The sequence below is a fragment of the Hevea brasiliensis genome, chromosome 6 (assembly GCF_030052815.1).
Source record: "Hevea brasiliensis isolate MT/VB/25A 57/8 chromosome 6, ASM3005281v1, whole genome shotgun sequence".
Lineage (NCBI taxonomy): Eukaryota > Viridiplantae > Streptophyta > Magnoliopsida > Malpighiales > Euphorbiaceae > Hevea > Hevea brasiliensis.
This window is the reverse complement of record NC_079498.1, coordinates 89,723,001-89,795,089: the sequence shown is the minus strand read 5'-3', so window position 1 is coordinate 89,795,089 and position 72,089 is coordinate 89,723,001. Positions and strand designations below refer to the sequence as shown.

At 32.8% G+C, this 72,089-nt stretch overlaps 3 protein-coding genes across 6 annotated transcripts; 2 read left to right on the top strand and 1 right to left on the bottom strand.

The window, feature by feature from the left end:
- Nucleotides 1-19,346: 19,346 nt before the first annotated feature.
- LOC110641447 (probable protein phosphatase 2C 46) lies at nt 19,347-25,645 on the top strand. 4 transcript variants are annotated; one of them, XM_058148613.1, is made up of 6 exons: nt 19,348-19,806; nt 20,236-20,336; nt 20,475-20,913; nt 21,358-21,725; nt 23,453-23,689; nt 25,169-25,645. In XM_058148613.1, exons 3-6 carry the CDS (start codon nt 20,595-20,597, stop codon nt 25,436-25,438), a joined length of 1,194 nt encoding a protein of 397 aa, XP_058004596.1. In that variant the 5' UTR covers nt 19,348-19,806; nt 20,236-20,336; nt 20,475-20,594; the 3' UTR covers nt 25,439-25,645. The 4 variants fall into 4 exon arrangements, with proteins under 4 accessions (XP_021648849.2, XP_058004596.1, XP_058004593.1 ...); XM_021793157.2 differs by lacking the exon at nt 20,236-20,336 and having other exon boundaries at nt 19,347-19,806; nt 20,496-20,913; XM_058148610.1 differs by lacking the exon at nt 20,236-20,336.
- A 29,046-nt stretch (nt 25,646-54,691) lies between these two features.
- LOC110641443 (protein ALTERED PHOSPHATE STARVATION RESPONSE 1) lies at nt 54,692-59,749 on the top strand. Its single transcript, XM_021793152.2, has 4 exons — nt 54,692-55,995; nt 57,079-57,305; nt 58,300-58,523; nt 58,617-59,749. Exons 1-4 carry the CDS (start codon nt 55,125-55,127, stop codon nt 59,455-59,457), a joined length of 2,163 nt encoding a protein of 720 aa, XP_021648844.2. The 5' UTR covers nt 54,692-55,124; the 3' UTR covers nt 59,458-59,749.
- A 331-nt stretch (nt 59,750-60,080) lies between these two features.
- Nucleotides 60,081-63,947, bottom strand: LOC110641456 (protein CHAPERONE-LIKE PROTEIN OF POR1, chloroplastic). Its single transcript, XM_021793169.2, has 3 exons — nt 63,351-63,947; nt 61,930-62,290; nt 60,081-60,431 (listed from the first exon to the last, which is right to left on the bottom strand). The coding sequence occupies exons 1-3, from the start codon at nt 63,693-63,695 to the stop codon at nt 60,256-60,258; spliced, it is 882 nt and encodes a 293-aa protein (XP_021648861.2). The 5' UTR covers nt 63,696-63,947; the 3' UTR covers nt 60,081-60,255.
- Nucleotides 63,948-72,089: the final 8,142 nt, after the last annotated feature.

Genomic DNA, 72,089 nt, shown 5'->3' with positions numbered 1-72,089 from the left:
ATTTTCGACTTACCCACCATTTTCGGCAAGCTTAAGTTATGTCGGTTACTCTCGGCTCATGCAATTTCACTTCCTAGCTTGCGCAAACCAATAGTCGAAAGTTTTTAGGCCTACAGCCTTCCCACTTAAATCTAAGCCAAACTAGACATCCTATTGGAAATTCTATATTATCAGCATACTTCATTTGTCGAGAGCTTTACAAAGAGACCAATTAGAGGAAATTCCATCGTTGAAAATTTTTTGAGACCCACAAGCTTCAGGGAGAGTTTCTAGGCCTTTTTGGTCACTTTTCAAGTTAATTTTGATATATACTAACTCATGTTATTGTCAGCTTCACGTTGGTACCCTCATTGCATTAAAATTTCGTTATTGGCCGGGATTGCTTTTTCTTTTTGAACACATAAGAACTGGGACCCATCTTGATTAGGTCAATATTGCAATCGTTTCTAGCATTTTTGAATGCTCTTAAGACTTTTGGAGTGTCTGTTTTTTGCAAAGGTAACCTCAAATTCAAAGTCCATGTTTTTGCCTATATGTTATGTTAGACTGGTACCTAATTTAACATTCCTAGTTTGACATAGTTAAGTGAAATAATAATAATAATAATGACCCTAGGAATTTTTTTTTTTGAATTTTCTAAGTACAATAAATAATTTTCAGGCTGTAATGAATTTTAGGCACTAGGGCTGACGTTTGATAACAGAGGTAGTTAGGTACACATGGTAGGCCCCAGATGGGCATTGAGTAGAGAGTTATGGATTTGAGGCCAATGTGAGGTTGTTGCATATATCAAATTATATTTTTCTTGCAAGGGATTAGGTTTTAAGTATATGAGTAACTTTGTTGAAATTTCGACATGATCCTAGGACTGTTATTTTACTTCTTCAGTTATTTATCTATTTTCAGTCAGTTGTTTGATAGATGTTGGTGTGTCTATACAGTTGATTTGAATTGACCATCTTCTTCTTCTCAATCACACCAGTAGCTGTTGAGTCGATTAGTTCATAAGTTGAATATTGTTTATTTTTATAACTTTAATATTATTTTATATTCTTGCATGCCCATGCATTCACTTATATATATTCGGATAGGTCGTGTTTAAACTACTCTCACTGACCAAGATTGTAACAACCCTCGATCCAACAACATAATAACTGAACCAGGAGTGTTACCTGTAATTTTCACAACCTATAATAAGAACTATATCTTAATTTCATATGAATGTTCCATACTTATCACATAAAAATTGTAAAAAAAGTGATTTAAGCAAAATACAAACTTTACATAACATGTCATTCACTTAGATACAACTTTTCATCATTAATTACTTATACAACTTATACAAAAAGAATCATTTACAAGTAAAGAAAGCCAACCCTAATTAAACTCTTGACAAAATATTGTTTCTTTGATGTAGACTTTAATGATCTACTTTCTGTGAACCCTCAGCTTCAGTACTTGCACGAGGTAAAAACTCATCGTGCTAAACATATGGCTTAGTGGTGCATGTCTAGCTTAAGATGACTAATTAATAGTCGTGTTGTAGGCATTTAACAACTAATTAAAGTAATTTTAAGTAAGTAGCAATTCATAGCAACTTTGCAAAAATGTATAAAGCATTCCACTATAACTATTTAATTGAAATCAACTGATTTTGCTCATGAAATATACATATAGAAGCAAGTTATCCATTAACTGAGATAAGATCCAAATTTACAAATAAATGAGTAACTTATTTAACATAAATATTGATCATTTTATTATTTCCATTTAATAGCCCAATTCCTTCCTAGTATAACTTTCCTTATACCAGATACTGAAATTTTAATGTGACACCTTCTTTTAGATGTCGTCTTATATTTTCTCTTTACTACTGCAACATCTTCTTTCGAATGTTGTCTTATGTGTCCTTTTCACCACTATAACACCTTCTCTCAGGTGTCGTCTTATGTACCCTTTTTAGAATTAGTGCATATATTGTGACACCATCTTTCAGATGCCATCTTTAAATCATCAAAGATATAGGTTCAATTTGTTTTGCAGATCTACTAACTTACTTTCCTATTTGGCATGCCAAACTATCTGGTTTCTATTTTCAAGCTAGATGGAATTTTGGGCCTTAACAATCTCATAACATGATCATGCATATTTCCAACATTCTTATATCAAGAAAATAATTGACACCCATTATCATAACATCAATTCTTATCATTACATAATCATTTGTATATTCTAACTAAGATCGTAATTATATAACTTATCATTTCATTTAGTAAAGTAGTAGAACCCAATTACATAGCATTTAGAATCAATCAAATCACTTTTTAATAAGGCAGATTTCCCAACTCATATTGCAACCACATTTAGACCTAGAGAAAGACATTTTCAAGACTAATTCCTTCCATAAAACATATCAATTTATGTCTTAATTTTCATTAGAAATTAGTTTGATCCAATTTAGATATGTAGGAGTTCATTTATAACCCTTCATTTACAAACTATTAAAAAAGACAAGTTATCATTTAGGGAGGAACACCTATTTGGTACCTTATTTTCTATTAATTTTTTGGGTATTCTAAAGATAGAATTAGCTCCTATGGTCTTCATATAATTTATACCCTAGTGTCTTACCTTTCATTTAAATCAAGAATCACCCTATTCCAAGATCTATATCTCAAGTTATGCTCTGATTTCAACATACTATCCAGTTTTTACCTGACAAGTTCTGGCTATAGGCAAGATTCATGGTTCCTGTTTATAGGCTAATTTGACCATTTTAAAGATAGATTCAATCAAAGTAGTCTCATAAGATATCTTTCTACATGTTTTAAGTTTTCAACAGTTCAAGAATCACCTAATTTAGAGGCCTATATTATGAGTTATGGCTAAATTACTAACTATTGTTCACGGATGCATTGTCCTGAAAATCCCAGATTTCCAAATTTCCAATTCAGGTTTATACTCAACATTCAAGTACTTTACACCCAGAATTTGTATTGAGTTTTTAAAGCAAAATTTTAGGCTTATGTCTTAAGTTTTCAATGCATCTTGAAGCATATTAATTGGAGGTGTGTGCAGGAAGTTATGCCCTATTCACTACACAAAGGTCACGACTGGATTTGTTGGAATTCCTGAAATTCTAATTTTGCAATACCAATTTACTCTAAAATTTCAACCACTTTACCCTAAAAATTAGGTCCGGTCAAAAAATAAAAATTGTAGGTCTATGTCTTAATAAAATTTTGATTTAAATTGCATCTCAATTGGAGCTCTATAACTCAACTTATAGCCAAATTAGTATAGACTGCTCATTGGATATACTAATCCTGGCAGTTTACAACTTATGATTCATAAAATAACAATTTTGCTACAAGCTTAGACAAACACTTACCTCAACCTAGTTCTAGCAATTTGCTCCCAATTGCAATAACTTTTCATTAAAAATTCCAAGCTAATTCAGTGTATGGTCTTGGTTATCCACACTAACAATTCTGCCCACTTGAATTCAGCTCACCAATTCTTAATTCTTCATTCTCTTTCACTTTGATTTCATGTTTCAATCATCAATTCTTTCAATTCCATCACAAAATATCATCTTAGATTCATGAATTAGGGTTTGTATATGAACTTGGATGAAAGAAAATGGAGAAGAAGGGAAAGAAAGATGGGTCGGCTGAAGAAAGAAGAAGAAGGATTTTTTTTTTTGTCAATTTAAGTGTTTTAAGATATTTATCCATCTTGTCATGTGTCACCTTGCCATTTCTCTTATTTCCACTCATTTAAGTAGTGATTAATTAATTTAATTAATCTCATTTAATAACCTTAATTAAACTCAATTAGATGCTAAGTTAGAAAATTTCAAAATTTTCCCAAAACTTCATTAACTTTGCAACAAAGTCCATAGGTGTCTTTTACAAACTTTGAATGTAACCCCTCATTTAATATAATTTACATACCATATTCAATATTTGAATTTCTTATTAAAATATACTAAATACGGTTTACAAATTCGGGGCGTTACAAGGATTATGGATTAGATGGGATAAGTCAATGCTTGAGAATACTCATTGGCCCTCGCATTTGGACGATTAAGAGAAAGTCCAAGCTTGAGCTTAACTCAATGGCATAGTTGGAAAAAGAGGGCTAGTATAGGGGATCAACTCCCATATATGTATGTGATGGATAAGGCAGGGTGCCTTTGTAGCTTCAAATTATCTCCTTGTGTGAATATAAGGTGTATTGTTTGCTTGGTTTTATGTGCACATTCTCATCTTAAGACTGCATCATATCTAGATAATTATATAAATTATGACTATAATTAATATCTATACTCACTAAGTTGAACGCTCGCTCTTATTCAAATATTTCCTAGGTAACAAGAGGAGCATTTTTGTTTGAGATCTAACCTACATTCTTCTTCACAATTATTATTTTTATTAGTTCGTATTTTTTTATTTTTTATTTTATATATTTATTTATGTTCTTAAAACTCTACTGTGACACTAACCTCATATAGGTTTTGATTTAGGATGTCCATGTAAATTGAAGGTTAAATTGAGCTTCCTGTATTTATATATGTATGTATGGTTAGAGTTGAGTTGGGCTCCCTTAGATATTGTATATTACTATTGGGTTAAGTTGGACTCCCCAATTTATATTAATCATAGGATGCTTGTGTGGGCCTTATGTTAAGCCTTGTTATGGGCTTGGTAACAATGTGCTTACTAGGGGCTTTTAACCCTTATGTTGACTCAAGTCTTAGTATTAATCATGGTCCATTGGGTTAGGTTATGACATCAAAAATGTCCAAACATGCTTTCTTGTGAAGTCAATTCGGTTTTGAATTCAATCAAACTCAAACTATAATAATTGAAGAATCGAAATATTTATATATAAAATTAGAATTGAATCGAACTTATGTATAGAACCAAATCAAATCAAGTAAAAAATTTTTAGTTTGGTTTGATTTATTAGTTTTGGACATTTTCTCCAAAATACAGTTAGAAACTGTTGCAGAAATTTACCTATGGTAATGTTACTCAAGTTTCTACCCAATATGATGCTATATGCATTTTTGGTTTAATGTGGGGATAACGATTTCTCAATATAAATATTCTCAAATTATAAGATCTTTAATGTACCTCTCAAATTTTATTAGACTTGAAATAGCTTTTACAGTGAGTAAATTGAGTAAATATAGAATTAGTACTAGTTTTAAATATTATAACGCAGGAGAAAGAATTTTAAATATTTAAAAGGCACCATAAATTATAGTATCCATTATTATGGGTTTCCAAAAGTGTTAGAGGGACATAGTGGTGCAAATTGAATATCTAATTCTAATGAAACTAAAGCCATAAGTGGTTTTGTTTTTTACTTTGGGTGGTGGTGCACTAGCTTGGAAACCTTCCAAACATACTATTATATCTTGTTCTATAATGGAAGCAAAACTAACTATATTAGACTTGTTATATTTGTGAAGCTAAATGGCTTAAAAGCCTTTTAGTTGATGTTCCATTTATAAATAAATCTTTCTTCTATTGCTATCAATTGTAATAATCAAGTTACTATTGCTAAAGCTGAAAATGCCAATATAAATGAAAAGAGAAGGCATATTAGACTCAGACATGACTCAATTAAATCTTAATTTACACAAAGAATGATATTAGTTGATTTTGTGAGATCAGAAAAGAAATTAATTAACATATTCTCTCACTAAAATCCTTATGTTCAAGCAACACACTGAATCATCGAGGAGAATAGGATTGAAACTAATAAAAAATTAAGTCACTATAGTATATACTAACCTCTATGATTGATGATTCCAAGAAAGAGGTTCAATGATTTAATGAAGCTAAGATGAATTGTGCAAAGCATTAATACTTGAGGGGAATCGTTGATCCTATTTCTATGGTGATTATGCTAATTAATTTTAACAGTTTAAGGAAGAGTTCTCACTATTTGATGGTTAAAGGAGGAGTTCTTACTCTGAATGGGTTCTTAGGAACGTTTCTACAAGGCAATGATCACAAATTACTTTTGAATTACTCACTTATATTATAAGTGTGGTTGTAGAGTCACTACTATGAAAGATTGGGTACCTTCCCTAAGAAACTCATGATAGATACGATTACATGATTGCTAACGCGCAACCCGTTCATAGCTGTAATAGCCCTATATCTCTTTTAAAACTCTCCTTTTATTTTTTTTGTTTAATCATGTAGGACACTTTAATTAAAAAAAAAAAAAGAGAGAAGTTGAGAATCTGACTTTGAAGGTTGGTTTAATGGCTGTAAATAGACAATTTTTATAAAGAGGAAATCTACTTCATACTTGTGTAAAATAATTCTTAATACATCATGATAAATCATAAACATAATGTGAATCATAAATATAATATTCAACTATTACCCTGATAGTGGATCTTGAACAAATTAAATTCTTACAGATTTGGAAAGCATACTTGATGTGGAGTTTGTTTGAGCCATGCTAGTAGTTGAGAAAGACCCTTTGATTTGATAAATTGATTTCTCTCTCTTGACCCTTCTTGATTCACGCACAAAACTTTAGTGATAGAATACTTTCTTGAGATGACCCTAATATCTATGATTTTATAAAAAAGAATATGTGTATGACTTTATGGGTAGAGAGAAGACCAGCTTATATATGTGTGTGTGTGTGTGTGTGTGTGTGTACAAGACTTTATCTGATATGTTCATTAAGTAATCCTTGTATAATTAGAATTATGATTTATTTTAATTAAAATAAATATCAATTTATATCAAACCACATTAAAATTAATTGATTTTGGCCCATTTAATTATTAAAATCACAAGCAGAATCTTACATTCTCCCACTTGGCACGATAATCAAGTGATATAAACTTCAATAGTATAAACATTAGGCGCACATGAAATAAACAAATCATTTTCCTAATGTATATCACGATTACCTTTCTATAATAAATTACTAAGTATGGGTTATGGTGGTTGTACATTGTTTAATCATATATTCCCTTTCATATGCTCTAACACCAGCAACTTACCATAGTAGGTTCATAATAGATAAATGTATATTACATCATGGTCCACAATAATGTCTTAAAAGACTTTTCCTATCATCATTCACTTAAAATATTATGTGTACACAATCATGAGAAATAGAAAATACTTTAATGTATGTTAAAAACACGTCAAGGAGCTTAGAATGTTAAAGTCAATACATTATACGTAACGCAACCAAGACCCATTATAAGAAAATGTTCATTAAATATCTTAGGTTGTGAATACTTAATTAACAGATTTGCTATCATGAGATCAATACTATTATGCTCTGTAACGTCCCGAGAATATTGAGTTCTGAATAGTACTATTTCTTGTCTGTGAATAGTATTATTCAAAGCAAGCTCGAGGACTAAAAATGAGATGGAAATTAATTAAGATAAGCAGAATAAAAACCAAAGTGACTATCGAGTTGTGGACTTAATTGGTATTATTGAAAAAGATAAACTATAACCCGATGAAGGGTATTTTAGTCAATTCACTTGAAGAGTTGACTTTTGACCAAAATGTCAATTAAATTAAGTGAAATTGATGTATCGGAATGAGATTTAATTAACCGAAAGGAGTACGAAAATTTAATGAGGACGTAAATGAAATTTTTGTATTGTAATAATTAGAATTAGGATTATAATTATATTTATTTAGATATTTATGTAACAAATAAGACAAGGATATTAATTAAGAGGACACCTCATTAATACACCTCACCACCACTATCATTTCATCTTCATCATCTTTTTCTTCCCATCTCTTTGCCATCCATTTCTATCTCTTTTTCTCCATTAAAGCTTCATTTTTCAAGCTTTAAATACATGAGTTTCTCCATAAGTTTTATAGAAAATTAAGAGAAAACCTCAAATTAAGCTTTGATTTGAAGATATCAAGCAAGGATTCTAAGAAATTTGGAAGATTAGTGAAAAAGAATTATTGACTAATTGAGGTAAGTTATGATTTAAGCTTAGTTAGTTGTGAATTAATGGAATTCAAGTTTGATTGTAGAGATTACTATGAATATTGATTGAAATTATGGATGTTATTGAAGGAAGGGATTTCGGTTTGGGAGAACAAGAAGGAGAGTTAAGGTTTTGGTAAATTGAAGGTTGATTAGGACTTATAATCAATGTTAGTGCTAAGAAATTTCATGAATTTTGAAAGCCATTGCTAATTAAGTTAGGGTTTTATACAATTAGAGTTTTCATTGTATGAAGCCTATTTAATGCTATTATGCTTGTATTATGATTATTTGATGTGTATTTATTAAGATACATTAATGATATGATGAAGAAATTAAATGAATTGGTATTATGCGTTAAGTGTGAATCTGGACAGCTTGAGTCCAGTGGGATTAAATGGTTATAACTTGAGCTACATAATTCCAATTGATGTGAAACCAAAGGTAAATTAAAGATAAGACAATATTCTAAAATTTTCTTAAAGAACACTGGACCTGAAACTAACTGGAAGATACCTGAATTATGGCTAGAATCCGGCAATACAAAATTAAAATCCTGAAAAATGACCAAATGAACAGTACGCACTAAATTGAGCATAACTCACTTTAAAAAACTTCAAATTGAGTAATTCTTGAACTTGTGTAATCCTAAGACACAGGAAAACAATTCATATGAGACCATAATGCTAAATTATGACTGTAACATATCCAAATTTTCTTGACAAAGTGAGCCCAGAAATCTGCCTGGATTCTAGAAGTGATCTCAAAAACTGAGACTCGGTCACTGGAACAGTTTTGGAAAAATGGTTATAACTCAAGCTACACAAATGCAAATTAAATGATTCCAAAGCCTAAATAAATATAAGACATAGATCTATAATTCTCATGAGGAAGGTATGGCCTAATTCCTGCTATACATTAGCCAAATCTATTAAAGAAATTGAGGTACTAAATTTAGAATTTATGAAATGTAAGCATAATTGCTTAAAATGTGAATTGTGATTAGGATGTATGTTTCTGTGATGATTGAGATGATGACGAAATGACAAAAGAATGACAACAAAATGATGAAATAATGAGAATATTGAATTGCTAATGATAATAAATTAACCCAAGTATGTAACACCCTAGGCAAATCCCACATCGGCAAAACACAGGAGAGATGCTGGGTTTATAAGTTGGTGGTTCGTAACCCCTAGTGACGCGTTTTAAAACCGTGAGGGTTTCGGCCCAGAGCGGACAATATCACTAGTGGGCCGGGCCGTTACATTTGTGGTATCAGAGCCGCTCCGCGTGCAACCTTGAGCGATGGTGGGGCAAACCTCAGCGAGGATGCTGAGTCCCATAAGGGGGGTGGATTGTAACACCCTAGGCAAATCCCACATTGGCAAAACACGGGAGAGATGCTGGGTTTATAAGTTGGTGGTTCGTAACCCCTAGTGACGCATTTTAAAACCGTGAGGGTTTCGGCCCAGAGCGGACAATATCACTAGTGGGCCGGGCCGTTACAAAGTATGCCTACCTAGTAGTGCAAGGGTTGGATAGATTGGCATGCCAATAAGGGATGAGATTAGCAGTACTGCCCATGGCTTTTATGCCCGGATACCATTGGCAGGGATCGAGTGTCCGATATGATTATTCCCATGGCTTTTACGGCTAATTATATTGCACACTCAGCAGGCACTGATGTGTTCAACGGTATGATGGCCCGAGGTACCAAGTATCTAGCACCAGTAAAACCTGCATATCTAATCCAAACAGTCCTGTTAAAGGTTACTTTGAGCACCGAAATAAATTAAGAAAGTTGAATATTGAAATAAAGAAAATGAAAGATCCTATGAAAATAAATATTTCCAAAGATCGTGAAAATATGGAAATATGAGAAAATGAGAGAAAAATATTGTGAAAGGTATCCAAAATCATTACGTAGTTAAACAAATGAAATGACTATAAAAGTTTGATGTTATAAATTCTATATTCTTTTAAATGATTTATGAATATTTAAATGTGCATTTTCTTTATTTTATACAAGCGTGAAAATTATTTTTGTTTGTATACTATACTTTTATTATGTTAGCGCACCACTAAGCATAAATGCTTAGCACGATAGTTTTTCCTCGCGTAGGTACAGACAATAGGACCCAGTAAAATTTGGATAGGGATTTTGGACTAATCTACAGTAGTGGTCATTGTCACCTCCGCACATTATTCTAATAGAGATCATTGGCCCACAGTAGTTCATGATCATATGTATTATAATTAAACACAAAGTTTGCAATTAAATTTTGAGATATATGATAAATGTGCATATTTTATAAATGAAGGTAATGAAGAAAATTTATGTATAGAAATGGATGTGAATATATAAGGAAATATGAATTGTGATTTTGAAATTGTTATAAATTTGAGATTTTCCAATATGGATAATTTTAACAGGACAATACTTTACCAGGTAAAATATTAATAATACGGGAAAACTGTTGTAGTTTTCATTTAAAATTTCCTTGATTAAGTTATGACGGAATTAAATTGATCACCAATTGGATAAGATAAGATTAGGTGCTTTGGCACAGAGTATGGCATTCCTTTGCTCGACAACACTGTAGATCGAGTAAGGGGGTGTTACATGCTCAATAGACACTTTTCGTTTCTGAACTTCCTCCTTAATGACAAAATAATTTAATTACATATGTTTAGTACTTTTGGAATATTTGTCGTTTATGGAGAAAATACTGCTGTAGCATTATCACAATGAATTCTCAACGGCTTGCTAATGGTGTCGACTGCCCTAAGTTCTAAGATAAAATTCTACATCTATAATGCATGAAATGTAGCTTCAAAACATGTCATAAATTCTACTTTCATAATGGATGAAGTAATGATAGAATATTTGACACCTTTCCATGATGTTGTTCCTTCAATTAACAGGAATAGTTAACCAAAATAGACTTTTTACTGTCAATACATCAAGCAAAATCTAAATATGAGTATCCAATCACTTTTAAATGATTAGATCTCCTTTACATGAGCATTTAATCTTTATTTCTTTGCAGGTACCATAAAAGCTTTCTTTGCAACTTTTCATCAATTCCATGATAAGGAATTGTGCAGGTATAAGCATACATCAAATTGCCCACAACTGAAGCATAATGAATTGATTCTTTTGGTTTCACATCATTCTTTAGACATTGATTGAGACTAAATTTGTCCCATTTCTGTATGGAAACAATTCTTGCTGAACATTTATGCATATTAAATCTGTCTAAAATTCTATCAATATAGGCTTTGTGAGACTCCTAACAGTTCTTGTGATCTATCATGAAAAACTTATATTCCAATCACAAAGGATGCCTCTCTTATAACTTTCATTTCAAAATTATTTGAAAGAAAATCTTTAGTCTCACGTAATATGCCCCAATTATTTGCAACAAGTAAGATATCATCTACATAGAGAATTAAGAAAATAAACATACTTCCACTAATATTAAGATATATGCATCGATTAATGACTTTTTCTTTAAATCAAAAGATTTTATAATATCATTGAACTTAATATACCACTGATGGAAAGCTTACTTAAGTCTATATATTGATTTCTTAAGTTTACATACCATATGGCCTTTTCCTTTAACTGAGAAACTTTAGGTTGGTCCATATAAACTTCCTTTTCAAGTTTTTCATTTGGATAAGCTATTTTCACATCCATTTGGTATAAGTCTAAATCATAATGAGTCACTAATGCCATAATAATTCTTAATGAGTCTTTTTTTAAAACTGGTAAGAAAGTCTCTTTATAGTCAATAACATATTTCTGAGTATAACCCTTGATAACAAATCTTACTTTATATCATTCAATATTGCCATTTGAGTTACCCTTATCCTTGAAAACCCATTTATGCTTAACACGTTTAGATACTTTAGGCAATTCAATGAGATCTCATATTTTATTTTGTTCCATGGATTATAACTCATCTTTCATGGCTTCTAACCAACAGACTTTATCTTTCTATAGCTTGTGAAAATGAAACTGGATCTTTATTGATTCCAATGTCAAAATCTTACTTTTATAAGTAAACCACATAATTATCATTAATTGCCAATCTCTTTTCTTTTTAAAATCTTATTAATGGCATTTCTTATGGATCACCTTCATCAGATCTTTATAGGTTAGCTTCTTTAGGTGTGTTTCATCATTATATTGTGTAGCATTATTAGGACCTTCAACAACTGCTAGAACAACATATAGAGTAGGGGTGGTATAGGAACATTGATAGGCACATGAAAATCAACTTTAATTTCTTGTATATCCACATCCTATCTCTCAACATTATCACTAACTTCACCATTCTCAAGGAATCTAGTATTACCAGTTTCTATAATTCTCGGAATATGGTTTAGAACATAAAACTTATACCCTTTAGATTTTTATGGATAACCAATAAAGTATCCACTTATTGTTCGAGAATCTAATTTCTTTTCATGTGAATTATAAAGTTTTACCTTCGCTTGGCAACCCCAAACATGTAGGTGCCTTAAACCAGGTATCCTTCTAGTCCACAATTCATAAGGTGTTTTTGAGACTGCCTTACTAGAAACCGTATTGAATAAGTGTACAATGGTTTAAGTTCATACATCCATAAAGATATAAGCAAAAAATATTTAATCGTCATACTCCTAACCATATCCATTAAATTTTGATTTTGCCTTTCATCCATCCCATTTTATTGAGGAGTACTTGGCATAGTATACTGTACATATGCCATGACTTTTTACGAACTTTATAAATAGACTAGGACATATTGTCCCAATTTATTATTTTTTCATAGTGTTAACCAATCTAAACTTACTATTTTTGCCTTTCTATCTAATTACCTTTCAACCTCATTTAGATACACTTCAAGTACATTTAATGATTAAGATTTTTCATTAAATATATGCATAACCTGAAAAATCATCAATAAAGGTGATAAAACACTTTTCTCCACCAAAAGATGGAGCATCAAAATGCCCACATATATTAGTGTGTGTTATTTTAAGAAGCTGATTGCATCTTGTGTCTCCTTTCTTATTATGTTTGGTTTGTTTTTCCTTAATGCAATCCACACACACATTAAGATTAGTAAAATCTAGACTCGGTAGAATTCCATTCTTTACTAATATTTCTAATCTTTCTTTGGATGTGTGGCCTAAACGCTTATGCCACAAAAAAGCATAATTCTCATTCAACCTACTATGCTTTATTCTAACATTACTATAAGTGATAAGTAAGGATTCTATAAAATTATCATCAAGTTTCAATCTATATAGACTGCCAATAACAATTCTAGAACCAACAATAGAATTATTGTTTATTATTAAATAAACTGAAATATTCATGTCCAAACTTAACATTAAATCCAGATTCATCAAGTTTTGAATTAAAAATGACACTCCTAGGGACATAGAGGGTTTGTAATAAGTCCAGGTGATAGCCATTATCCAAGACTAAACATTAAGTCCTTATGTCTTCAATTGAAGCCTTCATACAGTTCCCCATAAAAGGAAGTCTTAATTGGGTTGCGGTTTGGATCATAAGGAATCCTTTCATCACATTGAATATATGAGTAGCAGCACCAGAATCAAGCCACCAAGTATTATTAGAAACTTCATTCAAGTTTGATTCAAAATATACATAAGTATAAAGATTACCTTTCTTTTTGAATTAAGCTTTACATTTTAGGTAATCTTTCTGATAATGTCCTACTTTCATATAGAGTTAACATTATATGTCATTTGTTCCTTTTCCTCAACTTGAGTAATATTTGAAGATCCTTTCTTTTTCTTCTTAAACTTATAGGCTTTAACTTTAAATCCTTTACCAGTTTCTTGACCCATAATGTTGATCAAATGAGTCCCTTGATTCTTTAGTATTGTTTCATCCTAAGCTAGCTTACTAGCCAATTTATTAACATTCAACTTATCCTTAATAATGTTGTAATTAATTTGAAATGGCCTATATTCAGGAAGTAATGAGCTTAGAATGAACAACACTAAAAAGGAATCATCAACCGTCTTCTTTAAAGTTTCTAGTTTTGCTACAATATTGCTCATTCCAATAACGTGCTCTTGTATGCTCTTTGACCCATTATACTTCATGGTCATGAGTTATGCCATTAGAGTACTAGTGAGTAATTTAACTTCAGAATAGAACCTATCTTTCACAAGGTTAAGTTATTCTTTTGCATTTTCAATTTGTGAAATTATAGCCTTAATATTATTGGCAATAGTCATTCATAAAAATATAAGGTTAATCTGTTTAACCATTCCTATTGCTTATGATATAACTTCTCTTGCTCTTTACTTGTATCCATAATAGCAGCGAGTTTATCTTCCAATAATGTCAAGTCAAGGTCCAAAACATCAAAGTGAAACTTGACTTGCTCACACCATTCAAAGAAGTTCAACCCATTAAAACAATAACAGATTAGGCTCGTGAATAAAGAGAAACTACTGCAATATGATATTTATATGCTCAAAATATATTCAGGTAACTTTAAACAACTAGAGTATACTATAAGATACTATTCTAAATTAAATGCATTTAAACTTAATTGGACAATAATTAACTTACATCAAATACAAATGTTATCTTTGAACATATAATATATATTTGATAAAATATTATTGTTCTCATTATTCTCACTATTCATAAAATTATTGATTTATCTCTGGATAAAATCATTAAGTTCTGATGACTAGTGAGTATCAATTAATCCATTTTTCATCACAAGCATCTATTAGTATGAACAATTGATAATTTTTATATGCATGTAAATATCATTCATAGTTCAGCCACTTTGGTGACTAACAAACTATTAATTTTATTTTATTTTAGTTTGACCACTTTGATGATTAACAAAGTAAAATAAATATATTAAGGCATGCATATAAATTATTTATCTTAATAAAGCCTATTATTTATTCAATAATTAGATTTAATTACAATTCTTAATTAGATTAGATAGATAATGTAATTTAATTTCTATAATGGTAAAGATTAAATTCCCTTTTTAACACAATTTTAAGTCTTAATTCATATAGAGTTTGGGTCAAACTTTAATTATTATTATTATTATTATTATTATTATTATTATTATTATTATTATTATTAATTTCATTTTATTTAGTTTCTTCCTTATGAGAACACTTTGTTCCCAAAGCAAAGCCTTTTCAACAAGTTGAAAACATGTTCTTCATCTCCATGGCCGAATTCAATGAATTTCAGCTAATTTAATTTTTTTTTTGAATTAACTACTTTTTGGAAAAATTAGTTCTTCATCAATTCACCGTATTCGTGATAATGGCCTGATCTCATTCGACTGAACTTAATTAATTAAAATTTTTTCTTAATTAATTCTTAATCTTCAACTTTTAAGATCTATACTTTAATTTAACCCATATCTAATATCAAAAATATCAACATCATAATCATCATAAATTTAATGGATAAATTTAATTGTTTAAATTTTAGGGCTCTGATATTATATATAAAATAATTATTGATACATCATAATAAATTATAAACATAATGTGAATTATAAATATAAGATTCAACTATCATCCTAATAATAGATTTTGAACAAATTAAATTCTCACAGATTTGAAAAGTATACTTGATACGGAGTTTGCTTGAATCATGTTAGTAGTTGAGAGAGACCATTTGATTTGATAAACTGATTTCTCTTTCTCTCAACTCTTCTTGATTCACACACAAAATTTTAGTGATCAAATACTTTTTGGATATGACACTAATATCTCTAATTTTATAAAATAGAATATGTGTATTACTTTGTAGGTAGAGAGTACCAGCTTATATATATATGTGTGTTTGTGTACATCTAAAACTTAAATTTATTACGTTCATCAAGTAATCTTTCTACAATTAAAATTAAAATTTATTTTAATTAAAATAAATATCAATTAATATCATATTACATTAAGGAAATTGATTTTGATCTATTTAATTATTAAAATCAAAGGCAAAATCTTACTATGTATTCTTCTATTTGACCTTTAGCATATATCAAATACATTCTTATTTCCAATAAGTTATTCAAATAAATCTTCCATATCGTTTTTTTCAACTTGTCAAGTAATACAAGGACAAAGGCCAATCTCGTTTGAAATATTTGCTTCGCTACACATAATACACACAAAGAATCATTATATTTAAAAAGTTATAACTAGAAAACCTTGTATAAGAGGTGGCGAATCTTCTTTAAAGACAATGTAAAATTTGCATTCCTCCATTGACTTTTCTTATGCCACTCTATTATTATTATTATTATTATTATTATTATTATTATTATTATTATTATTATTATTATTATTGTTGTTATTTTACTAATATTTAAAGTTATTATTATTTTATTTAATTTATTTAAATTATAGTTTCAACAATTTATTTGAGAAGGGATTTAATTAAAATACACATATAATTAATTAAACATCACGTAATTATAAATTTTAAAAAATAAATATATAAAAACTGTATATAAAATAAATATATAAAATCTGTATATAAAATAAATATATTTTATCTTAAATTTACTTGGAATGAATTTACACAAGAATTTCGAATCATCATAGGTGCACGTGTGTCTCTCTTAGCTCGCAGCCACTGATCAAGACAAAAGGTTCAAGCCTTTCAAAACAAGTTTAATGACAAAAGTACCCCTACGATCTCTCACCCAATTTGACCCCTTTTATGGTTGACTAAAATGTTTTGATATTGAATTTCAAAATTTAAAATTATTTTTTTAATAAAAATTATTAAAAAAATAATTTTAAAAAAATATTTTATTATTTTAATATTTTTATACTTAAAATTAATTAAATTTAATTTTTAATTATTTTTTAACACTTTCTAATTAATATATTTAAAAAAATAATTTTTAATTTCAATAACAATATCAAATAGCTCTTAAGTAGTTCACAGAGAAACTCATTTTGAATTTTGAGTCTCTCTCAACCTTTTAAAGGACATGACCAACCTGGAAAGAAATTATAAGGGTATTTACTATTTAGTTTAAAGGCATAATAAAAAGATTATAATTTAATTTTTTTTTATTTTTATGACAACTAAATTAATTTTTTGAAATATATTTTTATTAATAAAATAATCATCTCTTAAAATAAACCATTAATCAATTATAACTTAATCATTCCACTAAATTCAAGAAATTAAATTGTTATAAATATTAAAATTATATGAATTAAAGTGTTGTAATTTTAATAGAATAATTATTTTATTAATAAAAATATATTTTAAAAATTAATGTATTTCTTATAAAAATAAAAAAGAAACTGTAATTTTCAACTTTTTATCATATCCAAAAGTTAAATTATAAATTGCCTAAATTAATATAATATATATATTTTTTCAATTAGCTTTGACAGAAATTTGAATTTAAGATTTCATAGCTCTAGAGATAATTATAATATCAATGAGTTAAAACTAAATAATAATATAGTATATTTTCATTGCACTAAAAAATAATGTATTTTATATTTAAACATTTGAGATATTGATAAAAAAATATGAAAATCATGAACTTTAATTTTTTTTTTAATTTTACTCTAAATTTTTTTTAACTAAAATACCATGAATTTTGAACCTTTTTTTTTATAATTTGACCGCGTTGTCTATTCCACCTTTAATTATAACTGATTTTGTCATGTTAGTATGGAAAATCTCTAAAATAATCCCAAACTTTGCATTTTCTCACAATTGTACTCCATTTTTTTTAAACAAATATACTATGAACTTTAAACTCTACTACAATTGAAACTCATTGTTAATTGTCCCATTTAATACTAACAAAGGTGCCAAGTCTGCACTTTTTATCTTCAAATTAATACTAATTAAACCTAATTTATAATAAAAGGAAAAAAAATTCATTTCCAACAAAACTGACACTATTTTCACCAAGAACATAAAGGTAAATCTTCTATCTCGCCACTTATTGACCACTGGCTCTCTCAACCTCCATACATCACAAAGTTATTTGATACTAATCTCCTACATTCACTCACTCCGCCATCATCGACCAATGCACTTATTCCTCTCCTATTGCATCAGAGCATATAACCTCTCTCAATCATCTTTTATCATCTTGACAAGTAATCACTTGTGTGATGCTCACCTCTGCCTTACTCAATTCTGCTCGTACGAAGACTCAACCTCATTCCCTATTAACATTTCCTCTCAATAATTTAACTAGACCCATTTTGATATTCCCAAAATAGAACCCATTAATTTATTAATTAGGATTTATTTTATTATAAATTAGGTTTAATTAATTTTAATTTGTGATAAGAAGTGCTAACCTGACATTTTGTATTAGCATTTAACGGGTAACTAGTAGTGGTATTTAATTGTAATAAATTTAAAATTTTAAGGTATATCCGTTAAAAAAAAGTTTGAGGTATAATTATAAATAAAGGTAAAATTTATAAATATTTTTTTGAGGATATTTTCACCGCTAGATTAACGGCAATATAAATAATAGGGTGTAATTATAAAAAAGTTTAAAATTTAGAATATTTTTATTAAAAATAGTTTGGAGCAAAATTATAAAAAAAATTCAAAGTTCATAAATTTGGACATTATCCCTTAACACCTTTGTTTGGATAGGTGAAAAAAGGGAGAAGAAAATAACAAGAAAAAAATAAATTTGAAAAGATATTTTTTCTATTTGAATAAAAAAAATATGAAGAAAAATAAAAATTAATCTTATTTTATTCTAGTTATTTTTTTTAAATTGAAAAAAAAATAAAAAATAAAGAGAAAAGTAATTTACTCTTTGCCAATTTTAATTTTTCTCATCATTTATTTTCTATTTTATTATTTATTTTCTACGAGAAAAAATAAAGTATAAAATATAAGAAAATTTTTCCTTATTTTCAAATAATAATTTATCTAAATAAAGTGTAAAAGTTTTAAATATTTTTTAAAATAAAAGAATAAATCTCACATCTATTCAAAATTCCGCTCTCCGTCTCCACAGTAACCTGTAATAAAGGTTTCCTCAAGACACCCTTCTTTTCTATACTACCATTCTCACAGCCTGACACGTGTACGAAAAATTAAGACCTGGTTAAACCAATGATGAAAGCAATTATGAATAAACCACATGAAGACAACACAGTGGCTCACATGGGGTTTGGGTTTGGTGTTGTGTCATATTCCACGTGGACTCACGTGAACCCCATTTCATGTAACAACCATGATATCGCCCGTACACTATATCATTTATCCAAAAAAAAGTTCTTACATTGACTATCTTTCCCTCTTCTGTTTCTCTCTCATATGTACTTGCTTTGTTTTCTCTCTCTATCGCCATAAGGTGGCGTGGAGCCCAGGCCTGGACCTCTGCTTTGTTGGCTTCAAGCCCTCCATTGTTGGTCTTTTATGGGACTTGTCTGCTAAGACGAGAGATAAAGATAGAGAAGGAGAATCATAGTTCATAGAGAGAGAGAGAGAGAGAAGTGTTACAAGTTGGATTGGGCCATTCTTTTAACAAAGACTCTCTTTTTCTGAAAGCAGACCTCCATTTTCACTTCCCTTTTGTGTTTTTCTTCAACAATCTCATCATCTACAAAACCACTGGCGGAAATCAGCCAAAACCCATTTGTATATTCTCTCGTTCTTTGATTTTGATGGATCCACAGATCTAATGCTTAAATACCCACATGAAGTTCTCCTTCTGACTTTAAAAGTTAGTGCCTTTCATGAACAGGTCAAATTGCAAGGTAAGTTTGGAAATTTTTCAAATTAGTTGAATTGTGGTGATTCATGGGTATTTGGTGATTTCTGTGATAGCGCTTTGTGGGTTTAATGATTCAATGTAAAATGTTAGACCTTCTGGATTTTCCTAATGGCTGACCGAACTCTTTGTTTGGCGAGAAAACGTGGGCTTTGACCACTCTTTTTTCAAAGGTCCCCTTTTTGGTTATTGTCTTGATATTTTTTTCATTATTAGTGGCTGTTGTGGTCTTGAGTTTTCTGGGGAAACAATGGTGGTTTTGTTACTACTGGCCTTGATTCCTTCTGTTTTTTATGCAATTCATCACTGAAACTAACAGAAAAAATTCGGCTTCCTTACACTTTTCAATTGATCTATTGAGTTGGAAAGGTACAAATATTGATTTCTCTGTAAATTTTTGTTGATTTTGTTCTAGTGCAAAACTGCTTTTGCTGAGAAGTAGAGATGGATGGATTCAGAATTGGGGTTTTGGGTAAAGAGTTTTTTTGGAGTCCTTGCTGTATAGCCATAGTGTTTGTACGTTGGTGCTTTACCTTTCTGTTTATGTTCTCGAGGATTGTATTTCTGGTTGTGGGATTTTGTTATGAGGTGTTGTTGAGCCTTTATTTTATGATTGCTAATTTTGTTTTTGATTTGTTGATGATGATGTTGTAGTGCATACTCACTGTGTTGTAGAGAAGAATACAATTTACTGCTGGAGTTTGTGGGTCAGAGGTTTGTTTGGGTGCTAATTAAATGTGGATAATTTGGAGGTTTCTTTGGATGAGATGAGGGATGTTATCTGGGTTGATGAACTTCCTGAGGGCCTGCTTTCGGCCAAAGTCTGATCGATATGTGCATACCAATTCGGATAGCAGTGGTCGCCAAGATGGGCTGTTGTGGTACAAGGACCATGGGCAGCATTTTTATGGTGAATTTTCAATGGCAGTAGTGCAGGCCAATAATTTACTTGAAGATCAGAGCCAGATTGAGTCAGGCAATTTGAGCTTACATGAGTCTGGCCCATATGGTACCTTTGTTGGGGTTTATGATGGACATGGGGGACCTGAGACATCGCGCTATATCAATGATAATCTCTTTCAGCATCTCAAGAGTAAGTGACTTAGACTCAATGGATTTTTCATTCCTCATCTGTAGTTCCTAGTTTTTGTTACCCTTCTCATACTTGCTGAAGAATCCAAGATTTAATTTTAAATAAAAAAAGTGTAATATGAGAATACAGGCTTCAGATACATTGAAATTAAAGGATGATGTGATGACTTTTGTTAGCTGCAATTAGGGTGTGTCTGCATATATATTGTTTAAGTTTGAAATGTGTGGATGATTGCAGGAGAGGAAGTGGAGGTTTTCCTGTAATGTATTCGTGTCTTTTTTTTTTTAAATAATTTTAACCTTTCTCAAAAACTAATTGGAGGGTCTAATTTTGATCTTTAAAATTCAAGGATTCATGCAATCAATTTGACAAGTAAAATTTTTTGCAGCAGCATTTTGGATGTTGAGATGTACTAAAAGTTTATTGTTTAATGCTTATCTGTAGGGTTTAGTGCAGAGCAACAGTCAATGTCAGTGGATGTGATTAAGAAGGCATATCAAGCAACAGAAGAGGGTTTTCTCTCTCTTGTTACAAAACAATGGCCTATGAAACCACAAATTGCAGCTGTTGGATCATGTTGCCTGGTTGGTGTTATCAGTGGTGGAATCCTTTACATTGCCAACCTTGGTGATTCCCGTGCTGTATTGGGTAGAGCTGTGAAGGCAACAGGGGAAGTTTTATCTGTTCAGCTCTCATCTGAGCACAATGCTAGTATAGAGTCGGTGAGACAGGAGTTGCAATCCTTGCACCCTGATGATTCACAGATTGTAGTTTTAAAACATAACGTATGGCGTGTAAAAGGCCTCATACAGGTAAGTTGTTCACCATACAAAAACTGGTTGTTCCTAGTGCTCTTAATCATCATCAGCACCATCATCTTTCTTTTCCTTTAGAAAGGGGAAGTTGTAAATTGTCATGGCTGCTTATAGTTATATTATTGCCATCTTCTAGAGATGGCAGGTTGAAATGGGATTAAGGCTTAATTGAACTGAGTTTAGTAGAGATTGTGATAGTAGGAATTACGATTATTATGCTGAAAAAATGTACAGGACATTGAATTGGGATACACTTGAGTATAATTATGCAATATTGGCATCTCAAATTAGAGCACTATGTGTGGAATCTCTTTACATTATATAAGAAAATCAAGATAAACTTTCATTTGCTCAATAGCTTTATGGTACATGGTAGGTGCACTAGATACTTATATAATGCTGTAATTTTTTCTTTTTTATTTTTGGTCAATGTGAGATCTTTATAGTAGCATTTGTAAAAGGTTATAATCAAGGTCAATCAAAGCAACTGTGAAATGTAAAACAGAATGGATGGAATATCTCTGACCTAGCAGTTAAAATCTTGGGAACTAAAGTTCAAAAATATTAAGTTCTTTATCAATAGATTCCAAGATAACATTCTGATAACATGACTACTATATGTGTCTAGTTAGTAATGATAAGCTTTCTATTGGTGGCCTTTCCATGGTTAGTGTTTTAGAAGTCAACCCTCCTTTTTTTTTTTTTTTTAATTTGGCTTTGATTGCGACACAACCTTAGAGATGACTCTAATACCAATTATATTTAATAACGATTCATTTCTATAGTCTTTTCAGTATTGGGTTTACTCTCCATGATATGGTCACTGAACTATTTTTGTTAGTATAATATAGTATCTTTAATAAAAGCATAATAGAGCATAATGAAGTGAAAAATTAATATACAACAATGAATAAGAATCTCTTTTGATTTTGCTCCATTACTTTCTATCAAATGTATCAGCAAGTTGATAAGTAGTGTGTGACTGTGTACATTGCCTAGGCCCCTTTTGAACATCCTAAAGATATTTTCATAGGTTATGCAAGAGTAAGCACAATGGGCTTTGAATTTTTGTTGGACTTCAGGGATCTTGGTATGGTTGTTGTTGAACTTGATCCTTGAGATAGGCCAGAGGTTCATTGATCAAGAGGAAAAGGTGATTAGAGAGGTTTTTTTTGCTTACTTTAACTGAATTGAAACTCCCTTGCTTGAAATAAATGGAGCAATTGCTATGAAACTGTACTTTGGGGAAATGTTGGACAATCCTTGGACTACAGTCAATGCCAGAGGCTTCTTGTTAATAGTCTATAAAGCTTTAGATATAGGCCATGGGTTCTGATACAATACTTCATGCTTATGAATTCCATTAGCTATTTGCTTGGAAAATAGGTCAATGTGGGACCTTTGGGTTTATTATGACATCAAATTGCTTGATAAAATGTAAATCTAGAACAACTTTCAGGAATTATTTTTAGTGTATCATGGATATTGATTTGGCACATTGTTTAGACACACACACGCTCTCTAGGGCGATAGAAAACAAGCATTATTTGACTTAAATTGTATTCAAACAAGAAATTTATTGACAATTATGATATCTGAAACAGGATTGAGATGCCATGTTACACAAATTCCACATCTTTTACTTCCTCTGAGATGTTTGGTTTGACCTGTTGCATCTTCTCTTTGAATTTTTCACTAATGATCAAGATCCATATACCTTTCAGGTCTCTAGATCTATTGGTGATGTGTATTTGAAAAAGGCTGAGTTCAACAGGCAGCCTTTATATGCCAAGTTCAGACTTCGTGAACCTTTCAAAAAGCCGATTTTAAGTTCAGAACCATCAATCTCGGTGCACCAACTGCAGCCACACGATCAGTTTATTATATTTGCATCTGATGGCCTTTGGGAGCATCTTAGCAATCAAGAAGCAGTTGATATAGTACAAAATCATCCACGCAGTGTAAGATATTTTTGTCTCAGCACTAACATAGTTTATTATATGAAGATTTCTCCCTTTATAAAACTTTATTAGTTTATTAAGTACAGAAGCTAGTTCTAAATTTGTTGCTACTTGATGTTGGAATTAGGAATGCTATAATGTGGTTAATTAGTTAATCAATGAATTTGTCTGTTTTGTTTTGTATCATATTGTTTGGGATAAAGGCTTAGTTGAGTAGTTGAGTTTTGTATCATATTGTTCTATCATCAGCATTGTCCTTATCACCCAAAGCTTTTTATTTGGGCCCAGCAGTCATTTAGACAATACTTACAGTTGCAATGTTTCAGGCAGAGAAGTTGGTCTTGTGTATTTTTGTGCAATTTTTTTTTTATCTACGTTTTTTCATTTTTTAATTGACTACCATTTTTCCTCAGAGAGAGAAAGAGAGAGAACAGGCAGGTATTTAGTCTAGTCGGAAAATTACCCAAAAGAAAATAAAAAGAATAAAAAAAAAAGAAATAAAACCTGGGTTTGTCCAATTATCCATTTGCTTGGTTTCATCTATAGTACTTGTTTGTCACTGAATGTCAACATGGTCGCCAAACTTCAGTTTGTATTTGTAACAATATGGTCACTTAGCTTTGATTGTGTTTCACTATAAATAATATCCTTGTTGCTAGATTTTGTTAAAATTTCACCCAAATTGTTGATGTGTAGTAAATATTTCTATTTTAGTGCTACAATAAAATAGGCTGTAGCCTGTAAAGACCTTTCCACTTCTCACACAGAAAAAGGGTAAATCCCTACATAAAGCTAGCGGAGGTGACCTTATTGAAACAAAATAAACTGATGTTAATGATTCAAGTTGAAATGTAATGACCATACTGAAGTTCCGTAAATAAATTTAGTGACTAGAAGAGAAATTAAGCCTATCCATTTCGGTTTGTCCTTTTTAAAATTTAATGCTTTGGTTATTGAATTTTATAAATCTAACACTCTGTTCTAGTGTTCAAAACATGTTCTGGACCAAAACTACATGGTTGTGTTGTGGACCCACTTTGTATTCACCATGAGCTAACAATCAACCAAAGTATATAGAATATCTATAAAACTCAAGGGCTAGAATATAGAATTTTGAAATGTGTGTAATAGCCAAACCCCTAATGTTTTTTGTGGTGGACCTTTGGCTGCTGATTTAGATAATCCCTCCCGTTGAGAACACAATGTTTTCATCTATGACCTCGTTATATGTTGTCAGCTAGAGTAAATGGTAGATTTTTGACTATAATTCCTAAACAAGGTTTGAGTGCTGAGAGAGTTTGCTTTATTGCCTTAAATTCAGTTTAAATTTTCACCGACAGTATTGCTTTCTGCTTGTTCCATACTTTCCCTGTAATATAGGCAGTTAATGTTTCAAACCCCTGCTTTACTGCCCCACTTCTTTGAATGGAAAAAGAAGGGCAATGTTTTGTTTACTTGTTTATTCTAACCTCCATGCAGGGAAGTGCTAGGAGACTGGTGAAAGCTGCTCTGCAAGAAGCAGCAAAGAAGAGAGAAATGAGGTATTCAGACTTGAAGAAGATTGATCGTGGTGTTAGAAGGCATTTCCATGATGATATTACCGTGATTGTTGTGTTTCTTGATTCGATTCTCGTAAGCAGGGCTAGTTCAGTCAAGGACTCAAATATATCCGTGAGAGGGGGTGGAATCAGTCTGCCCCCAAACACACTGGCATCTTGTACTACGCCAACTGAAGCTGGCAGTACCTGATGAAGCTGTATCTCCTATTTTTATCTCCTGTATTATTCTCATGTGAATACCAGGTAGCTTCCAGAAGTGAGAGCGGAGCCACCCTACAATTCTTTAATGTACACTGTAACTTTTAACTGGAAACTGATACTTGCATTTAGCTTCTGTGCCAAAAAACTAGAACCAGAGAAGTACAAGGTGACAATTATTAAAGTTATTTCTAGAGAAGTTTTCTACCCTTTCTTTTTTTTTTTTTTTTTTTTATCCCTTCATTGGTGTCTTTGATGGTTGCAAATTGTACAATCTGGAAAATTAAGGTTCTCTTCCTGGTTTATTGATCTTAATTTTGATTACCTGAGCTAACGAGTAGAAAAGTTTCATCCCTAGTTGTGTGGGACGGATTCATGCATAGGGTTGTGATGGAGACATGATATGATGTTGGAAGCAGTTCTATTTGGGAAACAATGTCCAAGGAACGACGGTGGGCAGGTAATGTTATTCTTATGGAAACTATTCTGATCTGATGGACTCTCTAATGAAATTCTAGCTAAACAGAATAGAAACAGCATATCGTAAAAGTATAATTTACAAGGAGGTTGTTGGGTCTCTTCTTTTTGTTTTTTCCATTTTTCTGACTTGCTGGTCCAATTCACTTTGGATGCTACTTTTTTGCCCATTTGGTTGGATTTGTTAGTTCAATTGATGGTGTTGCAGTTGCTTTGGATGAACTTTCCTGGAAATTTGAGTGTTTGTTTTTCAGTTCAAGAAGATGATTATTTCATGCAGCGTTGGTAAAACTAGATCAATTTTTTGATGAACAATTGCCTTTGATGATTTTGATATTTATTAATGCTTCCAAATGATCATACCAATATATAGGCCACAGTTTCTCATCCTGCCATGTTTCTTCATGAAGAATAATGATACATAAATAACATTATATATATATATATATATATATATATATATATATATATATATATATATATATATATATATATTAACTGTTACCATTTTATACTATTCCATAACAAATTCAGGGTACATTTCACTTGCTTGAAGCCAGAGCCACTAAAAGCCATTAACCATCCTATTGTTTGATTGGACTTAATCAAATGCCCCATGTTTGGAATCCCAATCAACATCCATGGTTATCGAACCAGCCTGAAGCTCGACCTGGATTGATGGGTTACTGATTTAATCAGTAAGCTATTAAAAATTTAATTAAATATTATGTTTATGATATAAATAAGTGAATTTAGTGAACTAATTATTTTTAAATCAATCTTTTAATGTTTTTATAAGTTATATTTATTTATATCTTAATAATATTTTTAAATTTTTATATAAAAATAATTCAAATTTTAAATAATAATATTATTAAATATTTTTTATTTTCAACATTTACAAGTGATATATGAAATTAAAATATTTTTATAAATGAATAACTATTTTTTTAATATTTAATAAATATTAATTATATATTAAAAAATAAACATATCATTTTATAAATTTATTTTATTACTATAAATAAAAAGATAATTTTTTTTAAATATTAAAGTATCAATATCATTCATATTTTTAAAAATGTTTAAATTAAAAATTATAAGCTAATCGTACCCTGTGATCACACAATTTACAAGTTCAACTACTGGTTTTTTTTTTTTTTTTTTTTTTTTTTTTTTATATTTTCTCATCCGGTTAATTAAAGAACATCTCCTTATTCGGTTCAATTAAATAATCAGTTGACTTTCCAGTTAGGGTCAGCTCGCCGGACTGATCTAATTTTATAGGTGAATGTTGGAGATTTTTATGAGAAAAAAAAAAGAAAAAAGTGTAATTTTAATTAAATAATCATTGAATATGTTCTTTCTAGGCAAAAAGATTTAAATTATACCTCTAAAATTTGCCATAAAAATTTGGTTTTCTTTAAATGAAAGCTTGTGGGACGCCTTAAACAGATGAACTTTAATCGGTATAATGTTTAGAGCATGTGTGATGCTTGAAACGAATGAATGATAGTATGGTATAGCATTTGCAAGTGTTAAAAAATTTCAAAATTTAAATATAAATTCCAATTTGAGGATTTATTTATTTATTTTGCATTTTAATAGGAGTTTTAGACAACAGATGTTCCATTGTAATTTAATTATTTAATCTCAAATTTTATAAAAGCCTAATTAAGTTAAATTAAAGTTTCACATTTATAAAAAGAGATGGGGTATAATCCTAATATCTGTAGGGAACGCCGCCCTATAGTGTGTCCTTGACCCAAAATCAAGAGAGGGTGGGTGCTTTGCTTAGGGATGGCAATAGATTAAGTTTTTGTGAGTATCTTATCTAATTGAATCTTAATAGAATGAGTTTGGGTATTATATAATCGGGTTTGAGATGGATTTAAATTTAAAAAATAGTAGCCGTGACAAGTTCGTGGTGGATTTAGATTTTAAATATTGGGCATCCGTTATTCAAATCTGTTTATATAAATAATTAATTAAATATAAAATATATACTTTTTATAATAATATTTATAAATTTTTATATATTTTATATAAAATGAAATTTAAATATTTTATGAAATTATTAAATTTTTAAAATATAAATTATTAATCAAAATAATTTTTTATATAAAATATTAATTAAAAAATATAAAATTAAATGGATTCAGGTTTTTTGGATAATAATAATCGGATTTGGAATAGATTAGCGTAATTGAAAATAAATTTTAATCAAGTTTAGGATAAATTTAAATTTTAGTAATGTTAATTAAATTCGAATTCAAATAGAGTAATTTTCGTGATTACCTAACATTTTATAACAGGATGGAGGATGACAAGCATCTCACAAGCCTATTACCAACACAATCTATAATATTTAAATACTAAATACATAAAAATAAATTAATTTTTAATAAAAATAATAATACATATTATTAAAGGGAATTTTAGAGATCTTAGGTAGGAAGACCTTATTTCGATTTGCACAACATCGAAAATAGAGTGAGGTGAGTGAAAATTATTCGTATGCGAATTGAATAAAATCGAAATCACAAACAATTGTCATCTTTATTTGGGCCTTATTTAGATTAAAATATTTTACTTTTTAAAAAATACAACTCTCAGGAAGTATATTTATAGAAAATTTATTTTTTAAAAATATAATATAAATATATTTAATATATAAATTAATTTTTCAAAAAATAATTTAAATCATAAAAAATAATAATATCTTTAAAATAATTTAAAATATAATAAATTAAAAAATAAATTAATAAATTTATTATATTTAATTAAAAAAAATACAACTTAGTGCACAAGAGAAATAGAATGATCTATTTTCTAAAGGATTAGTTTGACGATATAATTTAAACAATTCATTTTTCTACACTTTTACTTTTTTAAAAGGGATTTAATCCGATGAGTAATTATTATTATTATAATTTTTATTTATTATTAAATTATTTAAATATCTAAAAGATATATTAATTTTTTATTTTATTAATATTTATATATTTTTAAAAAATTAAATATTATTCTTAAAAAATTTAAATTAATAATTATTTTTAAAAAAAATTAAAATTTATAAAAATAATACTCAACTCTTATTTCTTAACCTCTTATTAAACACGCATTTAAGTCTTCTTATTCCAATTAAATAACGCTGAAACTGAAGTCAAGCAGATTAGCAGAGCATGTTGAAGAAAAGAAAAAGGAAATTTATTATTTGACGTTGGAAAGGCGAAAAATATGATATTGAAAGGAGAGGAAGAAGGGATTTACGAGGAAAGGTATTTGAATATTTGGCAGAGTGTAGTCAGGGGGGAATATTCCTGCCATTGCATAAAGAGGATTCACCTAATCCTCTCTCTCTCTCACTCTTTTTTTATTCATTAATTCAACTTAAAACCCTAATCAGGGCCCCATTCTCAATGCCATTTATAAAGAGGGGAGAGCGCCACCAAGTAAATAATTAATTTAATTTAATTTTAAAGAAAATTTAACTTAATTTTTATTTTTATAATTATTTCTTTTATTTAATAATTATATTATTTTATATTTGTCTTTTATTCTATAGGATTATAGATGATTTCTCAAAGATACTAATGATAACAATTAATAAAAACTAATTTTATAAACACATAATTTAAATATAAATTAAAATAAAAATAAAAATTTAATTAAAATTAAATTAGAATTGATTAAGCCTCTTTTTGAGAATATATTAATTAAACAAAAATTAAAATAAAAAAGAAATAAATAGTTTGATTCAAACTGAAAAATAAATATAATTTACATAATTTTAATAATAAAATATAATATAATAAGAATAGTCGTGAATATATATATACATAATCAAAATTTCCCAAAACCGTGTCATGAAAAAGATGGTCAACAAAATTAATCTTAATAAAAAAAACTTTCCTTTTAATTTTTAATTAAAATAAAGTCGAATATTACAAATTTAGAAATAATATATCTATTTATCAGTTACTTAAATTTGAATTCAGATTATTTAAGATATAATGTATTTTAAATAATTATTTTTTAATTTAAGTGATATGAATACTAAAAAATTTAACACTGCTAGTTTATTGGTTACAATGACTACTCCAGTTTATATATATATATATATATATATATATATATAAAAAGAGGGCTAGTAAAAAAAAATAATAAGAAAAACTTAAGTGAGTTAAAAAAAATTTTTTTTTTTTTTTGAAAGATGGGAATTTCATTAATAAAAATGATGTACACAAAAAGCCTTTACAATAATCGGAGAGTAGTTCAACCCATAAAATATAAATTGGGTCCATGGCCAATACTAACCTCCAATTTCCCTCAACCTTAGTCTTTAACAAGAAGGCCCAAAACCTAACTAAAAGAAAACCTAGACTAAAAACTAGGTCAATCAACCCATAACCACCAACCTTGAAAAACCATATTCTTTTACAAGTAGTGTCGCACAACAGAAGCTTCTTGGAATGAACAACACAAGAAGAAAACTAGGGGCATCTTTAACTTGCAAAGCCTAAAGTCATAGGTGCCTTGAACTCCAGAAATCGAGAACCAATGAAGCCACAGATCCACACCCATTGGAGTCTCAAGAGCAATGATACCCAGATAGTCTGGTGTCCCATTTGTGCCCTACCCTTGCAATGTTCAATGATCAGGAGAAAAGATATCATCCACCTCTAGCCAAAGGCTAAACCAACAAGGAGCAAAAGATCATACATGGTTCTAAAAAAACTCCACTTGGCCAAGGAGACAATTGCTCGGCTAAGGACACTATGCAGCCCCAAATATGAACATGCATAATCAACAACACCTAACCCAAACAGAATAGGTCTTCCAAAGATAGAACCCTCTCCTTTTTCCTCAAGACTTGCATCAAACAAACAAAACTAGAAAATAAAACAATATTTCACCCCATCCAACAATGGTGAGGATTAAGACTCGTTGCTTGCAGGGAAAGGAGACTCTCCCATGCCCAAAGGGGGCAAGGGAGAGCCACTGAGAGAAAAAAAAAAAACTCTTGGAGACCATAAACGAATACTCAAAACGAGAGCATTTTTGAGATATTGCTTAAAATATTTATACTTTAAGTGAGTGAAAAGTTAGCTAATAGTTTAGTGAGTGGGATAATAGTAAAATTGACTCAATTAATAGATGTCATTCTATATATAACAAACAAAGCCTAGACCATTGGATGTCATATTCTCAGTTTCTTTTATTATTCTATGGTAATTGGTTTTGGTATTTGAAAAAAGAATGAATAATAATTTAGTTCCTTAGAATTAGTAAAACCTATACATTAGCTTCCGTATTTTTTAGCCCGCCTATTAAGTCCTTGGCATTTTAATAAACCCACAGATTAGTCCTAATTGTGAAAATCACTGTTAATTCAACATTAGTTGTACATGGTCAATGTAAGTAATAATTTTTAATACCCAAAATGCCCTTTATAGTTGACAAGAGAAAGAACTCTTCCCTTCATTAATTTATAAATCTTTAACTCTTATTTAAAGGTGAAAGGACAAAAAAGTAAACAACTTCTTAAAATTGCATGAAATCTCTCAAAATGTTTGTTAGCAGTTGTTCAGTTATTCCAGTGGATAGGAAGGAAGATATTTGAATAAGAATTATAAGTGTGGTATTTAGGCAGCCGTGAAGATCTCTAAATCAATGAGAAATAAAAATTACTTGTCCTATGCTTGTCAAGAGAGCATCTGTGGTACGTTCCTTGGATCTACTACAAGGTTTCCCACAAGTATCAAAACAATTGAACGAGAGATGAGGCAAAGAAATTTCGATCAGGAGCTAGTTGATGTAAAAGATGACATGCTCATTATACAAGAAGAAAATCAAAGGCTTATATTGAATATGGAAGGTGTCAAGGTTGGATGGGATACACAAAGATGATGTTGGTTGTAGTTGTGGTTTTAATAGTCTTCAATTTTTTTTTTCTCATTTTGCTTGTGATTGGAGAAAAAAAGAGTTTTGGGTAGGATTTGTAATGTTGATGGGGCTTTTATTAGTCTTTTTGTGTTTGTTTGTAAATGAGATGAAGGTAGTAAAATAAAGGGGTATGTGTAACGACCCAAGCTAGGGACCATTATCTGCACTAGGGATCAAGTCAGCTTAAGACTGCTAGAACCTGTAACAAGCCTAAACCTATGAACATACCTTTAACATATGTACTATCAACACTCAAACACATAATAAACCATTACACTTTAGTCTATTCATCCACACATAAACATCTTTAACATAAAAGTGGTTCATAAATTAAACTTTAACAGACATAATCACTAAAGCGTTGGTTTAACGTGTACACTTCCAAAAGAGTAAACATCAACATCATACTTAAAACATTACATAACTCCAATTGTTTCCATAATTACCAGCACAATACCATCCATTCACATTTAACATGTCTGTATACCCGTACACCATGTATAAAGAAAAGTGCTAAAACTATCTCTGATGACCTCTCTTCAAATAACTCTTCTAATTCTGCAAACCTATATCTAAGGGTTAAGGGAAAGGGGTAAGCTTAAACAAGCTTAGTGAGTAATCTAATCAACATTAATTATATCATTCATTTCATACATATGCATGCAACATCTAAATTGGTCTTTACATCATAAACATTTCACGTAGGATAGACTTATCGCCAGTGGCTCCCCAAATCCAATATACCTGGCTCATACAGAGGCTCCTCAAGATTTTCGCTTAAAACATGATGTGTATCATGCACCCTGGGCATCGTAGGGATGTCTCCTAATGAGGCATCATAAAGATCTCCCCATGGGATTTTTATAGATCCATAACATAAATAACATAATATAGACATAAATATGAGAGGAGTCAGTGAGTCATCAATCATCCATCAATGCACCAATAACAATTATGCAATTATGAAATATCTTTGTATTCCAGATACATGCATCCTCAATAAATATGACATAATGCATGAGGATGATCATAAATTAAATTTCAAAGTTTATATTTATTAAGGTTAAAATTACTCACCTCTTGTAGCCTATTAATTACCTAACTCGAACAAGAGCTATCCTAGGATCCTTAACTTCTTGAGTCTCTTAAGCCTGATCTTATAAAATCGGACCCTAAAGAGTTATACAAGACTCAAAAGCTCTATACACATAACAAACATCTTATTCTAGGCCTTTAAGAATCATGAAATTAGGTTTTGGAACCTTAGAATCGAAGGAGATATAAAAAGGGTAGAACCAAGTTTAACTACCAGAGTCTTACGCTTCGGCTGACGAACCTGAAAAATTTCCAGATTTTTCTGAGAAACTGCATGCTTCGGCTACAGAACCTATGGTTTTCGACTATCAAACCTATGGTTTTTAACAGTCGAACCTAGAAATTTCCAAAATTCCAAAGTCAAAAACTTGTAGAGTCTCTCCCATTCATACCCAAACTCATTCTAAAGTTTCAAAACTCAACCCAACTATATAAACAAGTTTCTAGGGCCTAAAACAACTTGAAATTATAAATTAATTAAAAACTCAAATCCTAGATTTTCCTCAAACCAAACATAGCATGTTTATGAATTTCTTCAAATCCATCAAGGGAAACTAGCCATTTAAGGCCCATAATACTTAAACATAACTAACCTAATAACAAAACATGCAATTCAACATAAATCACAGAACCCTAAGCCTAACATGCATAAACTTCCCAAAACTCATCTTAAAAACAACTTTACATGTAATTGAAGTTATAGAAACCTAATCCCTCATCAACTTTTTTAGATCTACCTATTAGATCAAGAAGAAAAGAATATTATCTCTTTTCTTGGAGCTTAGAGGTCAAAGCTTGAATCTACTCTCCTAAACTTCTAAATAGAAGAATCCACTTACAGATCTTGAAAAACCCAAGAAAATCTCTTCAAAGAGCTCCTTATATGCTCTAGCAGTTGAAAAGAGAGAGAAGAAGAGAAAACCCAAGTGTCTTGGGTAGAAACATGGGCCTTGATCCCTTTTATACCCTTGATAGTCGAGGGACATTCAGTTGTTGGAGTTCGTTCTGTCCAAATGGGCATTCGAACCATCGACTACTAAACGTATATCATTCGGCTGCTGAAGTTCCTTCAGCCCAAAACACTGTCCAAAACTTTTCTTTGATTAAAACCATTAAAACATTTTCATTCTTAAATACATTTTGAATACCTCAAACACACAAATATAAACATATTTTCACATCTTATTATCATTCCTTTATTAGTGAAGTTTTAAATTTTCACCAAAATATTCCATCGAGGATAGATATTGCTTTTAATTATAATCATTCATCTAATTAAGGTTCATATACTCCTTCCAATCCATCAAACCATACAACAATACCCTCATACCTGGCCGAAAATCATGCATAGTCCCTCTACAATTTTTTCTTTTCATTTTATGTTTATTTACAAGTTAATCAAACTATAAACACAACTACTAAATCTCAAACTTTCAAATTGATGTGCTTACCTCACTTGAATTTGAATTCTCTAATTTCCCTCTTCTTTTATTCTTTCTTTGATGACCAAGCTTCTTCTCAAGTGACTAAAACAAGTTCTAATGAGGTTTCTATGGGAGCTATTGAGGTTTAATGAAGGATTGTAAGCTTGAGAGCAAGCTTTAATGGAGGACCTTTCATGGGGATGGGAAGGAGAGTGGGGCGGCAACTTCATAAGGAAGAAGACTTTTGATCTTTTTTTTTTTCTTTCTTTTCTTTTTGTTTTTATGTCTTAGGAAGACCAAAAATCTAATTAATTAAATATATTAATTATTATTTTTATGGCATCATGCATGATGTCATGCATGATGTCATCACCTTTTTAACTTTTTTATTTTCTTTTTTTTTATTTATTTTTCTATTAGGTCTTTAATTTAATTCTCGATTTCGAAATTTTTTTTTCTCTTATTTTATTTGACAGTTAGTTCAGGAGTGAGCTCTCGGGGTCAATTGACCAAATTGCCCCTTGCCAGTTCATCCTGATTTGCAAATAATTCAATATTTCTTCCGGCTCCCTGACCTAATTATTTGACTTACTTAACAGTTCTTTTTCATGATTTTCTCTTTTCCACTGTGTTCATAAGGGTCCTAAGGACCGCAGCGTCACATTTTACAGTTCGAAATTTGAGTTTAAAATGACTTCGCAGTCCTTCCCGAGAAGGTTACTCATCGATGTGACTCTCGGCTCGTTTAACTTCTTATGTTCTATTTTTCTTATTTATACTTAACTAATTGACAATTACTAATTATTTGTGTTTATAGGTTATCTAGTTGTTTTAAGTGTGGTTATAATCCCCTTAATTGTCCGAACCGACACGGGTCACCGGAACAGTGAAATATACCAGGCTATGCAAATAGGGGTGTTACAATGCTGTCAATAACAACTTTATCTAAGAACTCTCTTAACTTCTTGGTGTTGAAATTTTCTACCAACCTTGTATCACGACCCAAACTAGTAGGCCAGGTCGGTACTAAAACTTGGACTATCATAAAGCCCCCATAGTCTGTAGTAAGTCTCACTATTCTCAAACCCATAACTAGGCTCAAACTTAAAGCCCAAAATTTCATATAAACAAAATAAAATATTATAATCAATTTGGTCCAACTCAGCTTATTAGTCATAACACATACACAACTAGGGGAGCTCAACTTAACCTTGATAATTATCATGCACAACCCATTTAATACCAATAATTATTATTAATTTAATTCATATACTTATATGAACTAGTGTCGCAGTAGAGTTTTAAGAATGGCATAAATAAATAAATAAATATTAGTAACTAAGTAGTATAACCATCTGTAGGGGTAAAATGCAGGTTGGACTCTAAAGTAAAATTTGCTCCTCCTACAAACTGGGGAAAAATAATATTGAACGGTAGTAAGCATTTGACTCAATGAGTTTAGATGTTGATTATAGATGCAATTTATATAACTACCTACAACTAGTGCAATCCTACCATGAAATGAATGTCTAACATATATAACAAAAAATTCACTAAATATTCGCACGAGAAGATAATTTAGAGCTACGTTTGCACGTAGTGTATTACATTAATATATAAATATGAGAGCTGATCCCCTGTAACAACTCTCTTAATCCAAATTCCGCTAGCGAGATATCTCTCAAGCCAGACTTTCGCTTAAATTCGAGTGCAGCAGTCAGCGAGATTAACTTAAAGTCGTGCCTTACCTCGACTTTCAATATCCATAAGGACTGAGTTTCAATGAGACTAGCTCAAGCTGCAACTACCCATTCAATCCATATTCATCATATACTACATAAGTATAACACACACGCATAGAGCTCTAAATTATCCTCAAGACGATAAACATAAGTAATTAACAATAATTAAATATACAATAATAGGAATGCTCCCTTAATATATTTAATTAATTATATGCATAAATAATTATTTATAAAATGCATGAACATGTCAAATATATAAATAATATTGAAATTATAAAAATAACCAATATCTAACTCACATGTTGGTCGATTTAACTATAGCTGATCAGGTTGGAAGGAAGAATTGGTTGACCCCGCTCACCTATACAAATACACTGACCTCTATTAATTGACTGACAAAATTAACGAATTAATTTAAATTACAGAAGTAAGAATTTAATCCCAAAATTTTGCTAAAATTTCGACAGAGTCTTCTTTGTAACTAGACCTACCCCCTACAAAAAATCAGCCAAAAGCAACAATAACAACACATAGAGCTTCAGGCCCATAAAATCAATCATCACATGCCCATCCCGGGCCTACAAGAAACCTAATCTGGGTGTAGTTGTCTAATCTTCAGCTCAAATCCCTAAACTTTATTACAGTCCAATTAATTATCAAATACTCTCAAAAAATTTCAAAAATATTCATGGGGGTCCTTCTCATTATCTTAAAGTCCATACAATTTATTTTAATTATTTTTAGCATACTAGAAATATTTTACAGATTAATCAACTAGTCAAAACCTAAGTAAAAATCACTCAACTTGAGTTCGGTTTACCTTTGCCAAATCTAGTACCTAGAATGTGACCGAAAAGTCTGAAAATGCTAGAAATGATTGTAAACACAACTACTTTCCAAGACAGTCCATCAGGCTTTTGAATAAGGCAAAAAAACTCAGTCTCGAGTGTTGGTAAGCTATCGTCAATCTGATCAAACCTAAATGAAGTTCATAAATTATTAATAATTATCATATGATTATATTTAATTTATGAGAATCGAGAAGGCTCAAAAATCTCATCGAGCAATCTAGATCATCCGATAATCACCTTTTCCAAACAGTGTCCGATCGAAGCGGGCTGATCTTATCTTGAAGGTTTCGATGCACTGAGTTTAACAGTGGTCTCGAGTCACAGATTCGATGGCCGGATCATTGAGAAAATGGTTGGAAACATGTGGATTCTCTCTTCTCGATTCTCGTAATTTTGGCAATGGTTTGTAGTGCCGTTGGTTAGGAAATGAAGCCTTTACCACTAGGAGTTAAATGTCGATGGCCTCGCCCCAAATGGCAGCCAGAAATGTCGAGAAATGGTCGAAGAAGTTTGAGCCCCACATGCGCATTCTCCCTCTCTCCTTCGTCGATTTTTGCCCCTGCCACCTCCATGCCTAGTTATCCGAGCTTCCTTGGTGGTCACCTGAATTGTCATCGTCGATTGAGTAAGTCACTGGAATTGTTAGAGGTTGCTAGAAGGGAGAAAAGAAGGGGAGGATCTTCTGGTAGGAGGAGCTGCGAAAGAGAGGGGGAGTAGGAGGAGAGAGGGGGGAGGGGTGGTTGGTTGCCTGTGATTGGTTTTTTTTTCTCTTTTTTTTCTTTTTTGTAACTTGCTCCTAATCCTTAAAATGTTAAAGTTTTTTCAACTAAGTCCAAGAATATTCTTCAAGCAAGTCCTATTAAACTCTAATGCATTTAAATTCATTTTTTTATAATAATAATAATAATAATAATAATAATAATAATAATAATAATAATAATAATAATAATAATAATAATAATAATAATAATAATAATAATTATTATTATTATTATTATTATTATTATTATTATTATATTATAAACATTTTTTTTATAATAATAACAAATTCAAATGGGCAAGAACAATTTTCCAACCAACCGCCACTCCCCTCCATTAGCAATCTGAACAGAATCAAAGCCATAGTTTCCTTTGACAATAATGGCAAATGTGCCAAAAGCAGTGTTAAGACAAGAATGACTATCTTAAGATTCTCGAGTTGGATTAAGAGACAACAATACCAACTAGCTGTGCATTGCGACTAAGAAAAAGAATAAAGAGAAAGGGATTGAAGATTCATTGAAGGAGAAGATAGTGGTTGCCAATTTAGGTTCGGCTATGAAAATGGAAATGACCATCATATGGTGACTTTTAGGAGCTTGGATTCTGGAGGAGAGAGAAATACAAGGGAGGGAGGGAGGAGGGAGAACATTCCTTTTTTTTTTTTTATTCTTTTTCTTTTCTTTTTAATTTTCCATATCTTTGAGTGCACACTTTTTTTTTCAAAAAAGAGAGAAATAAAATAAAGTTATAATACAGAAGGTCTTGCATATTTGCATATGATACATCGCTGATATCCTAGAAGAAAATTCTACTCAGGACATTGGAAGGAAAGTCCAATTGATGATAACCCACGGATAAAAAAGAACACAAATGAGCTAGTCAATTTGCACAAGCGATACTTTCACGATATACATGCTTTAACATAACTTGCTAGTGCACATGTTATTGTGTTTCATTGTTAATTTTACCGAATTTTGACTATAGAGTATAATTGTGATAATTTGATAACTTTATATAGCTTATTTGAAAAAAATAAAAAAATATATATTTTGAGGAATGCGCTAAACTTAGTATTTTTGCCTTCAAAAGACTAAATTCTTTTTTTATTGATATGACCTAATAAAAGAAAAAAAAAAGAGAGTAAGATGTGATAATCCCAAAGAAAATTAAAATTAATGATTTATATTTTGAGAAAGAAGAAATAAATTAATGCAATTGACATGCCATGAAATCACATTGCTTGAGCCGGCCAATATTCATGTTTTAGTTGAACAAACTCTCATCTCAGTGTGTGTGTACCTATATATAAATATATATAGCAGCCCTTAGGTCATTAGCAAAGGGCAAATCTGAAGAAGAAAAAAAAAAAAAGCAAGCTAGTTTAATTTATGGATCCATAAATAAGTTATGTGACTTAGGAGCTAGGATTTATTTGTTGCAACTTTAGCTCATTTTCAAAGGACAGTTAAATTAAAATATAAAATTGATTTACCAATAAATGATTAAATTAGTAGTATGAAATTGATTCAAATGAAATTTATAAATTAAAGTTTAAATTTAAGAGTCGTTATTATTAGGAATCTGAATATCACTCTGAGTGAGTGCGAGAAATCACGTATATAAAATAAAAAAAAATTAATTTAAAAATTAAATGAATAAAATTATTCTTTTTAAATAATATTATGATTTGAAAGTTCAAATAATCTAAAATGTCCAGATTTAAAAATACATTCAAAAATTAAGACCTAAATGATTCAAATTCACAACTCGAAATGATTGACCCGACCCATTTGCCACTTATGAGACCGAGCATATATATTTGCCAGAAAAAAAAATCTATAATTTTGATTTAACGATATTACAATCAATCATGATGATTAGGCAGTCGATAATCAAATATTAATAATTAAAGATAAAAGGTCAGAAATGTAACACCCTCCAGAACTAATTCGTACATTCTCATTCGGTGATCGGTCGGTCCTGACTAGAACGTCCGGAAAAATATTTAAATTAAAGTCGGGAATCATAATTAACTCAAATATTAATAAGAAACACTTAGTAAAAATTTTAGAAATAAAATACAACCAAGTAAAACGAGCCGGTGCCCAAGCGATGGGTAACCGGAGGGAAGTTGCGGTTCTCGCAAAGAGAAGCCCTAAACCCGGGGGAAAAATTGTAAAATAATTTTTGGGACTCCAGAGAAGGGTTACTGAGGTTCCCATGGCATTAGAATGCCAAGAAAATACATAGAAAAATTTTTCAATCGGTACAGACAATTTTGACCCGTTAAGCCAAACGGAGGGTATTTTGGTCATTTCGCCTTCAGAGGTGATTTTTGGCCGACTTGTCCAGTTGAGTAAATAATTAATATGACATAAAATATGAATAAACATTACTAAAAATGAAATTGGAAATGAGTAGTGGAGGAAAGGAAAGAAAATGAGGAAAAAGCTTAATTATGACATCATGGTGATGTCATTAAGGAAATGTGGACCAATCACAAATAAGTCATCCTTTGACTAACAAATTAAAGAGATAAATGAAGATTAAAGAAGCCAAAAACCAGCAGCCAACCCTCTCTCCTTTAGTGCAGCCGAAACCTATCCCTTCCACCCTCCATTGAAGTTCAATCAAGCAACCTCAAATTCCTACCTTGTTTCACTATATTTCTCTAACTTCCCTTCATTAAAGCTTTACCCCACATCTTAAACAAGCTCTTGGCAGCCAACAAGGGGAAAGAAATTGAGGTTAGAGGTGGGAAAAATCTGCCACTCAAGGTTAGTGCTACACTTTCATTCTCCTTCTTTTAAATTTTAGTTAAAACACCATTTTGAGCTAAGAGATTTTAGGAAATTAAAGTAAATTACATATGTTAAGGGCACCTTCAAATTTTGGCAGCCCTATGAGAGATTGAGTTTGATTGTTTAATAAACTTAGAGTGGTTGGAAATCATGATTAAGGTATTAATATGCATGGAGATTGAACTAAGTATGTTAAATCAAGGTTTATGAGTAATTGGTTTGGACATTAGGGTTTGGAAAGGTGAAATTGTGACTTAGCTTAGGAAATGCTTAGAGAACTTTTTAATGGTCAATTAGTGACCATTTTAGGTAGGTTGACCCTAATTAGAACTGAAAAATTGGATGTTAAAGTGAAGGTGAAATCTGCCTATGGACAGCAGCATAGGGACTGAAAATTCAGTCCCTTTGCACTGCCATAACTTGGGCTGTGTTAGTCCAATTGATGTTTGGCCAATTGGACATGAAACTAGGCTTATAATGGCACATTTTTGCTGAAGAAACCATGCCCAAAAGACCAAAGCAAGAGGACCAAAACTTGGCCCCAATCCGGAACCCTGAAACTGCCTCTACAGAATTGACCAAATGAACAGTAACTGTTCATTTGGCCATAATTCACTGTAGATTTGGTCAATTGACCTGAAAGTTTTATAGCAACAAGTTAAGACATAGACAAACAACTTTCATGAAGGAACCTACCCCAAATTATGGCCAGAACCCATCCAAACAAGTGGTTCCAGTCACTGTTCATGCACTGTAGATATGGTAATTTTCTGCAGAATGCATATCCGGACAGCTTGGGTTTTTGGGCCATATCTGGAGCTACAAAACTCCAAATGGAGTGATTCAAAAAAATAAAATTCAACTAGACAAAATAAGGAACAACTTTTATGTTTTACATTTCTTCAAATTCCAACAGTAACAGTGTCCAATGGAACAGTGAACTTGACTCACCAAAACTGAAAATTCTGCTTGTGTGGGTTTACACTTTGAAATGGTATTAACACTTAATGTCAACAAGTTTTAAACACCAAATGTGGTATGTTGGGAGTGCCAAAGTCAATATACACATTTTTATTCTAAAAGTCAACATTTTTGTTGACCAATGATGAATAGTGACACCAAAAAAGTTGAAATTCACAAATTGAAGAATTTAAAAGTTTCAAATGCCCTAGTATACCTAACAAGATTGGTTTGGATAGTTTGGCATGCCAATAGGGTTCAGTTAGCAGTACTGCACATGGCAAAAATGTCATTCTGTGATTTCATGGCTTTTAGCCATTCTGACTTTGCATTGAGACTTGGCCTTGTGACTGATATTATTTACAGCTTGTTAGCCGCTCGCTGCACACCGAGATGCATATGTGACCGATGGTGTGACGGCCCGAGGTACTAGGTACCCAGTGCCAGTTTACCCGTTATCCAGTCCAGTCGTCTAGTGTAGGTTACTTGGGGCAACCAAATGAATGAAATTGAGCAATGTAGAAGAAATAATGAATGGATATACAAATACATGACAAACAAAACATGCACATGCAATACATATTTATATCTGTTATTTCTTGTTATTATATTATTGCACCACTAAGCATTATTGCTTAGCGCGTTGCTTTTGCCACGCGTAGGTACTGGAGATCCTGATCGTGAGCCCAGTAGACCACGCATCGGGTGAGTCCATCCGCGATCTGCATCGTGTCCGTGTCACCTCACTACTTGCAGTGCATTGGTAGGGCACTAGGTGTCATTTTGTCATTTTGATATTTTGTAGCAGAGTTTTCTTCATATGTAATTAAACTTGTGTAATGTATATTGATGTATATGTAAATTATGAAAATTGTATTTGTTAATGGAAAAGTAAATGTTTACTTGTGATTTATATGCGAAAATCACATGTGAATGATGAATGAAAATAGAAATTGAAATGTTGAAATCTTGATATTGAGTTTGGTGTTGATAATGGATGTTTGAGAAATGAAAAGATTATTGAGAATTGAAATTGAGAAATATTGTTGAGATTTTGGATGTTGGAGTTTGAGATGATGGAATAAAAATATTGGAAGTGTTTTTAACAGGTTCCGAAGAACGGTTTTCTCCATTTTTAGCCAGACTCACTGGATTTTCAGAAAATTTTCGGAACCTTAAATGAATAATACTTTTGATAAATGGCTTAAATAAATTGTATTTCATAAATTATATGCAAAAGCATGATATAAATTAATTGAGAAATATTAGAGTGTGTCGGTACACCGTGTGGCATTACTTACTCGGGTATACTGTACATGGGTAAGGGGTGTCACATTTAGTGGTATCAGAGCACGGTTTAGGCGTTTCTGGGCCTAGATTGAGTCCATACCATGCATTGCATTTGTAAGAGTCGAGGTGACACTAATGCAGATCTGTTTATTTTTCTTATTTTGAATAGGATATGGACCATTGATCTCAGAGAGCCGTTGAGGAGGAAGTGGAGAGTCATGCTCCACCTGCAGCAGCTGAGACTGGGGGCATGAGAGAATCTGCTCCGCCAGCTCAAGCAGAGCCTGCTCAGCCTCCACAGGCCATGTTCCAACAAATGGCCGACTTCTTCAGACAAATGGCCGGGTAATGCCAGCACCACCACCACCAGCTCCACAGAAATCACACTTGGAAAGGCTAAGAAAGTTTGGGGGTGGATTTCTATGGCAAGAGAGAAGATGACTCGGTGGCGGTAGAATTGGTTGAATAGAACAGAGTCTTAAAACAACTTCACCGCACTGCAGCGTAACTTAGAAGTCGTTGTATCCTTGTTACAAGACGATGCCTATGAATGGTGGGACATCGTGTCAGTGAAGTGCAAATAAGTCAGAATTTGGGACTTCTTTCTCTCGAATTTAAGAAGAAATATGTGGGCATCAGATACCCGGAAGAGAGAAGAAGAGAATTTATTAACCTGAGGCAGAGACAATTGTCAGTGGCTGAGTATGAGAAAGAATTCATCCGATTAAGCCGCTACGGAAGGGAGATAGTCCCTAATGAAGCTGAAAGATGTAAGAGATTTGAAGAGGGACTAAATGACAACATCAAGATCCAGCTCACTGCCTTGGGAATCACTGCATTTAGCAAGTTAGTGGAAGCTGCAATAAAGGTGGAAAAAGTGAGAATCGGTGAGCGGACAGGAAGGGATAGACAGCAGAAGAGGGACCGGTCACCCAGCTCATCTCCCGCATTTGGGAAGAAGTTCAAGGGTCCTCCCGCACGAGTTCGGTCAACCACAGGTCGTGGTCGGTCTCGGGGCCTGTGCCACGCTCACCCCTAGGAGAGGTCATCAACACCATCGGTGGCGCCTCCGAGGATGGGGTTCAGGGACCAGCCCCAACATCTTCTCGCATGTCCGCATTGCCCGAAATGGCACAAGGGGGAATGTTGGAGTAAATGGTGCTTGAGGTGTGGGTCAACAGAGCATCAGTTGAAGAACTGTCCACGCAGAACTACTACAGCTGCTCCAACACAAGCAGACAGACCTGCTCCTGCACCACAGAGAGGTAGAAAACCTGGCAAATCTGACGCAGTGGGACCATCACAGAGGCCTGCATCTGAGCCAGCAGAGAGGCGGATAATGCACCACCGAGAAATTATGCCCCGAGAACTCGGGAGGAGCAAGATGCCCGGACGTCATCGAGTAATGCGTTCTCCTCTACAATACTCCTGTGCATGCATTGGTGGATCCAGATCCACTCATTCCTATATTTGCATCAACCTACCCGTAGAAAGGGGGATACTAGTAGGAGAGTGACCAAGACATTCGGTCACTAATCCATTGGGCCACAGTGTGGTAGTGAACAAAGTATACAAGAGTTGCGTTAAGGATTCAGGGGTATGAATTCTTGGCGCACCTAATTGAGTTGCCCTTCCATGAGTTTGACGTGATATTGGGAATGGACCGTTGTCACGTCATCGTGCAATAGTTGATTGCAAATTGAAGAGAATTTCTCTAAAAACTTCAGAGGGTAATGAGATCACGGTTGTGGGGAAAGGATGATTTCTTGTCCAATGTCATCTCAACCACCGTTGCAAGAAGAATGATGAGAAAGCACATGAAGCCTACCTAGCACATGTGGTGGATACTAGGCGGCTAAGTCAAACTTGAGTAATATACCCACAGTGAGAGACTTCCTGCAGGTATTTCTGAAGAATTGCCAGGTTGCCACCGAGAAGGGAAGTTGAATTTGCTATTGAGACACCGCTGGCACAAAGACCCATTTCCATTGCTCCTTATAGGATGGCACCTCGAATTGAGGGAGTTAAAAACTCGATTGCAAGAGTTGCTTGATAAGGGGTTCATACGCCCAATGTGTCACCATGGGGAGCTCCGGTCTTTGTTTGTAAAGAAGAAGGATGGGACTTTGAGGCTTTGTATTGATTACCTGGCGGTGAATAAAGTGGTCATGAAGAACAAATATCCGTTGCCTAGAATTGATGATCTGTTTGATCGGTTGAAGGGAGCAGGAGTATTTTCTAAGATTGATCTCGCATCGAGGTATCATCACCGAGGGTAAAGGATGTAGATGTGCCCAAAGCGCATTCAGACCCGGTATGGGCATTATGAGTTTCTCGTGATGCCCTTTGGCTTAACAAATGCACCAAGCATTCATGGACCTTATGAACCGTATCTTCCATCCACACTTAGATCGGTTCGTAGTTGTCTTTATTGATGATATTTTGGTGTATTCCAAGACCAGGGAAGAACATGATGAACATTTGAGGATTGTTCTGCAAACCCTGAGAGAAAAGAAGTCAGTATGCTAAGTTGTCCAAGTGTGACTTTTGGTGAATGAGATTGCATTCCTTGGACACATAGTTTCGGTGATGGGATTAGGTGGATCCCAAGAAAATAGAAGCGATGATGGAATGGAAGCCTCCCAGAATACAACCGAGGTCGGAAGCTTCTTGGGGCTAGTGGGTATTACAGAGATTTGTGAAGGATTTCCCTAATAGCTGCTCCAATGACCAAGTTGTTACACAAGAATGTCAGATTTGACTGGAATGACAAGTGTCATACCAGTTTTGAGAAGTTGAAGGCTATGTTGACAGAGGCACCAGTTAGCACACAAAGATGTCGTGGAAGGACTTTATGGTCTACGTGATGCCTCTCATAATGGGTTAGGTGTGTGTTGATGCAAGAGGGGAAAGTGATCGCCTATGCTTCCAGCGACTAAGGCCACATGAGCGTAACTACCCTACCCATGATCTAGAGCTTGCGGCAATTATCTTCGTGATCAAGATATGGAGGCATTACTTGTATGGTGAAAAGTGCTACATTTACACAGACCACAAAAGCCTGAAATATTTGCCAACCCAGAAGGAGCTCAACCTTAGATAGAGGCGATGGATTGAGTTCCTGAAGGACTATGACTGTGTAATTGACTACCATCTTGGGAAGGCAAATGTAGTTGCTGATGCTTTGAGCAGAAAATCCATGACAGCTTTGAGATCATTGAATGCCCGTCTATCTTTGGTTCGAGATGGAGCTATTTTGGCTGAGTTGCTAGTGAGGCCAAACCTGCTACAGCAGATTTTAGATGGGCAAAAGGCAGATGAGAAGCTAATGGCTATTATGAAAAAAATCTCAGAGGGAGAAGCAACTGACTATGGGGTGAAAGCAGATGGGTGTCTGTATTACAAAGGAAGACTGTGTGTACCAGATGATGGGGAATTGAAGGCCAATATTCTAAAAGAGGCACACACTAGTGTATATGCTATGCACCCAGGAAGTACCAAGATGTATCATGATCCAAGCTTGATTGGTGGCACAGTATGAAGAAAGACATAGCTGACTATGTGACTAAATGCTTAACATGTCAGCAAGTCAAGGCAGAACATCAAGTTCCATCGGGTTTGCTACAGCCTATACGCATACCTGAATGGAAATGGGATCGGGTCACCATGGATTTTGTAAGTGGGCTACCTCTCACCCGGAAGAAGCATGATGCAGCATGGGTAGTAGTGGATAGATTGACAAAGTCAGCACACTTTCTGCCAGTTAGGACTGACTACTCACTAGAGAGGTTAGCAGAATTGTATATTAGTGAGATAGTTAGACTGCATGGAATTCCACTTTCCATCATATCTGATCGAGACCCAAGGTTTACATCGAGATTTTGGAAGAAGTTACATGAGTCCTTGGGTACACAACTCCATTTCAGAACAGCTTTCCATCCTCAGACGGATGGGCAATCAGAAAGAGTAATCCAGGTAAACAATTGAAACCCATGAAATTGATATAAATATAGAACTGAAATGATAATAATAACATGAAATACTTGTTAGGTCCTTGAGGATATGCTGAGGAGTTGTGTCATTGAGTTTGAGGGAAGTTGGGATAGATACCTCCCACTGGCAGAGTTTGCATACAACAATAGCTACCAAGCTAGCATTCAAATGGCCCCATATGAAGCAATCAGATGGGAGAAAATGTAGAACTCAGCAGTCTGGACTGAATTGGGCGAAGACAAATGGTAGGGCTGCACTGTGAAACAGGCTGAGGAGAAGGTGAAATCAATCAAAGCCAACTTAAAGGTTGCCTCAGACAGACAGAAATCTTATGCCGACCTGAAGAGAAAGGAAATAGAATATGTGGTTGGCGATAAGGTATTCCTCAAGGTGTCACCATGGAAGAAAGTATTGAGGTTTGGAAGGAAAGGTAAGTTAAGCCCTAGGTTCATTGGCCCATATGAAGTCATTGAACGTGTGGGTCCAGTAGCCTATAGGCTAGCTTTACCACCAGAGCTGGACAAGATCCACAATGTGTTCCACGTGTCCATGCTCAGAAGATACCGCTCAGATCCTTCGCATGTCATCTCCAGAGAAGAAATTGAAATACGGCCGGATTTGACATATGAAGAAGAACCTCTACGGATCCTAGCTCGGGAAGTGAAAGAGTTGAGGAACAAACAGATTCCATTGGTGAAAGTGCTTTGGAGGCACCACAACACCGAGGAGGCAACTTGGGAAAGTGGAGACGATGAGGCAACAGTTCCCTCAACTGTTTGCATCAGGTAAATTTCGAGGACGAAATTTAAATTAGAGGGGAAGAGTTGTAACACCCTCCCGGTAACCACTCCGTACATTCTACTGTTCCGGTGACCGGTGTCGGTCCGGACAGCTAGAACGTCCGAAAAAATATTTAAATTAAAGTCGGGAATCATAATTAACTCAAATATTAATGAGAAACACTTAGTAAAAATTTTAGAAATAAAATACAACCAACCAAGTAAAACGAGCCGGTGCCCAAGCGATGGGTAACCGGAGGGAAGTTGCGGTTCTCGCAACGAGGAGCCCTAAACCCGGGGGAAAAATTGTAAAATAATTTTTGGGACTCCAGAGAAGGGTTACTGAGGTTCCCATGGCATTAGAATGCCAAGAAAATACCTAGAAAAAATTTTCAATCTACCTGCATAATTTTGACCCATTAAGCCAAACGGAGGGCATTTTGGTCATTTCGCCTTCAGAGGTGATTTTTGGCCGACTTGTCCAGTTGAGTAAATAATTAATATGACATAAAATATGAATAAACATTACTAAAAATGAAATTGGAAATGAGTAGTGGAGGAAAGGAAAGAAAATGAGGAAAAAGCTTAATTATGACATCATGGTGATGTCATTAAGGAAATGTGGACCAATCACAAATAAGCCATCCTTTGACTAACAAATTAAAGAGATAAATGAAGACTAAAGAAGACCAAAAACCAGCAGCCAACCCTCTCTCCTTTAGTGCAGCCGAAACCTATCCCTTCCACCCTCCATTGAAGTTCAATCAAGCAACCTCAAATTCCTACCTTGTTTCACTATATTTCTCTAATTTCCCTTCATTAAAGCTTTACCCCACATCTTAAACAAGCTCTTGGCAGCCAATAAGGGGAAAGAAATTGAGGTTTAGAGGTGGGAAAAATCTGCCACTCAAGGTTAGTGCTACACTTTCATTCTCCTTCTTTTAAATTTTAGTTAAAACACCATTTTGAGCTAAGAGATTTTAGGAAATTAAAGTAAATTACATGTGTTAAGGGCACCTTCAAATTTCGGCAGCCCTATGAGAGATTGAGTTTGATTGTTTAATAAACTTAGAGTGGTTGGAAATCATGATTAAGGTATTAATATGCATGGAGATTGAACTAAGTATGTTAAATCAAGGTTTATGAGTAATTGGTTTGGACATTAGGGTTTGGAAAGGTGAAATTGTGACTTAGCTTAGGAAATGCTTAGAGAACTTTTTAATGGTCAATTAGTGACCATTTTAGGTAGGTTGACCCTAATTAGAACTGAAAAATTGGATGTTAAAGTGAAGGTGAAATCGCCTATGGACAAAGATAGGGACTGAAAATTCAGTCCCTTTGCACTGCCATAACTTGGGCTGTGTTAGTCCAATTGATGTTTGGCCAATTGGACATGAAACTAGGCTTATAATGGCACATTTTTGCTGAAGAAACCATGCCCAAAAGACCAAAGCAAGAGGACCAAAACTTGGCCCCAATCCGGAACCCTGAAACTGCCTCTGCAGAATTGACCAAATGAACAGTGTTCATTTGGCCATAACTCACTGTAGATTTGGTCAATTGACCTGAAATTTTTACAGCAACAAGTTAAGACATAGACAAACAACTTTCATGAAGGAACCTACCCCAAATTATGGCCAGAACCCATCCAAACAAGTGGTTCCAGTCACTGTTCATGCACTGTAGATATGGTAATTTTCTGCAGAATGCATATCCGGACAGCTTGGGTTTTTGGGCCATATCTGGAGCTACAAAACTCCAAATGGAGTGATTCAAAAAAAGAAAATTCAACTAGACAAAATAAGAAACAACTTTTATGTTTTACATTTCTTCAAATTCCAACAGTAACAGTGTCCAATGGAACAGTGAACTTGACTCACCAAAACTGAAAATTCTGCTTGTGTGGGTTTACACTTTGAAATGGTATTAACACTTAATGCCAACAAGTTTTAAACACCAAATGTGGTATGTTGGGAGTGCCAAAGTCAATGTACACATTTTTATTCTAAAAGTCAACATTTTTGTTGACCAATGATGAATAGTGACACCAAAAAAGTTGAAATTCACAAATTGAAGAATTTAAAAGTTTCAAATGCCCTAGTATACCTAACAAGATTGGTTTGGATAGTTTGGCATGCCAATAGGGTTCAATTAGCAGTACTGCACATGGCAAAAATGTCATTCTGTGATTTCATGGCTTTTAGCCATTCTGACTTTGCATTGAGACTTGGCCTTGTGACTGATATTATTTACAGCTTGTTAGCTGCTCATGCACACCGAGATGCATATGTGACCGATGGTGTGACGGCCCGAGGTACTAGGTACCCAGTGCCAGTTTACCCGTTATCCAGTCCAGTCGTCTAGTGTAGGTTACTTGGGGCAACCAAATGAATGAAATTGAGCAATGTAGAAGAAATAATGAATGGATATACAAATACATGACAAACAAAACATGCACATGCAATACATATTTATATCTGTTATTTCTTGTTATTATATTATTGCACCACTAAGCATTATTGTTTAGCGCGTTGCTTTTGCCACGCGTAGGTACTGGAGATCCTGATCGTGAGCCCAGTAGACCACAGACTGGGTGAGTCCATCCGACAGTTCTGCACCGTGTCCGTGTCACCTCACTACTTGCAGTGCATTGGTAGGGCACTAGGTGTCATTTTGTCATTTTGATATTTTGTAGCAGATTTTCTTCATATGTAATTAAACTTGTGTAATGTATATTGATGTATATGTAAATTATGAAAATTGTATTTGTTAATGGAAAAGTAAATGTTTACTTGTGATTTATATGTGAAAATCACATGTGAATGATGAATGAAAATAGAAATTGAAATGTTGAAATCTTGATATTGAGTTTGGTGTTGATAATGGATGTTTGAGAAATGAAAAGATTATTGAGAATTGAAATTGAGAAATATTGTTGAGATTTTGGATATTGGAGTTTGAGATGATGGAATAAAAATATTGGAAGTGTTTTTAACAGGTTCCGAAGAACGGTTTTCTCCATTTTTAGCCGGTACTCCGCCGGATTTTCTGTAAAATTTTCGGAACCTTAAATGAATAATACTTTTGATAAATGGCTTAAATAAATTGTATTTCATAAATTATATGCAAAAGCATGATATAAATTAATTGAGAAATATTAGAGTGTGCCGGTACACCGTGTGGCATTACTTACTCGGGTATACTGTACACGGGTAAGGGATGTCACAAGAAAAAATGAAAAGATAGTAAAAAATTTTAATTTTAATATTATAGTTATAAATTTAAACTATTAGTTATTAAATGTGCAAGTAAGATTGTGTAAATGATTAATTCGATTTTTAAACAGAAAACAAATTAAATAATCAAATTTTAAAAATATATAAATTGAACCGAAGTCAAGGATATAACCGATTTAAAAAATATATATTTAATTCAATTTAATTTTATCGATTTTGAAAAAAAAAATCTAATTCATTCAATTCCCCCATATAATTAGGGGAGAGCATTCGGTCGGTTTGGTTCCGAACCGAACCGAATACTAAAAACCAAAAAATTGAATCGCTTAAAAATATAAACCAAACCGAACCGATCACCTAAGAAGAATCGAATCGAACCAAATAAAAAAATATCGGTTTGATTAGGTTCCGTTGTATTAAACCAAAAATATTAGAATTTTTATTTTTTTGGGCTGGGTTATGCATCTTGGGCCGAGTTATGCATCTTGAGCCCTATGCATCTTGGGCTGAAAAATTATTTGGGCCATTTTACTATTCTGTTTAATCTGTTTTAACTGATAAAAAATCGAACCAAATCAAAAAATATCGGTTTGATTCAGTTCCGTTGTATTAAACCAAAAATATTAGAATTTTTATTTTTTTGGACTGGGTTATGCATCTTGGGCCGAGTTATGCATCTTGAGCCTTATGCATCTTGGGCTGAAAAATTATTTGGGCCATTTTACTATTCTGTTTAATCGGTTTTAACTAATAAAAAATCGAACCGAATCGAAAATCGAATATGTTCAAATTTTCAAATCAAACCAAACTGATAAAACAAAAAAATGGAATCGAAAACCGAATATGTTTAAATTTTCAAACCAAACCGATCGATAAAACTAAAAAATCGAACTGATTAAATCAAAATGGCTCGGTTCGATTCAATTTGTCAATTCAAACCGAAAACTATACAGCCCTACATATAATACAAAATCTAAAAGAAAAACCCAATAAAATTGTAAAGAAAAAAATTCTTTTGCAAAAAATGTAAAAATAATATTCAATCAATCCCACATTGAGGTCTAGGATTTTGGCTTGGAGATGTGAGGGGTAGGTCTCAATTCAATTTAGTTATTTTATACTTTCTCCTTCAAAATTGAATTAAATCAAAATTTATTGAAATGATCAAATAACTAAATAAAAAAAATATTTAGGATTTAATTTTTCAATTATACCTGAAATTTACTAAGCTCTATGTGTATGAAATGAACTTAGTTAAAAAAAATATCTATTTGCAAAAAAAAATCCATGCAATTCAATAATTATTTACAAAATTTTACAAGGGAAATTAAAATATAAAATCTATATATTATTAAAGTGAAATTCTTTTAATATTTGATGCAAAAAATACTATTAACTACAAAAATGTGAAACATATTCTAAGTTGTTGGGGGTGAAGGAGGAATTCTTTTTATTTTGCTTTTGTTGTACCTAAACAAGGCGCAGTCATAAATTATACTATTGTACTAAGACGCATGACACTTATATTGTTCTCAAAGAACAGTAAAAGGTCCCTTTTTTTCTTTATATTTTCACTAAATATTTATTGCTTTTAATAGTTACTTCCATCGTAGGCATTGACATCATTATCTCCTCATGGCAATTTACCGAGCATGTTGAATAATTTTTTTTTAATTTTTATTTACATAATAAATATTTAAGAAAATATCATAATTTTCAATGTTGTAAAATATACACATATATTAAACTATTAAATTGCTAATATAATGACTCTTAAATTTAGATTTTTATTTTTATTTAAAAAATTTTATAAGTTTTTAATTTTTGAATTTATTAATAACATACATATTAAAATTTTTAAAAATTTTATACTTTCTCTGATGGTGATATAAAGAAAAAAAATTTTTAATTTTAAAATAATAAAGACAACAATATATTTTAAAATATAAAATAGTATTATATTATTAATTTTATTTTAATTGAATAAATAAATAAATAAGATATAATAAGTGAAAATTAAAAGCTCATATTATAAAATAAAAATGAAATGATAAAACATACAGTGTAAAAATTATATATGAAAAATATTGAATTATAGAAAAACATTAATACATTTAGATGATATATAATTTAGCGAAACACATTCAATACTTATCTTATGATTTGAAAGTAAAAAAAATATTGGCATAGGTATAGCGTCCTAAAATATTAATTCATTGACTAATATTATACGCTATGCCTTTGCTATGTTCACATGCTTTCAAAGAAAAATTAATGACACATACTCCACTGATTGATTTATATTTAAGTTAATGTATTTTAAAATTAGAAACATATTTCATCAACTTATATTGTAATAATTGTATTAAATATTTATATTTTGTTGATTTAAACTCTCAAACATCCATTTTGGACATTTTCAAAGCAACGAATAATAAAAAAAAGGTTACCACATTCATCCTATATTAAAAAATTAGAGCTATAAAATTACATATTTTTATTTAAATATAAATTTATCTATACAAAAATAACTATATTATTAATATTATATAATATGATTATATATAATAAAAAATTACAATACAATTAATGCCTTATCTTAGTGGTACTGGAGTGATCTCCAGAGATGTTAAGTTTCGGGTTTGAATCTCAATTACACTTATTGTACCAAAAAAAATTACAATACAAAATCAATCATGAATGAGTTGATAAAAAAAATTAAAAGATATTTAAAGGATTTTACATTTTAAAAATAATAATTGAATTTTAACAAAATTCTAATAAAATAAATATTTAATAAAATTTTTATATACTCTAACAATATTTGTATTATTGAAAAAGTTTATATTGTTATTTTTAATTAATTTTAAATTTAATGACAAAAAAGAAGGAAATATTTTATTAAAAATAAAAGCAGAGATTGACTAAATGTCTATAAATATAAACTACAAAAAATAGTTAACCTAAAATTCAATAAAATTAGTCATTCTCAATTTTTTTTTATCTTTCTAACTTTTATATTAATTTAAGAGGATTTATTTTTATTTTATTTTTATTATCATTATCAATTACAATATAGTTATAAGTGTTTTCATATAATATAATATATTTTAATTATTTTACTTTGTGTATATATATATATGTTTATATGTACATGTATGATGTGTTAACTCATGGCAGGTTTTTTGTGCCTGTTCAAGCTAAATCTAAAGGGCTAAGGGAAGACATCAAATAACCATGTAAGGATAGATTTGTCTATAACAGTAAAGACAGTGACAGTATGACTTTTGGGTCTCTTAAAACCCATCAATAATTAAGAAGCTAATGCAATGCTAATCACAATTATGTACTCATAATTAGAGGTTTATTTACATAACAAGATGAAGAAGGAGAAGAAGAAGAGAATCCATTGATAATAATAAAAATAAAACAGCAGAAACAAGACAAAAGCATTTCTCTCTCTCTCTTGCAGTGAGTGCAGTGTTGTGACCATCCTTTACTGTGCATTTGACTCCTCTTTTTACTCAGTGGTCTGTCCCCATGTGTGTCTTTTCTTCCCTCTATAAATCTTACTGCTAAATTTTAAAGAGAGCGAGAGAGAGAGAGAGAGAGAGAGAGAGAGAGAGAGGTTTAGCCTTTGCTAATGCCATTGTTGTACGCCAACTCATTTCATTTGAGTCGTAGAGGTTTTATTTACCAAACACAAGAACAAAACCACCTTCTCTCTCTCTCTTTCTCGAGCCCCTACATTTCCTTACCACCATGCTCTTTGCTTTGTCATCTACTTGTTATCTCTCTCTCTTTCTTCATTTTCTTTGCTAATCTCAGACCATTACTTGTTTTTTTACCATTTTTAGTTCAAGGAGGGAGAAAATCATTATAGAAACCTTCTCTTCTCTGCTTAAAAAAGGAACTTCTTTTCCTAAGCAAAAACTAATCTTTCTGCTGTCAATGTATTTTTGGCTTTGAATTACTCTGTCTCTGCGGCTAAGAGATGAAATGGGTTGTTGTGAAACTTCTCTAAGAGTTTGGTTTCTAGCCGAAATACACCTTTCTCTACCGAAAGATGAAAGTGGTTGCTTCAAGACTTTCCCAAAAGCTACATTTCCAAGCTTCAATGTGTAGAACTATTCCTCAAACGCACATAAAACCCAGTTTGGCACAGCCCCACCTCCTTTTTATCCTAAAAGAATACACAGATTCTCCCAAAGAACCAACTTTCTCACTTTTCAGTGTCCCGTTTTTCTAAAAGCAGCACCCACGCCTATTCAAGCCAAAGAAAAAAACCACTCTTCCAGCTTTAAGCAACAGAAACCATGGGATGTGTTGCCTCCAAGCTAGAAGAAGAAGAAGAGGTGGTATCTATCTGTAGGGAGAGAAAAAGGCAGCTAAAACTAGCTGTAGAGAGAAGATATGCTCTTGCAGAGGCACATTGTAGATACTGCCAGTCTCTCTATGCTGTAGCAGCTACTATAAAGCTCTTCGTAGCTCGCCATTCTTCACCAACTTCACCGTTTCTCATCACCTTCCCTCCTCCCCCATCTCCTACTGAACAAAACGTGATAACGAATCCAATCTTTCTCCAACAAGAGCCATCTGAGTCGACAACCCCCCATGAAGCCATTGCTTGTGAGTCTTGTGGTTCCTCAACAACTTCAGATTCTAGTGAGGAAGAGACCAAAGAAGAAGAACAGAGAGAGGAGCAAGATTTTGGGTATTTTTATATGCAAACACAGTCACCACAGACAGATTTTGGATGGGATTTCTTTAACCCATTTGATACAATGAGGCCAGAAATTGTAAGTGGTTATGGGAGAAGTTCAGATGATGACTTGAGGGTGGTGAGGGAAGAGGAGGGGATTCCAGAGCTAGAAGAAGAAGGGGATAGGGAAGAAGAAGAAGAAGAAGATAATGGAAAAGCTGTGGTTATTGAAGAGAAAGGGAAAACGGAGATTGAGGAACGTGGGACTGGTGAGGTTAAGGTGGTGGATGAAGTTGCTAATCGGAGCCAAAGTGAGCAAAAGGGGCTTACGGTTATTGATACACCAGAGAGAGGTAGGGAACTATTAGAGGCATTGAAGGATATTGAGGACCACTTTGTTAGGGCTTATGATTCTGGCAAGGATGTGTCAAGGATGCTAGAAGCTAATAGGGTTTATTTGCAATCTGGCCTGGAGGAAATAAAAGGTGGGTTATCAATTTTGCTTTTGTTGGACTCCATTTGTTTAGTTGTATACCAGTATATAATAAATAATAGACTATCATGTTAACAGTTAAAACTTAAAAGTGGTTCTTTGGTTCCTTAAGTCTACCCATTATTTTTGCTATATTATATTGTCATTGCATGGGCATTCATCAGTTCGAACTGTTGTCTAGATTTTTATTTTTACCTGTGAACATTTCCAATATTGTCTCTCAAAATGTTTTTCTCCCCCTTCTAGTTGTTCTACTACTATGATTAAATGGATCTTGTTAGTCTTTGTTCAGAAAGGTAGAATGTTTTCTGATAATTACTACAAGAATCTACTTCCAATACCTTCATATTGGTAATTTTTTGGTATCTAATTATGCAGATTAAGCTACAAAGTCTACTTGTTTCTGTTTTTTGAACCAATTAGGTTAGGTATGTTAATATTTCTGTCTCCTTCTGTCTAGGAATTTCTTTGTCTTATTCATCTTCTTTTTTTTGGTTATATATCTTATTCTTCTTCTATTACTTTTACTTTCTTTTATCTTCCACAGTTCCACTGCTATTACTTCTTCCCTCCAATCTTTTAAAAAGATCTTTGGACCTTTGTTCGGCGTTTTTTTTTGTTTGCTTAAACATGAATAAGAAAACTTCATACAAGAATGATTAATGATGGAAATTATTGTTTTTCATGCAAATTTTGTGTTTTGCTATGACAGAGTTAAAATTATCTGTTATACCTGTTTTCTCTTCTCTTCCTTAGCAAGTGTTTATTGGCCTTTTAGCTGCTTCTCTTTCTTTTCTCCTTCCCCATATTTTCCTTTACGAATAATTTTGTGGATCTTTATATATCCCCTGATATTTCACAAATACATCTGAGATTCACTGTTGAAAGTGAAACGCCTAATGATCAAACTGAAATACTGGCCTTTATGTTTCTGTTGTTTATTTTATTGCGAGTTTAGCTCTCACCTTTTATTCTTTACAGAGATCTATCTGTGATGAACATTTAGTGCTATTTACGTGATACAGTTTTTGTTGAATCAACCAACAAAAATAGCCCTTTTCTTGTTCTACTGCAGGGAACTCGAGAAAACTAATTCAAGCTATTACATGGCATCGGTCCACTTCCTCGTCTAAGCCTTCATCATGCAAGAGTGTTGTGGCATCCATTTCTAAAAGTTCATCAACTTGGACAGAATATAAGAATGATTTGTTTGATGAATATGGCGGAATGGATGCAGGAAGCCATTCACTAACACTTGGGAGGTTGTATGCTTGGGAAAAGAAGCTCTATGAAGAAATCAAGGTAAATTAAATCACTGTAAAATGTCTTTCTAATCTTCATAGTTTATTTATTTTTTATGAGACTACTACCTTAGCAACTTCTTGGATCATTAAACGAGACAAACCAACATGAAGTTGAGCATCAAATGAGTAGAAGTGGCAGAGTGAAGATTATATAGGAAAAAATTGATATTTTCCAGGCCTGTAAATGTGGGCGACTAAGTATACTAATTTACATAGTGAGTTTGACAGTCTAATGATCTTTATTTCAGATTGGTTGAATACACAACAATATTTTAAGTGACTTATCAATACAGTGTTTTCTCGGTATCAATGAAGGCATGGCTTTGCGGAGGAAAAAGTCATGTTGTGGTATCGATATGCAATTCTGCATAATTAACTTGTGCTGGCACTTCAAGCACCAATGTTAGGAATCTAACTAGGAGCATAAACGGTCTTTATAGAATCAATGGTTGCAACAAAGAGAGAAGAAATGCCCAAAGGCTCAGCACCGAGTCAATAAGTGAAACTCTCCGTATTATCTGGGACAAAGCAGTGAAATTCATGTGAATGCCAACTCTGTAATATTCAGGTCTCCAGGAAAAAGGGTGTTTTATAAATATCGACTGTTTGTGTGGGCAAGTGACAACTCTCTTGACAACTTTTGCCAAGAAGCAGTCCCTTTTGGCAATCCACTGATAATGAAGATGCAATGAATAGTAATTAAATTTTGTATCCCTGACAATGTTCTCAAAGGTGAATGCAACAAGCAACAAAAACTTGCATGTGTCAAAAAATCCAATTCATTCCATTTCTTGTTTAAATATTACCTGCATTCTTGAGGGTATCATATCTTGAAGGTTTCCAGGGTGGTGTCTTGAAGGTTTTTTCCCATATGCTAATGCTAGAATAGAGTTTCTGCTTCTGGAAAAAGGTTAAGAACGTAGGCTGAAATCTTCTTTGTTTCTTCCTTTTACTAGTCTGATTTTTTTTTTTTTTTATTTGCTATGCATTAGGCCGGAGATAGCACATGGAAAATTTATGAAAAAAAATGTTCTCGACTGAGAAACCAGGATGTCCGAGGAGATGATGAGCTTGCGATGGACAAGACCAGAGCTGCAGTAAAAGATTTACATGCTAGGATCTTGGTTGCAATTCGAAGTGCTGAGTCAATCTCAAAGAGAATTGAAAAGCTAAGAGACGAAGAACTGCAACCTCAAATAGTAGAACTCTTGAAAGGGTAAGTTACCCTCAGAAAGGAAAAGCAATCATATTCAATTTCATTCTGGTTTTTCCTGGGTTTGTTCATATATCTTCTTTAACAAATGTGCAGCCTAACTCACGCCTGGAAGATCATGTTGGAATCCCATGAAACCCAAAACAAGATTCTTTTTGAAGTAAAATCTTTTGCCTGCCCTACATATGGAAAGTTCTGCAATGACTCTCACCGGCTTGCAACGCTTCAACTTGAGGCTGAGATTCACAATTGGCGTGCCTGCTTTACCGAGTATGTTGCAGCACAAAAAGCATATGTTGAAGCTCTCCATGGTTGGTTAACCAAATTCTTAGTCCCTGAAGTTGAATTCTGCTCCAGAGGCAGGAGTTCAGTGGCAGCATATCGAGCCACAGGCCCCCCATTACTTATGATCTGCCATAATTGGTTATCTTCGATGGAGAACTTACCAGGTAAGGCAGTATCATATGCATTGAAAAGCTTTTCAAAGGATGTAAGGGCGTTGTGGACTCAGCAAGGGGAGGAACAACAACAAAAGAGGAAAGTTGACAATCTTGCAAAAGAAGTTGACAGAAGGACTCTGGCATTGCAAAAGACTGAGACTAGGTTTCTTGAATCCAAGCTTATAGAATATGAAACCAATCAGGAATCAGAACACCTTCATGACCACTTGACAGAGAAGAAAGATCAGTTGGACATAATTAGAAAGAAGCTAAACACAGAAAAGGAAAAACACCACAATTGCATGCAAGAAACACAAAGGATGACATTAAGTGGATTTCAGACAGGATTTTCGACAGTTTTCGAGTCCTTAACAGATTTCTCCAAGGCTTCTATGAAAATGTACAATGACCTTGTGAACTGCAGTGAGAGTGCTGGGAAAATAGATAACCAATCACATATAGAAGGTGCTCAGGGTGAAGAAATTGGCAGTAGATGACAAGAATAGCATGAATGCATTGCTTGTATGTTATATGATGGGGAAGCAGCTCGCTGAGACATTAATTTATATTTATATATATATATATATATTTTTTAAACCATGGATCACTAGTTGTTTTATTGTGCATGGATGTTTGTTGCCTACATTTTTGCTGCAGAGACATGAAAACTTCCTGATTTCCTGCATCTTTGTTAACGAGAAGAAATGCGGGTATGGGAAATTCAAGTAGGCACTCCTTTGTAATTATTTATACTGCAGTGTTGAATGCTGCAGGGTTTTTTTTTGGTAATTTTACTTTAAAATTAAGGTAGATGGGATATTTCATACTCTCGCAGAAAACATTTAGAGGGACTCTTACCATACATGTTTGAAGTCAAATGCTTTAGCAAATGGTTCACGTGACATAAATATGCTGTAAAAACACAATCACAAGGAAAATATCCTCACACCAGAAAATGCTGAAAATTCTTGCTGTTAGCAATCTTCAAAAAAAGATTTTAAATTTACATAACTTTAAATAAATTTGCATCTTTTTCCAATTAACGCCAGCTAAGGGTAACTTTTACCAATGGCCCAAGAACGAAATTATCATCCCTTGAAAGAAAAAAGACTAGTACATGTTTATTGCAATTCTCAAGTAGATTTCAGATTAATTCAAGTTTCACTACATTCTATTTGTAGTTTTGTACAATATGCAATGATACACATCCTAATAAAAAAAGCTTGGCTATGATCATGCAAATGAATAATTACAGGTTTCAATGTTCAAGTTACAGGTACAATCTCCTCTTAATCCTACCTCAGGTAGAGGGAAACCAAGAATTGAGAGAAGAGAATGAATTCACTAACTACAGCAGCAGGGGAGTGTATACCAAGAAATGGCACGATGTCCACTTGCAACCAATTCTCAACTGCTGAACCCACCACAGCTCCAGCCACAAGCCCTCCTAAAGTTATTATGGTGGCCTTCCCTGCAGACATGAAAGCATATCTTATTAGATGATTCCCAACTGTCTGATTCAATCTGAATTTCTACAGAGATCGGAATTTCCTCAACTTGTGCAGACTATGCAGCCTTTAGTCTTGGCATTCTTTTTTCCTTTTCATCAAATTGTTGTCAACTATAGTAAAAAGAATTAATATTTTTCATTGGAGATCAACTACTAAGTTGAACATAACCTTGCCTAAAAATTAAAAAAAAAAAAAAAAGGAAATAATAAGGGGGGGGATTCAGACTTCAGACAAAGTCAAACCACATGAGCTTTCAACTAGATCCATCATTGTCATTTGCAGATGTTCTTTATATGGAAACACCACTTTAGCCTACCTTTCCTTCCTCAGTAACAAAAATCGGGAAATGAGGTAAAAAAGGTGATGTAGGAAATCCTAGAAATTTTAGGACTACCTATTATAGGAAAAAAAAACAATTATTTTGTTTCAGTAGTTTTATCAATTTGTAATTCCTAATCAGGGTTGAATTGGCATTTCTAATCCTAATGTGATTAGGGTGGTAAGCTCTATAAATAGGCATAGTTTGCTATTATTATTAGATTGATTATGATAATTTTTGAGTGATTTAATCAAGTTATTGAGTATTTATTTCTCCTTGTTCTGAAAATGTGTCTCTCCTCAATTTGAGAATTTGTTTCTCTTGGTCCCTAAATTTCCTGGTTCCACATCAGAAGGCCTCAGAGATCAGGGAAAGATGTCAACCCCGAAATATGGCAAAACCATTAACAGACTAAAAATAAAAGGAGAATGCCAAATAAAACCACTACAGCAAGAATCCTTCTTCAATTCATGAGAAAAGAAACCCTTGATGTAGCACCAGAACAATAATACAGGTAAAATAAGGACAAATCCTTGAAAAAGAGAACTAATTGTCAAATTGTATTTATCCCAATAAAATGTCATAACAAAAACTTACCTAATAATAATAGAAACCCTCAGTCCTATTTATAGAATTAGGAATCCCAATCACATTAGGATTTTGGAACCCTATTTCAATCCTAGTTAGGAATATAATATAAACTAGGAAATAATAGACCTAATAAGAAAAAAAAAATTCCTAAACAATAAAATTCTTAAATTTCCTAATTTTACAATGAAAATAATTATTAAATTGTATTAGGATCTTCATCTTTCCATACTGCATTAACTGCAGCAACAGCAGGAAGCAAGCTATTCAATTTCACCTTAGATAAACTAGGGTTCAATATTTGCATCGTGTTGATAGTGTCCTCAACCTTTTTCCCCTTTTTCTAATCAACAGGAGGATAAACACCAATGCCCTGGTTATGTCTAAACATTAAGAAGTCGAACATAATTATGCAATTGTAAAATTTCCATCATTCAGAACCATGTAAAACTATCATTGTTCTTTTCAACTTCAAAAATTCAAGAAACGTGAAACTTCTGTAGGACAATTCCTTTGAAATTTATTAAAACCACATAAAGAGAGATCAATACCTAACTTCACGTTCTTCCTTGTCATGAAGTACAAGGAAGCACCAAAACTTGTAGCTAATAGGAGCCCAGGAACATCAGCCCCAGCATAAGGCGCCACAGATGATGTGGTAGTTCCATTTACATAAGTTAAAACCATCAAAGCTCCATACACTCCTGCTTGTATTCCCAAATCACCAGTCAATGGTGTTTCCACTGAAATGGGTGTATTTTTCATAGTTGTCCGCAGCCACTGAGGTACTGATCCCAACCCAGGGCCATTTATGGGCTTGACATCAGCATACCAGATGCCACTATTTGCAACTTTGCCAGCTTGACGTTGAGTTAAGCTTCGCATGAGTAACATATCATATGCAGCCTCAACCTAAAATGAAATAACTATAACATTGATAAGAAATAAAAATCATCTAATACATCATCATCACCATCAATTATTATTATTATTATTATTATTATTATTATTATTATTATAAAACTACTTATCAATATCATCAACATAAAAACTTTCTCCTGACACAACAAATACTCATGACAATAAATACAAATTCAACCATATTTATGTCTTGGTAATGAAACTATCACTAAAAAGAGGCGTCTTGAATCAACACTATTTTTATACCACGCGGAACCATAACAAGTTGGGTAAACGTATAAGCACAAGCATTGATTTAAAATGGAATATTTTCTTATGCCTTCCATGACTTCGTAAACAGCATAGCAGAAGTGAATAAGCTCCATGCCATTCAATAAGCTTTGAATAATGGGACGAAATGAGATATCAAATTTGAAGCTTAATATGCAATACACATCAATGCAGTGAAACACTAAATTCCATAGAAGACCCGGTTCAATAAGTTCTACGAAATCATAAGGCAGTGGCAAATTAAATCTAATAAAAGAACTAGTTGAAGCTGGAATTTCAATTTCCCACTAATCCATTCCTCAGACAATAGAATTCCTCATATGACCCATTAAACAAAACAAACTAACTAAACGTTCTAACCATTAGCAGCATAATGAAATTCAAAGTTAATTAGATATAGTGACACAGCAACTTTACCAACTTAACTACCATGTTAGCTTCACAAATTAATGCGAAGCTCAAACACGAATACAAAATCCAATTAATTACCTACTCAAAATAGATGAACTAGACACAAATGACAAGATCATTCCAGTTCTGAGTCAAGCCCAGAATCAAAATTCTATTATTTTCTAGGCTAAAGATCATCGAAGATGTCATTCTAACTAAACCGCATAATAATCTTGGAAAGTTTCAACTTTAAAGCCAATAAACGAAATTGAAACGTTAGATTTTAAAGCCATAACTTCAAAATTAACTGAAATAAACAAAACGGATTTCTTTTTAATAAAAAAGGCTCAGAATTAAATAATCCAAATAACAAAAAAGACAATGAAATAACCTGTGCAATCGCTTCCTGGTTATCCTTGCACGCAGCAATAATAGCTTTTTTGGCGCGAAGTATATCATCGAAAGACGCGCTCTCGGAGACGCCGAGAAGCTTGAGAGCGTTCTCGACCGACATCTCAAACGGCGCAGAGTCGTCGGCTCGGGAACCGGCTCGCGCGCCACCTGCAGCTAAGAGGCGACGAGAAGATGGAATTATTGTGGCCCTCCATGGCTCATTCTTCGAGGACTTTATTTGAGTTGTGGTGGCGGCGGAGGTGGGGAGGTGGACCGGTGGCCAGGAGAAGGGTGAACCAGGAGCGAGGCGGTTGGGCCGGACGTAGAGAGTGGCCGCAGCCATTTTTGTGGACAAAAATGTAGCGGATGGTTTGGTTCTTTCGCGTGTCTACAATTACAAATGGGCGAGCAAACGGTTGAACGTGATGGATTTTTTTTGCCATTTTAATCGGAGAAATGTTTCTGTGTAGCTGCGGCATGACCGTTCCTTAAATTTGGATGCCATCGCATCGCTTATGTGATCATAGATCCGTTGAGCCCTCTTGTCCCCTTTAACAGCCAATGCGTACATCAAATGGAACATTCCCCCTTGCCTTGCCTGGTGTTGTGGTTGTTCATTTGCATAAAAATGTAACATTTTAAATTTTTGAATTTATTACGTATTCATATCTATAAAAATTTATTTAATTTGTTTAATTTAATTTTTAAGTTTTGAATTTTAATATATTTTATTTTAATAAATTATTTTAAGACTGTGGCGCATTTAAAAAGATTTTTTATTTTAAAAACTATTTTGAAAGATTTATTTTATTTTCTAAGATAGAGCAGTATAGCAAAAAATGAATACAAAAAAAGCTAAATTGGATAAAGGATTTTAAACTCAATATCCAAACACCCATCCATTTTCATTCTTTCTCCAACCTAATTTTAATATTTGCCTTCTCTCCCCCTCACATTTTTGTGGGTAAACCAATCTCACTGAGATCACCACTGTCTTCTTTGCCCATCGGCAACCTCCAATGGCCCGTCCAGCATCCCACTTGACTGAAAAAAATGTGTAATTTGATGAAAAGACTATTCAAAGTTTTTTTTTTTCACCCTTTTTGGTCGTTTTCAACCACCTTAATTAGTATTCTAGGGCTCTATGGGTTCTTCTTGTGATAGGCTTTAATTCAAGGGTAACCTCGCACATTGAACCTTTTAAATTTGTGCAAATTGAGTGTTTGAAGTTTTAGACCCATGGCACTTTTTGGCTAAAATATAACCAAACAATGGCATATATGTTTCTTACATCGAGAATTTTGAGTACAGACTAATTGGGACAATTTTTACTATCAAAAAATCTTTGAGACCCACGACCTTCAATGTGAGTTTTTGGTCAATCATCATTTTAATTAAATAAAAATAAACACTTGGTTGGTTGTGGACTTTGTGTAAATGCCTTCTTTCAAAGAAATTCTATAAGTGCTTAGGAATGCAATTTCTACCAAGACACAAGAGCCCAGGATTGACTTTGGAAGGAATCCAATTGTTACAGATTGATCTCACGGGCTAGACCGGCATTAGGACTTGGGCTAATATAAAACCTCTGAGGCTCGTAGTAAGCCTTACTGTTCACAAATTTATAACCAGGGCTAAAAACTGAGGCCCAACATGCAACTAAAATAAAATGAAATAAAATAAAATAAAATAAAATATTATATCTTTATTCAGGCTAACTCAACCCGATAACCATAAAAAATTAAAGCTATGGAAGTCCAGCTCAACCCTGATGCCGTCATTTACAAACTATTTAACTATCACAAAATTTTTCATTTACTAATACCTAAAACTTAAATTAACACAGTACCTGACAAGTTTAATACTACTGCTAACACATGCTGAGTTCTAGATTATAATTTTAGAAAATAATAATGCAAATACATAACTGTTAATAAACCTGCGAAGAAAGAAGTAGGTTATTCTGAAAAAGAACTCATCCTGTAGCCTGAAAAAATAGGGTAAACAAGAGTGAGCGTTCGACTCATAAAGTAAGATATTGATTTTATATATAATTTTTATAACTATCTAAGTCTAGTGCATTCTTAAAAATGAAATACAACATTTTCACACAATTCAAACAAGTCAAGTCATAATCACACCAAAGGCAATCTGTAGCACTCACACACCCGTGTGTCAAATCCATACTTACACATACACATATATGGGAGCTGATCTTCTATATAGCTCTCTTAGTTTCAACCTCTGTCAGCGAGATCAACTCAAAGTTGAACTTTCTCTTAATATCCAAATGCGGGAGCCAGCGAAATTGACTCGAGTCACGCCTTCCAACGAGTCAAGCTCCAGCCGCGTCTACCCGTCCTACCCATATCCATATTATAACGGTCAGGCTCCAACCACTAGAGGAATTGTCCGCTTTGGCTGTAAGCCTCACAGTTTTGTCCCATAGGTGGAATGGAGAACTTCCCAGGAGATCACCCATCCTAGAATTTCTCTCAAGCAAGCATGCTTAACCTTGGAGTTCTTTCAACTCTCCAGGCCATTCCACCAAAAGGCGCCTTGTGATTAGTTTTCCCATTTTATATATCATTACTTTCCACTCTCATTCTAATGTGGGACGTGTTTCCCATCTTTCAGGGAGCTTTTCGCTGCGTCCAACGGAATTACTGAGGCATTGCCTTAGGGCCTTGTGGCCACCAGCTTCCGCCACAAGTGTCCTCACTTGTCGCATCATACTGAGGGAGCTTTCGGCTCTGATATCAATTGTAACAATCAGGCTCCAACCACTAAAGGAATTGTCCGCTTTAGCAGCAAGCCTCACGGTTTTGTCCCGTAGGTGGAATGGAGAACTTCCCAGGAGGTCATCCATCCTAGGATTTCTCTCAAGCAAGCACGCTTAACCTTGGAGTTCTTCCAACTCTCCAGGCCATTCCACCAAAAGGTGCCTCTAGTGATTAGTTCCCTCATTTTATATATCATTACTTTCCACTCCCATTCCAATGTGGGACGTGTTTCCCATCTTTCAGGGAGATTTTTGCCGCGTCTAACGGAATCACTGGAGCACTGCCTTAGGGCCTTGTGGAGTAAATAGTCGAGGAACTACTATCTCCTTGTTTTTTCACTTTTTCGTGTTATAATACTTCACTTTCCTTAGTTTGTCTTACTAAATCTAGCTCTACAATCTTATCTCAATTAGTTTTACACCTATCTTCTTTCATCTCATATACAGGGTCTATCAATACATATACTAATATCAAGCATCATCTTTAAACTCATTTACAAGTAAATAAAATACTTCCTTTCATTCATATAAAATCAAGTACAATATTTACAATTTTATTTACAATCACAAAATGAATTACATCGTTTACTTACATGCAATAATCAAAATGCAAAATCTAATGATACATGAGCCCTAACAAAATGGACTGCTGAGGTGATAATTTACACTATAGACCGGGTAAGGGGTGTTATGCATATACACACCACACAAATACAAACTCACGCACACAGCTTCAAATTGCCATAAAGTAACATATACAGCAAGTCATCAATTACATATGCAACACAAGGCATGCCTAATAATTAACCATATACATGTATTTATAAGTGATGCATGAGCATGCCTTGAATATATAATAATATTAAAATTATAAATAAAATTAATATCTACTCACTAGTTAATCGACGACTATTGCGGCGACTGGGTGGGGAGGATGGCTGATCCTGATCACCTAAATAATTATATTATAAATTTATTAGTACTAGTTCAAAACAAAACTTTTAAAGAGGCAAAAGATGCCCTAATTCGTGCAAAAAATCTGACAGAATCTCTCTTGTACCGAGGACCTACCCAACCTACAAAGTAGTTCAAATAATACTTCTAAAATCACAAATCTCACATCTAAATCTCATCAACATCACATGGCCCCTCCTAGGCCCTCCAATCCAAGCAAATCTCATAAAATTAAAAAAATTACATTTTTGCCCCTAAAATTGATATTCTGCAAAAATCATTCAAACGAGCTCTAAAAATTCTAAAATTTTATCTGGTGGTTCTTAATAAGGTTATACTATTACAAAAAGAATTATAATTTTCTAATTACCCATGAATATTTTATGAATTTTTATTCTAAACCCGATACTAGGTAATTAAAGAAACTTAGGGTTCGGGTTTACCTATGTCGATTCTAATGCTTGGAACACATCCGAAGAGTCTGAAATGCTAGGATCGACTATAATATTGGCCACACTCCAGAACGAGCTGCCGGGTAGCCGGATCTAGACGAAAACGAGGTCCCAGTGTCGATGAGCTATCATCGATCAGATCTCACTTAAATTAAGCCAAAAAATTATTAATAATTATCATAAAATTATTTTTAATTTTTCAAAATTGTAAAGGTCCAAAAATCTCATGTAGCGATCTATATTGTTTGATGATCGCCTTTTTTAAACAGCGTCAGATTGAAGTGAGGCCGATCTTATCTGCAAGGTTTTATTGCTGTCACACCTTAGACATAACATAATCCCGTAGTATATCTAATGAATTACTGAACTTCGCCTACCAATAACCCATTAAATATACTATAAGGATTTTTAAACTAATTTCCATTCATTTTAAAATGTAAAGTAATGTTGAATAATTACTAAAAGGCCTTTAATTGAAGTTTATGTCATGAATTCAAATTTTGATTTATTTGGGATTTCGAAAATTTTATAGAAATTTTGGTAGAATACCGGCTAGAAATTGAGAAAACAGTTCTTCAAAACCTGTTAAAAACACTTCAAATATGTACAATATCCACAACTCCATTTAATCTCAACACAATCCCATACAAATCAATACAATTTCTGGCAATCTCAATATCATTTAATTCAGTGTAATTCATATATAAAATTTTCAATTCCAGAAAAGAGGACAAAATATTAATATTACAATTTTGATTGTACAACTGCTCAACTAATTCTATAGATACATATGAACAATAATTTACATCAAAAAAAATTTATAAGGGTATAAAATATTATACACGTACAAAATCCAAAAGTTTCTTTAACTGCAGCTAGAAGCAGCTCACTCTGCTGCTTTATCCTTCTCCCTATCTGCGACAGCAAGAAAAGTCATCGCTGAGTAATTGACTCAATGCTTCACAACAATAAATTCCAAAAATCACTAAAAATGAAACCATTCATTGGTAAACAGAAATTTAAAAATTCTCGTAATCATAGTTCACAAAGCTGATATTAATATTTTTAACAACAATTTATCAAAATAAATTGTAAACAATAGTGTTGCCAATAATTACATAACTTAGGTCATGATACAAAATTTCATAATCAATGCCGTATTGTACACCACGATAAAGTAATCTACAACCTCACTAATCGAAATTAATGAGAGAGGTGGCTAGCTAGCTATATGAGTACTCATCCGATCTCAACCTCAAACTGACAAGTCAGAGAGGAAGGAACATAATCAATCTCAACTCTATAATGGAGGAGGAACACAATAGATTTGCAATGCCAAGTGTGAATTCAAAATCCAATGCAAACCATTTCATTCAAACAATTTAATTTCAACACTAGTCATGTATCATTCAAAATTTTCGCTTATAATTTAGGCAACACAATATTTCTCAAATAAAATTTTCAAAGCCATAAAAATCATAAATTGTTCACAACACACTTATCCAAATAAATTTTCTAGTAGAGACAAAGAATATAAAAATTATTGTTCACAAATATCTTTTGTTTGCCTTAACTCAATCTACTCTACCTCATTCCTTGGAAGGCTCCTTTCCTACTGAAACACATAATTAAAGTGTTTCAATACCCATTCAACTCATTTCTAAATAATTAATTGAACAATTGAATTTTTCATACTCAAGTTACTTATAAAGTCTTATAAGATTGGAATCTTTGTATTTGATGATAGTGTGGTTACTATGTATATTACTATTCATGTAAATTTTTGACTTTTTCATAATTAATAAGTATACAATTTCTAAACACATGGTCCTACCACATTTTGGGTCACAATTTTGTTGGCATTGATTGCTAATTACAATTCAAGATTCATTATAAGTTATTTCAAAATTTCAGATTTGGTCTTATGTTTACTATTCCATTGGATCATTCTACAATGGAAATTTAGCTAAACTTTCTTCATCAAAGTTGTTCCTTAATGTGTCTAATTTAATTGCCTTTTTGAATCACTCGAATTTGAGTTTTGTAGCTCAAGTTATGATATTTTTAACATAACTGGCCGGATTGGTAATTGTCCAGAATTTCTGGGCAAATTTGGTTCTGGCAGTTTTGATGACCTAATTTTACTTATCAATTTGACTAGGTTATGGTTAGAATTTGGATTTTTATTCTCCATAAAAGTTGTTCTACTATGTGTAAGCTTTCCAATGGTTCAAAAATCAGGTCATTTAGACCTCTCTACACAAAGTTATGATAATTTGAACATGTACTGTTCATTTGGTCAATTCTGCCTAGAATCATGGCACTAATTTCGGATTCAACCAAATTTTAGACCAACTTATCGTCAGTTTTTGGGTAAGGTTTCTTTGTAAAAAATGTAGAATTATGACCCTAATTTCATTTTCAATTGGCCTCACACCAATTGGACAACACAATTCAACTTATGGCCCTTTAAACTAGCTGAACTCATTATCCAGAATTCAACAATTCCATAACCACAACTTATCTCAATTTCATTTCTCAATTCCCAATTCAAAACACACTAAGTGACCAAAATTGAGTATTATACACATCAATTGGTCAACAATTCTAAAAAATCCCCAAATTCCTCTAAAACCCTAATCACTATGAACCCTAATTTTCTAATTGCCACAATTCATGCAATTCAAGTATTCTAATCATATATACTTACTAATTTAAGCTTGAATACACATTTGGTTCCATATATTTCCATCAAACCCTAGCCCCATCAAGTTGATTGAATTTTATGGCTTGAGTCTATGCATGAATTTTTTTCAATTCTTAAGTTAATTTCTACTTGCTTAACCTCATTTTCACAAGCATAAACTAACTTAAGTGAAGAGAGAGAGACTTGCCTCTATATGGAGCTTTTCAATCTTCTTAATCTCTACTTATTTCTTGAAATTCTCTCTTCAATTCTTCTTACCAAAGTCTAATTAAGGGTTTTTAGTGGAGAGACTATAAAAATTAAGGTTAAATTTGGGAGTTTGGAAGCTTGAAGTTGATTGTTAATGGTGAAATGTTGAGAGAGAACATGAGAGAGAGAGGGACGGCAAAGTTGGGATAGAAGAAGACTAATTTTTTCTTTTTAATATTGTCTCATTTTAATGATAAATATCCTCAATTTTTCACAATTTAAAATTATAATTTTAATTAAGTCATGCTTGCATCATTGATGATGTCATAATCAACTTAATTTCTGAATTTTTCTTTTCATTTTTCTTTTCTTCCATACACCTCTTCTCTTTTAGTTTATTTTTCATAATTTTAATTTCTTACATTTCAATGGAAATTTAGTCCAAGAGTCATCTCTAAGGGTGAATTGACCAAATTGCCCCTTATCGATCTGATCAGTTTTTCCAATAGCACTAGGTCACTTCCTGAACTCTGATTCAATTATTTGAACTGGTTCTCTATTCTTTTCTGTGGTTTTCACATTACCATTAGCTTCGTAATTATCCCTAGGACTGGGATGTCATAGGGTCTCACACAAAATTAGGGTAGCAACTGAGCTCGCAATCACTTCCCAGTTCGGTTACCCATTGCTAGGACCTCGGCTCATTTAACCGATAATGCTTTGTTTTCCTTATTTCCATTTCACATTCATATAATTTCTATTAATTTTTATTTATGGCTTTTCTAGATGACACATATATAGTTCTAGACATTCTGACTGTCCGGACAGACACTAGTCACCAGAACAGTAGAATGTATAGACTACTTAGTATAGGGGTGTTACAATTCTCCTCCCCTTAAATAAATTTCATCTCGAAATTTCACCTGGTATTAATCTCTAAATAGTTGTGGGCGTTGCCTTCTCATGTCCTCCTCGGGCTCCCAAGTAGCCTCTTGGCCTGAATGATGGTTCCACAGGACCTTAACTAATGGTATCTGCTTGTTTCTCAGCTGCTTCACCTCATGTGCCAGAATCTCTATGGGCTCTTCCTCATAAGTGAGGTCTGAATTCACCTCAATTTCTTCTACTGGTAGAACATGAGAGGGGTCTAATCTGCACCTCCTCAACATAGACACATGGAAGACGTTATGAATCCTTTCTAGCTCTAGAGGTAGTGCTAATCTATATGCTAAAGGACCCACTCTTTCCAGAACCTCATATGGCCCGATAAAGCGAGGACTCAGTTTTCCCTTTCTGCCAAACCTCATAATTTTCTTTCAAGGGAAAACCTTGAGGAATACCTTATCACCCATTGCATATTCAATATCTTTTCTTTTCAAATCAATGCAGGACTTCTGACGGTCTGATGCAGCCTTGAGTCTATCTCTGATAAGTTTAACCTTTTTCTTTATTTGTTGAACAATTTCAGGGCCAATCAGTTTGCTTTCACCCTCTTCATCCCAACACAAAAGGAGTTCTGCACTTTCTGCCATACAAAGCTTCATATGGAGGCATCCCAATGCTTGATTGATAGCTATTATTATAAGCAAATTCAATCAAAGGCAAGTGTGTGTCCCAACTACCTTCAAATTCAATTACACAAGCTTGTAGCAT

Excerpts from the sequence above, each read along its gene's own strand:
- LOC110641447 (XM_021793157.2), top strand. The coding sequence starts at position 20,595 with ATGTTATCTGGGTTGATGAACTTCCTGAGGGCCTGCTTTCGGCCAAAG. Across the intron at positions 21,726-23,452 it reads GTGTAAAAGGCCTCATACAG|GTCTCTAGATCTATTGGTGA; the intron begins GTAAGTTGTTCA and ends TATACCTTTCAG. Across the intron at positions 23,690-25,168 it reads TACAAAATCATCCACGCAGT|GGAAGTGCTAGGAGACTGGT; the intron begins GTAAGATATTTT and ends ACCTCCATGCAG.
- LOC110641443 (XM_021793152.2), top strand. The coding sequence starts at position 55,125 with ATGGGATGTGTTGCCTCCAAGCTAGAAGAAGAAGAAGAGGTGGTATCT. Across the intron at positions 55,996-57,078 it reads TGGCCTGGAGGAAATAAAAG|GGAACTCGAGAAAACTAATT; the intron begins GTGGGTTATCAA and ends GTTCTACTGCAG. Across the intron at positions 57,306-58,299 it reads AGCTCTATGAAGAAATCAAG|GCCGGAGATAGCACATGGAA; the intron begins GTAAATTAAATC and ends GCTATGCATTAG.
- LOC110641456 (XM_021793169.2), bottom strand. The coding sequence starts at position 63,695 with ATGGCTGCGGCCACTCTCTACGTCCGGCCCAACCGCCTCGCTCCTGGT. Across the intron at positions 62,291-63,350 it reads ACCAGGAAGCGATTGCACAG|GTTGAGGCTGCATATGATAT; the intron begins GTTATTTCATTG and ends ATTTCATTTTAG. Across the intron at positions 60,432-61,929 it reads AAGGAAGAACGTGAAGTTAG|GGAAGGCCACCATAATAACT; the intron begins GTATTGATCTCT and ends TCATGTCTGCAG.